The sequence below is a fragment of the Aegilops tauschii genome, chromosome 3 (genome assembly GCF_002575655.3).
Source record: "Aegilops tauschii subsp. strangulata cultivar AL8/78 chromosome 3, Aet v6.0, whole genome shotgun sequence".
NCBI classification, from domain to species: domain Eukaryota; kingdom Viridiplantae; phylum Streptophyta; class Magnoliopsida; order Poales; family Poaceae; genus Aegilops; species Aegilops tauschii.
Window position 1 is genome coordinate 60,273,334 of NC_053037.3, and position 72,089 is coordinate 60,345,422.

General features: G+C 47.5%; 1 protein-coding gene across 1 annotated transcript; it reads left to right on the plus strand.

Moving 5' to 3' along the window:
• Window positions 1-5,182: 5,182 nt before the first annotated feature.
• Window positions 5,183-49,046, plus strand: LOC141042712 (uncharacterized). The gene is made up of 5 exons (XM_073511591.1): window positions 5,183-6,602; window positions 45,317-46,433; window positions 46,528-46,570; window positions 46,707-46,911; window positions 48,730-49,046. Exons 1-5 carry the CDS (start codon window positions 5,183-5,185, stop codon window positions 49,044-49,046), a joined length of 3,102 nt encoding a protein of 1,033 aa, XP_073367692.1.
• Window positions 49,047-72,089: the final 23,043 nt, after the last annotated feature.

Sequence of the window (72,089 nt, forward strand, 5' to 3'; positions counted from 1 at the left end):
TCTCGCGAGTTGCTATCCCCGAGGCAGATGCTGCTGCCGCCGCATGAGAAGCAACAACAGCCGTTTGGGCTGCCTTGGCCGCCTGGACGTACACTGCGGTCGCCCTCACGAAGCTTGTTAGCCCGCGCCTGGCGGCTACGGCTACGCTCTCACCGGAGTGGGCCACCGAAGTTGCCCTCACGACGTGGGTCCAGGTCCCCATCTTTCACCAGCGACGAATGAACAGTGAAATGATATTTGGGGAGTGACCTAGAGTGCTTGACATGCCGCCTGTGGACTGTAGCCGACGCACCTTCTCGCGTAAGCCATAGGCGTACTATACACCGACGGTGCTCCAAGATATTTTGTGCTGCATCTCACACGGTTGGTGATGATAAACTGCGTGCGATCTACTTGATTTATCATCTTGATTTGAATTACGTAATGGGGTCACAGTGCATATAAACTGGTTGAAAATCAAATATGTGTCCTTGGTTGCATGCTTAGGTCCCATGCAAGAAATGGGAATGAATTTCAAACACCTTGCCACCGTCACTCGGCCGCAAACATTGAGATACCTGGTTTTTAAATTCTAGTAAATCCAAAACTTGTCTGAAATTCATGAAACTTGGCATGCTATCATGGAGGGGCATCAACATGCCGTGGTAAATTTTTTGTCCTATTTGGGGCAGGTTTGGGTATAAGCTTCACATAAACCAGAGCTTCTCACAACAAGCGTGATGGTTTCGGTAGGGAACGTGCCACCTTTGGGGACCAAACAATATCCGTTGCCTCTTATTGCTTTCAAAAAAATCCGAGTGTCAACATAGAACAACAGGAGTGTTGTGTTCAATTTTGGAATTTTTCGGGGTTCGTTTGGACATTTTTATACATTAACTGGGTTTCCCAGGCATTTTATGCGCATAATTCAAATTTGAACTACATGCACATGCTCCAGTGCATATAAACTGGTTGAAAAATCAAATATGTGTCCTTGGTTGCATGCTTAGGTTCCATGCAAGAAATGGGAATGAATTTCAAACACCCTGCCACCGTCACTCGGCCGCAAACATTGAGATACATGGCTTTTAAATTCTAGTAAATACAAAACTCATCTGAAATTCATGAAACTTGGCATGCTATCATGGAGCGGCATCAACATGCCGTGGTAAATTTTTTGTCCCATTTGGGGCAGGTTTGGGTATATGCTTCTCACAAACCGGAGCTTCTCACAACAAGCATGTTTTTTTTGGTAGGGAACGTCCCACCTTTGGGGACGAAACTATATCCATTGCCTCTTATTGCTTTCAATTTTTTTCTCGTGTCAACATAGAGCAACGGGAGTGTTGTGTCAATTTTTGTGATTTTTCGGGGTTCATTTGGACATTTTTATGCATTAACTGAGTTTTCAATGCATTTATGTGCATAATTCAAATCTGAACTACATGCACATGCTCCAGTGCATATAAATTAGTTGAAAAATCAAATTTGTGTCCTTGGGTGCATGCTTAGGTCCCATGCAAGAAATGGGAATGAATTTCAAACACCGGGGCACCGTTGATTGCCGGCAAAACATTGAGATAGATGGCTTTTAAATTCTAGTAAATCCGAAACTCGTCTAAAATTGATGAAACTTGGCATGCTATCATGGAGCGACATCAACATGCTGTGGTAAAAAATTTGTCCCATTTGGGGCAGGTTTGGGTATATGCTTCTCACAAACCAGAGCTTCTCACAACAAGCATGATGGTTTCGGTAGGGAACGTCCCACCTTTGGGGACGAAACGATATTGCCTCTTATTGCTTCAAATTTTTTTCTCGTGCCAACATAGAAGAACAGGAGTGTTGTGTCAATTTTTGTGATTTTTCGGGGTTCGTTTGGACATTTTATGCATTAACTGAGTTTTCAATGCATTTATGTGAAATTTGAACTACATGCACATGCTACAGTGCATATAAATTGGTTGAAAAATCAAATCTGTGTCCTTGGGTGCATGCTTAGGTCACATGCAAGAAATGGGAGTGAATTTCAAACACCGGGGCACCGTTGATTGTCGACAAAACATTGAGAGGCCTGGTTTTTAAATTCTAGTAAATCCAAAACTCGTCTGAAATCCATGAAACTTGGCATGCTATCATGGAGCGGCATCAACATGCCGTGGTAAATTTTTTGTCCCATTTGGGGCAGGTTTGGGTATATTCTTCTCACAAACCAGAGCTTCTCACAACAAGCATGATGGTTTTGGTAGGGAATGTCCCACCTTTGGGGACAAAACGGTATCCATTGCCTCTTATTGCTTTCAAGTGTTTTCTCGTGTTAACATGGAACAACAGGAGTGTTGTGTCAATTTTTGTGATTTTTCGGTGTTCGTTTGGACATTTTTATGCATTAGCTGAGTTTTCAACGCATTTATGTGCATAATTCAAATTTGAACCACATGCACATGCTCCAGTGCATATAAATTGGTTAAAAAAAATCAAATCTGTGTCCTTAGGTGCATGCTTAGGTCCCATGCAAGAAATGGGAATGAATTTCAAACACCGGGGCACCGTTGATTGCTGGCAAAACATTGAGATGCCTGGTTTTTGAATTCTAGTAAATCCAAAACTCGTCCGGTGCACAAGTTCACCGGGAAGCGTGCGAGATGTTCAACGTTGGATTTGTGCATCTCTTCAACGCAAACGGTTCAGTGAAGCAGTAAAGTGGCATAAAATAAACCAAAAAATATACATGCTGCCACACGCCCCGTGTGCCGTGCGAGCAGGCGTGAGTTGACGGGACGCATGCGAGCAGTCCGCCGCGCATGCATACTGGGAGGCGTGCGTGCAGGTGTGTGTATTGATGGGGAGGCGTGCGAGTAGCTGTGTGAAATGATGGTAGGAATGGCAGACGTCCGCCTCGCAGGCTCACTGGGAGGCGAGACAACTTTTAACCGCAGCCTGCCTCGCTCCCACTGGTCCATATTAATTGCGCACCCGAGCCACCGACCATAATAGGCAGCCGCACCCCAGTACACAGCGGTCACCGACGTCTGGACTCTGGAGTGTATGACGATGCCGCCAAAGTGCACCATTGGAGGGAGTGGCGACGCCGGGGCTGGTGAAGCACCCGCACAACGCGTGAAGCTGGCCACAGAGGTTTCCGTCGCCGCCGATGAGGTCTCGCGCGGGCAGCAGCACGACCTTGAATTCGTCGGCACCGTCGTGCCCCCAGCCGGAGCCGGAGGTCAACAGAAACTCCGGCAACAACCACTACAAGAAATATGTCAACTTATGACCTTCTGTCAGTGACCCTGGAAGAATTGTTCATAAATTTATGACCATTTTAGACCAATTGGTCAAAAGCTGTCTGGAGGGCTCCAAACCCTAAACCATAACGACCATTTTGGTCAGAAAGGTCATAATTTCATTAGAGGAAATGGTCGTAAAGTTAGTAGCACTGTCCATTGCCTCATGCCTAGCTGATAACAACCAATATAAATAGTCACTACCCTTTATTTTCAATGCATTAGGATGATTAGGCAGCCACCTCAGCAACCTCGCTTATGTGTCATTGTCTAGGTGTCATTTTTTCTTAAATGTTAATATTCAACAGACAGGCGGGGCACACACTGACAGGCGGGACCCATTTGACAGGCGCCCGAGAGCTTAATTCGCCCAAAAAATATGCGCGAGGCGGGACTCGAACCCACGACGTCGTGCTTGATTCGCTCGCTCGCTACCGCTGGGCTAGAGAGGGATAGTTGGTCATGTATGGGAATTTGCCAATACATTATATAAAACTACGGCTCTCTCGTATCATTGACAAGTGAGACCTTCCGACCAGGTGGCTTCGAACAGAGCAACACTTTGTGTTTTTCTAGGTCTTCCGACCAGGTGGTGGCGGGCGACGGCGGAGGCGACGACGGGGGCATGGGCCGGCAGCGGAAGCAACCGGCAGGGGCGGGGGCGGCGACCGGCGGTGGTGTTGCCGGGGCCGCTCGCCTCGACCACAACAGGAACGGCGACCTCGCCGCTCGCCTCGCCCATGACATGAATGATGACCTCGCCGCTTGCCTCGCCCATGCATGGGGGACTCGCCGCCGCCGAGCATGGGGGAGTCACCGCCGCCGCAAGCAGACCTCGCCCACGTATGCACGCCTCTCCTTCCCCCCTCTCCTCTCCCCCACGCCTCAGATTTGCCTGTGTTGCGCCTGCTGATGAACACTATCCTGTGTTGCGCCTGCTGCTGAGGGGCAGGGGAGAAAGAGAGAGATAATTTGAGTTTTATTATCTTACTAGCTGAGGGGCAGGGGATGAACACACCTCCCAGTATGCACCCCTATCCTCTCATGCTGATCTTGTTACAACACTAGCTGAGGGGCAGGGGAGAACTTTGTTTGAATCCTAGGAAATGTTTGTGTGGAGAACTGATAGGACTTAATTTGTCTGATATGATCATAGGTATGTAGAGAACTTTGGACTGTCCAGAACTTTGAACTTTGGACTGTCCAGAACTTTGAACTTTGCTCCTAAACTTAATTTGTCTGATCTGAATTTTTGAGCATTGGGTAATGTAACTAGTTTTGTGGATGTCATAATGTGTGTGTGTGTGGTTGTATGAATAATCAACCTGCACCTATGAAGTTCCAGCCTAAGGTTTGTGTAGATTTGATGTAAACTTGGAAAATATGAAGGGAGTTGATGTAGATTTGATGTTACACCTCTGAAATTTCAGCCTCAAATTTGTTAAAGAACATCAATATTGATGTAGACTTGATGGAAACTAGGAAAAATCTCATTGATGTAGATTTGATGCAATCTTGGAAATGTCATTCATGTAAATTTGCAGTGCTGTTATTGTTGGTGGTTTAACCACAATAGTTCTTTGTGGCAGCATACGTTGTTATTGTTGGTGGTTTAACCACAGTAGTTCTTTGTAAACCACCTTTGTTTTTTTGTGAACCACCAGGTTTTTGTTAGCTTTTCTTTTCTCCCATGTGAAATCTGTAATTCCTATGAACTGCTTTTTATTGCTCCCATGTGAAATCACTAAACCATGTGAACTGGACTAAAGTAGTGAGAAATTGGAAATAGCTGAATGTTGTGGTTAGGGAGTTAGCATATAAAGTTGGGTGCCATTACTTCCATCCATTTTCATTAATTAATGTTGATGCACTTAAGATTGATTTGCTAAGTTGCAACAATTTGTTGTCTTTGGCAGATGGACAGATGCTGGATTAGAAAAAGAGTTAGAAAGTTTTTGAAAGAACATATGAAAGGAGTTGATGATTTCATGGCATTTGTTCAAGCAAATTTTGCCAACGATGCTCAGATTCTTTGCCCATGCTGCGAATGCCTCAACCGTTCAAGAATGGCTCAAGGAAGAGTGGAAGATCATCTGCTTCTTAATGGGATGTCTAGCACATATGATAGGTGGATATATCATGGAGAACCTTTAGACAGACAACCTCAACATTTTGAAGCTGATACAAAGGCCCCTCATATGATGGGTGGTGGTGATGCTGGCATTGATTTCATGGAAAAGGTTTTGCGAGATAATGCTGGTTTGGAGGAAGAGGATGGGCATGAAGATGATAGGATTCCTGACCTATTGAAGGATTTGTATGATGCTGAAGATCGTGCTGATGAACAGAAGTCATTGTTTGCTGAGGTGTTAGAGGAGGCGAAGCGCGCAGCTCATGAAGGGGGTAAATTTTCAAGATTTACCTTCACCATGAAGTTACTCCACATCAAGTCTTTCTACCGGATTAGCAATGCTGCATTCAACGCAATACTCTGCCTTTTGAGCTTGCAATTCCCTGATAGTTGTGTTCCCAGATCTTATGATGAAGCATTGAGCATAATCCGCAGGCTGGGGTTAGGTTATGTGTCAATACATGTGTGCCCAAATAACTGTGTCTTGTTTCGGAAGGATTTAGCAAAGCATGACAACTGTCCAAAATGCAATGCCTCTAGGTGGAATGATGCTGATGGGAAGAAGTCCATACTGGAGAAGGTACTGAGCCACTTTCCGTTGATACCAAGGCTGCAGCGGATGTTCATCTCGAAGAAATCATCGCGTGAGGTACAGTGGCACAAGCTGAAGCGGCAACCTGTGGACAATGAGCTGAGCCATCCAGCGGACGGAGAGGCATGGAAAGAGTTTGACCGTATACATTTAGATTTTGCTGCAGATCCAAGGAACATAAAACTTGGCATTGCCACAGATGGGTTTAATCCGTTTGGGAACATGAGCACGTCTTATAGCATGTGGCCAGTTTTTGTGGTGCCGTACAACCTGCCACCATGGGCATGCATGGATCAGTCCAACTTCATGATGTCATTGCTTATCCCGGGTCCAGAGTCTCCAGGAAAGGATTTTGATGTCTTTATGGAGCCCCTCGTAGAAGAACTGCTCCAGCTCTGGACTGGTGTACCTACATACAATGCCTTGAGTCCGAAAGAAAAGTTCAATCTACGTGCTGCAATCATATGGTCCATCCATGATTTCCCGGCTCTGCACACTCTGTCTGGGAGGATCACAGCGGGTTATAAGGCCTGTGTCCATTGTGATAAAGACCCTTGCTATATTGGGCACCGCCGCTTTCTTCCCCGAAACCATCGCTGGCGAAGAAGCAAAGATTTTTGTCGATGTGGAACGACACCTATGGGATCACAAGAATCCCTACTACGGTTGCCAGGGCGCAGGGTTGCAAGAAGAGCAGGATCAGTAGCCAGCACGAGAATCGTTTACCCAGGTTCGGGCTGCGAGGATGCGTAAAACCCTAGTCCTGCTTTTGTGGGTGTATTTCAGAGAGTTCTTGAGCTCTCGAACTAGCTGTGGTGAGTGCGTGGTTCGAAAGAGCCGAATCCTTCTCCAGTATGCCATGGGCCTCCTTTAATGTCGAAAGGGGCTGCCACAGTGGCACACAGGAGGTGGAAAGGCGTACAGTGCCCTGAGCTTATCGCTCGCATTACAGGACAAGACACATTTAATGCGTGGCTTAGGTGTCCCCTTGCTTTATTGGGGATGGGGGCGAGGCCCATCCCGTCCGTTGCCGCTCCTCCTCGCTTTGACATGCGCCCTGGCCAGCGATGCGTGCGGCGCCATGTAGGCAGGCAGGCAGCTGAGGTGGCGCGGTGGTGGAGCCAAGACCTGCATGCCGCCACGCAGGCGCTCGATGAGTTGGCCTGGGGCTGCATGTTGCCACGCAGGTGCCCGCCCAGCTGGTTGGGCTGGCAGCTGCATGTAAACGATGGTGGAAGCTTGGTTGGCGTGGGCCTGGCGTGGGCCTGGCGGTGGCCCTGCTGGCGTCCTTGGTGAGGGCCTTGCCGGGTGGCCCAGCAAGGGACTTGCCGTGTAGCCCGGCAAGGGTCTTGCCATGGCGCGCTGTCGTCCCCGGCAAGGGCCTTGCCGGGGGTCTGGTGGCCTTCCTCGGCAAGGATCTTGCCGAGGATCGTCGTCTTCTAATCCTCATCTGATCTTGAATATGTCTTCACAAAGATCTGCATGCCACCACAGAGGTGCCTTCCCGAGCCCTGGCCCCACGTGGATGATGGCGTTGGGGACCGTGGGCTCAAGGGTGGCTCGCTCTGTTGGTGCGGGGCGAGCTGTCCCAGCAAGGGTCTTGCCGGGGCTGCTGAGGCTACCCCGGCAAGGGTCTTGCCGGGGGAACCTGCTTCGTCCCTCTGCTGTTTGTGGTCTTGGCCTTGGCGTTGCTCTTATCATCTTGGGCTCTGGTCTTACCTTGGCTCATCTCCCCTGTTCTGCTTGGTGCGACCGTGGGCGCGGCTCCGACTGCCCGTGCACAGGTAAAGGGGTACAAAAGCGTGCCCCTCTTTTTGTACACCGACAGGAGCCCCCGGGCCTGGGCCACACATAAGCGCGACACGTTGTTGGGCCAGGCCCAAAACGGTGTGCGGGCAGGCGGGGCGGTTTTTACCGTGGTAAGACTTTTCGCGCGCTGCGCTTCCCACGACCCATGCGCGTGGCGCGGCGTGGAGGGGCGTGCGTGACGTGGGCGGCATGCGTGGGGCGGTTTTCACACGCATGCGTCATATCGCAGTAAAGTGGCGGCTCGCGCCTTCCCCGTAAAAAGAGGGAGGCGTGGAGGCGCGGCTCATTTACTGAACGGGGATGGGTCACGGTCTTCAAGGCGTCCACTCCCCATGATCACGGGGTGGGGAGTTGTCGCTTCACCCGTCCCCTCAGTTCTGCACGTCTGCCACGCGTCCTTCATGCGCCTGGGGTGGCAAGCGGTGGAGGCGGGAAACCGGGCCGTCGCTGGTTGGGGCAGCGGGTCGGTCCTGATTCCCTGCGCCTCCGGTGGCTGGATTGGCCGAGCGGGGCGGCCGAGCCCCGACCCCGCCCCTTTATAAAGAGGGGGAAGGGGGGATGGCGTCCTGCATTCTTCTGTCATCTATCCCCTCTTGCTTCTGCTTCTTCCTTTCACTCGCCATGGAGAAAGGGAACCCGGGTCCCTCGATGGTGGCGGCGAGGGTCGCCGCTCGACAGCGCGTCCCTCCTCCTCCTGAGCCCGTGGTGGTGGAACCGGCCGCGAGGGGAAGGGGGAGGGTGCGAGGCCGTGGGCGAGGCCGGGGCAGAGGTCGTAGTGCTCGGGGAAGAGGAGGACGGGGCGGTGCGCCGGCTTCGCCCCCACCAATGGTGCCTTTCCCGATGGAAGGCCATGTCGGAGACCAGCTCCGCGAGTTCTTCATCAGGCTGCGCCGGCCGCCGCATCGTCGTCTCCGTCTTCCCGCCCCGTTTGCTCGGGAGATGGAGCGTGACCGGCCCCAATCCCTCAGATTGCACATGAGGGGTTGTGGGAATGGGGGCACGCAGGTCGACGTCGACTTCCCGGCTCCTCGGGTCATGTACCTCCGTCATGGGTGGAAGACGTCCACTCGCATCCACAGCCTGACGGCGGGGCTCGTCCTCTACTTCAAATTAATGGAGGACGGCCTGCTCTCCGTCAAGGTCTTCGGAGAGTTCGGAACTCGCCTAAAGTGCTGTGTGGAGAGCTCCTCCGATGGAGATTCTGGCGATGGAAGCTCTTCCTCGAGCGAAAGTGATGAGGAGGACAGCGGGGCAGATGACGGGGACGAGTCCGACTAGGCGTCAGACGCCCCGCGCCTGGGCGGGTGCGGCAGCAGCATCATCTCCACCTGGCCGCTCCTCCGGCAGGGGTTTGCCGGGGGCGGGGCCAGCTCCTTGAACTTCTCGGGCGGTCTCCTTGGGCGGCTGGCGTCGGGAGGCTGCGGAAGAGGAAGAGGGCGGGCGGAAAGGCCGTCAACTCGGAGTACGTGGGCACCGACGCCTTCATCACGTATTGCCGGTCTTGCCGCCTCGTCTTCCAGCTCCTTTCCCGGCACCGTCATCACCGGCCCACCCGTGCACGGCCACCAAGGTGTTCTCTTGGTGCTTTCTGCTGCTCGTAGCTCGCCTAGGCGCCCCTTTTGCCCTCTCGCCTCCTTGACCTGCCTCCTGAGGAGAGGGACAAGAAAGGGCTTACGGGCATCTTATCTCTTTTTTAGTTTGTAAGCCTGCGGGCCTTCGTTAAATTTAGAACTTGTAATCCCCTTGCTCATGTTTTTCATCCCGTATGAACTGTACCTGTATGGGATGTTTTAATGAAAAAGGGATGCTTGCCGGGTTTTTCGTTCGTGGGTAGACCCCGCGACAAGGAGTGAATTATTGTTATCATTTAAGATAAACGTTTTTCGCCCGGCAACAGGCCTTGCCGTCCCCCTCACTTCACTCGACCATTCTCGCGCTCTTGGCGGAGGCAGGGATGAAGTGGGCTTAGGCTCCTCGTTTTATCTCCTTGCCGCCACGGCTACAACCAAATCCAGACCTAGGAGATAATCCTTGGGTATAGGAAAAGGGGAGCACGATAGCCTGGAGAAAGAACGAGGTTTCACATGCCCCAGTTCCGTTCCGAAATGCATGACAGAGGATGAAAGACTTATCTGGATCTGCAGCCCCGGCAACCTCATCTTGCCGCGGTTGGACCCTTATGCTTGCAGCCCCCGGCAACTCTGGTTTGCCGGGGTCGGGACGCTGGTCCGTTCCCTTCTTTCCAAGTAGCTCAGCAGAAGTGCTCATGTGCCCTGCGAACCAAAGGAGGACAGAAAAGGAACAGATAGACACGCACTCGACCTCTAGGCTAGGGGTTAGTCACTGCTAAGCACTATCAACCCTAACCAAGGAAGAGACTCGACCTAGAATGCATGCTATAACTTAGGGCGCCAGCGCTTCATTTATTTATGCTCAGGGTCTGCGCCTGTCTTTGTACAAAGGGTCACATGCCTTGCCGGCAAAGCTTGTACAAAATGTGGCTTGCCGGGAGGCCCGGCAAGCCGCGCCTTACGGGTAAAACTTGCGAAGATGCACGATGTTCCAGGAGTTGCTCACTGGGACAACATCTTCGGTCTCCAGGCGGACTGCGCCGGGCCTGGTGACTCGCATTACCCGATAAAGGCCTTCCCACTTTGGCGTCAACTTGTTGGAATTCTTGGCCGACTGAACACGCCGAAGAACAAGGTCGCCTTCCTTAAAGCTTCGGGCATGAACCTTGCGGCTATGGTAGCGGCGCAAGGCTTGCTGGTAGCGTGCTGCTCCCACAGCCGCCCGAAGACGATCTTCCTCAAGGAGCGTTGCATCATCTTGGCGCAACCGCTCTTGCTCAAGCTCATCATAAGCGAGCACTCGAGGTGACCCGTATATGAGTTGTGGCTCGATTTGGCGTCGTCCTGATCGACCAAAGAACTGCCGGCCATTCATCAATCCAGCGCCTTCCGCTCTTGCGCAGCTTGCCAAAAGTCTTTGTCCTTTGGCCTCGCAACACTTCAGCATTTGCCCTCTCCGCTTGGCCGTTGCTCCATGGGTGTGCCACGGAAGCAAAATAGACCTTGCTGCCGAGGTCTTGAATGTATTGCATGAAGGTGTGGCTCGTGAACTGCGTGCCGTTGTCGGTGATGACTCTGCTTGGCACACCAAAACGGCAGACCAGTCCCTTGAAAAACTTGACAGCTGACTGAGCAGTCACCTTTCTCACTGCTTCCACTTCCGGCCACTTTGTGAACTTGTCGATTGCAACGTACAAGTACTCAAAGCCCCCGACAGCGCGGGGGAAAGGGCCCAGTGTATCGAGCCCCCAGACCGAGAATGGTGAGGAGAGAGGGATTGTTTGAAGGGCTTGAGCTGGTTGATGAAGCTTCTTTGAATGGAACTGACACGCTTCACACTTGGTTACTAGTGCCGTTGCATCCTGGAGGGCGGTGGGCCAGACGAAACCTTGCCGGAAGGCCTTCCCGGCAAGGGCCCTCGACCCTATGTGGGAGCCACATATGCCTCCATGTATCTCTGCCAACAGCTCTAGTCCTTCCTCCCGGGGGATGCACTTTAGTTTCACACCGTTCGGCCTCCTCCTGTACAGGACGTCATCGACGAACTGGTACAGGGCAGACCGACGGTCTACTTTCTCCGCTTGTTCCTGCTCCTCAGGAAGCTCCACTATTTGTAGGAATTGGACGGTATGCTGCGCACGTGCCGGAGCCTGGGGCTCGACGGCAAGGACCAAAGGCATCTCTTCCGCCATGGGAGCCGCTGTCTCTACGGCCAGGGCTTGACGCCCTGCCGGAGCCAGTTGCTCTTGGGCAGGCCCAGCGTCCGCGGCAGCACCCTTGCCGGCGGCCCAGGGGGCTCGGTAGGAAAGTAATTGCCGGGACCTAACTTCCTTCGCTTGTTCTTCCCCGTTGATGGCTCGACGGATGGTTGAGTTAACCGGAGCAAAAAGGTACCTGGTTCCATAGGTAGCTTGAATGCAGCACGCTTTGACAGGTAATCGGCGATGTCGTTCTCCATTCGGGGGACGTGCTCCACCTGGATACCGTCAAAGCGTTCCTCCAGCTTCCCCACCTCATCTACGTACGCCTCCATCAATGGGCTCTGGTAATCCTTGTCGACCTGCCTAACAACAAGCTGCGAGTCACCCTTGACGATGAGCTTCTTAACCCCGAGGTCTGCCGCGATCCTGAGACCGGCGAGCAATCCCTCGTACTCAGCAGTGTTGTTGGTGGACATCTCTATGGGGAAGTGCATCTGGATGACGTACTTGAGGTGTTCTCCGGTGGGCGCGACGAGCAGCACACCGGCACCGGCACCTTGCAGCGAGAAAGCCCCATCAAAGTACATGATCCAGTCGCGGTCCGCTTCCTTGCCGAGGAGAGTGGTCTCCTGGATTTCTTCGTCAGGCGTAGAGGTCCATTCTACAATGAACTCCGCCAAGACTCTGCTCTGGATTGTCGAGGTACTTTCAAACTTCATACCGAAACTTGATAGCTCCAAGGCCCATTCCACAATCCTTCCGGTTGCATCTGGGTTATGCAGTATCCATTGCAATGGGAGGCGGGTGACGACAGTGATCTCGTGGGCTTGGAAGTAATGACGCAGCTTCCTCGAGGCCATAAGGAGGCCGAAGAGCAATTTTTGCACACCGGAATACCTCGACCTAGCCCCCTGCAAGAGGGAGCTGACAAAGTAAACCGGGTACTGCATCATCTTCTTCTTCTGCACCACCTCACTCGACTGCGCTGGCACTGCCTTGGTGGCATCAGACCCTACCGGGGGCCGCGCCTTGTCGGCACCAGGCCCTGCCGGGGGAATCTTTGGCTTGCCATCCGCTGGTTCTGCCGCCGTCACTGCCTCCTCGTCGACCTCCCTCTGTGCCACCAGCACTACAAAAAAAATACACTTCCGTGATGATACGTGTTTGTCACAGTAGGTCACGTTTTCTGTCATGCATGTACATCCATGACAAATTTATGACAGAATCAAGATAGTCATACCTGTGCTGTCGTAGAAGTGTTCCATGACATTGCCAAAATTATCATCACGGAAGTGTCCACTTCCATGACGATAAATCGCGCGTCACAGAAGTGCTTTCGTCAAGGGTGACCGACACGTGGCATCCACCGTAACGGAACGCCGTTAAGCTATCGGGTCGGGTTTTGGATGCGATAACCCGTTAACAGCCCCGACCAATGGGGATTTTCCACGTGTAAAATCATCATTGGCTGGAGGAAACACGTGTCGGCTCATCGTTGGGACAGATGTCATCCACTCATTGGACGGAAGGCGCCTATGATACGTCGACACGTGGCATGGCCCAACAGAGGCCCATTCATGTAAAAAGGCCGGCCCATTTGACTTGGTCAAAAGGTGGCGGGCCGGCCCATGGAAAGCCTGTTAACGACCTGTTCGCATATAGCCCATTTACAGCCCGCTAACCTAAGGCCCGTTACACCCTATCCGAATTAGGCCCAGTAGCGTCATCTAGGCCATCCAATATGATTCCAGCCCATTTTCACTTCTGGCGCATGTATGGCCCATGACGTCTTTCGGCCCATATGAGGCCCTATGTAACTCTTGGCCTATTAACGGCCCCTGGTGAAACTGGCCCGTAATGAACAGTGTATCACTTTACACCCATTAACGGCCCGTGGTGAAACTGGCCCATAATGAATAGTGTATCACTTTATACCCATTAACGACCCGTTATTCCGTTGGGCCGTTTCCAGCCCATGTTATCTTTCGGCCTTCTCAGAGCCCATTTATTCTTGGGCTCATTTCCAGCATTCGTTTACTTACGACCCGTTACTGTCATTTTCTGCTTGTGGGCCAAATTCAGCCCGTGGTTACAGTCGGCCCGTTTGTGGTCCGTTAATACGTTGGGCCATTTTCATAGTGTCATCAAATACGACCTATTAACGATGGCCCATTATGGTCGGCCCATGAACGGACGATTCCAACTCTAGCCCGTTTACGGCTATAATGCCGTCTGTTTGGCCCATGTTTGGCCAATCGATCATATGGCCCGTATAAGGCCCATTGATGATACGGCCCGCAGAAGGCCCATTTTTTCTACGGCCCGTAGAAGGCCCATTGTTTCTACAGCCCGTAGAAGGCCCACTGTTTCTACGGCCAGTAGGAGGCCTAGTGTCACTACAGTAAATATTAGCCCATGGTTATTGTGGCCTAGTTTTAATAAATGGTTTATTGCAGCCACTAGCTAACCGCGAAAAAGAACTGCAATGACTACAAGCAAAAAAATAAATAAGACAACAAGGAAATAAATAAGCAAGCAACTAACGCTAGGCTATCACGGCTATTACACATATTACATCCACTGGGCATCAAAGTTCGCCACCAGTGAGAATATAGGGAACAAAGCAACATATCATATACACTGGTTGTAAAAGTTGGCGACCAGCGCAAATAAACGCCGCAGCAAAACAAATCCAGAACTGAAACCACTTCAGAAGATCTCAAGAAACAATATCCTGGGTACCCATAATGCTGGCAAGATGCTTAGCAAGCTTATTAACTTTCTCTTGTTTGGCGCTTAAATCCTCCAGCACTTGCTGTTGCACCAGAAAATATGCATCTGAATTCTGCAGGGACTTCCTCAGTCCTTCAGCTTCCTGTCACAGGACATCTGATCGATGTCTTTCAACTTGAAGTTGAGACTCAAGAAGACGAACTGATTCAGGTAGCGAGTTCGAAGAGCTTGTGCCAGCAGTAGTGGCCAGTAACTCGAACACTACATCAAGACATGACTTTTGGGTTCCCTCACTGTCGTCAAGATAGTTTTTATCAGCTTTCTTGAAGACCAACAGTGATGTCTCACTATGTTGAACCTTGTCTGCATTACTTCCTTTACCGTTGGATAACGCGGTACTGTTCTCCAATATTTTGTCCGCATTCTAAAAGAGAAACAAGTAGACACATCACATGTTTACCATGTTGTATATGAAACTCATTTTGGTAAATGAGTTCAGTAGTAAAGTGGACAGGATAACAGCATGAAACAAACATATATCTATGTACCATGGTCACTTTATGGTCTGTATCATTCTAGTTTTTGTTGCCAAATCAAGATAGAGACACAGTTCAAATAATATTTGTTCAAGACAAAGCAGAATAGACAGAATATAAGTGTGGGTAACTATAGAGCAATAACAACACTTGTAATGTGCATGACATGAGAACATAACTGTTTATTCAATTGAAACTGAAATCAACATAGAGCAGGTTATAACAGCAAACCAGTTAAAGAAACAGGTTTAAAACATACCTATTGCGCCATTGGAGTTTCAATTCCATCCTTAAAAATTGAAAATAGTTGGTATGAGTAAATACAGTAATGCAAGAGCAAAGGAGTATGAACCATAGCTACATAACCTGACCTGAGAACAAATTTTCTTCTCCTTTAAGCGTTGAGTTGGGATTCGGAGTGGTGGTCCTCGTGCTTTGGGCACTACAGTTCCCTTACTAACTGCTCGTGTTTGGGTGCTCTGTGGTGGAGACGGTGCTGTGTCAACTGGAACTGGGTTACTATCTGCCGGGGTTGGGGTTAGAAGGGGTGTAGCTGGTTCTCTGTCCAACTGGGTAGGGGTACAATCTGCGAGAGTCTGGATTATGTGTGGTGTATCTGGTCCTTGGGCAAGTACAACCGTGGTTCTATCTGCATCAACTTGTAGCACTATCTTTTCTGAAGACCATGTTGTTACTCCCTTAGATACTGCCATCACGCTCTCCAATTCAAATGGCTGATAAACAAGAAAAGTAATTGAAAGTATAGACATTGTATGATAGACATGCTCAATGGATAGTGGGGAATAAAAGAGGGCATGAAATAATTCATATTTATGTTGTCTAACCAAACAAGATAGCATGACACAATTTCACATATATGATGGCTAACTAAACAGGATAGCATGACAAAATTTCACATTATGATGGCTAACTAAAAAATATGGAAAGACATAGTTCAAAATATGAGACTATGTAAACAGGATGACATGACATAACTATATAATGTGTTTATTAAATAGGTTGGCATGCCATAATTCACATACATTCACGGATAGAATGCCATAATTCAAAATGTGATGACTGTAAACACTAAACAGGATGAGATGATATAACTATATGATGTCTTTATTAAATGGGTTGCCATGCCATAATTCAGATAGATGATGTGTATGTACTATGTAAACATGATGGCATGATATAATTCAAATATATGATTTATATAGTAAGCAAGTAAGCAGATGGCAATCCATATATGATGTAAAAACTAAGCAATGCAAGACAACATGCATGACATGGGTAATATAACCCTGCCAAGTTTGAGCATAGACCTCAGGGGGGAAATAGGACTGGTCATCAGTCTCTGAATCCTACTCTGAGGAGCCCTCTGTAACCAGCAAGATGTCTGCTTCAGCAGGTAGCATTGTCTGCTCTGAATACCTTGTTTTCACTCCAGATACTTCCATCACCGCTTCAAATGGCTGATGCACAGGAAGAGTAGTTGAATATACAAACATTGTCGAGAAATGGAACACGTAATACAAAAAAATGATAGCATGATATAATTCACATACATGATGATTGGCTAAACAACATGGCATTGCATAATTCACATATATAATGCCTTTGCATCAAGATAGCATTGTATAATTCACATATATAATGTCTTGCAACAAGATGGCAATGCATAATTCACATATATGGTAATTAGACACTGAACAGGTGGCATTCACACAAAGCATGTCTAAACTAATCAAATGACATAGCAATGCGAGACACCATACGCACGATATGAGCAACATAACCCTGGCAAGTTAGAGCATACACCTCGGGGGGGGGGGAATAGGACTGGTCATCTGTCCCTGAATCCTCCTCTGAGGAGCTATCCGTAACCAGCGAGATATGCGCTTCGTCAGATAGCATAGTCTTCTCTGAAGACCTTGTTTTCACTCTAGAATTTGCCATCACCATGTCAAATGGCTGATGCACACGAAGAGCAGTTGAATGTACTAACGTTGTTGACAAATGTAATATGTAACGAAAAAAAGGATGACCTGATATAATTTACATATAAGATGACTGGCTAAGCAGGATGGCATTGCAAAATTCACATATATGATGCCTGGCTAAACAAGATGGCGTTGCATAATTCACATAAACGATGAATAAACTAAACAGATGGCATTCGCACAAAGGATGTCTAAACTAAGCAGATGACATATTTGATGTATAAAGTAAGCAATGCAAGACACCATATGCATGATATAACCAACATCAGCATGCCAAGTTAGCACAAAGACCTCAGGGGGTAAATAGGATTTGTCTTCTCCTTCTGAATCCCCCTCAGAACAGATATCTTCCTCTCGATTACAATCCGAAATGCGTGGAGGGGGGTTGCCTTTGCGCCTACCATGGAGCGACATCTGCATGAAATTTTATTGCCATGCAAGGCTCGTCTCTTTTGCTCTACATGTTCAGTTCCATTGTTTACAATAACTGTCATGCATAGGAATAAAACATAGTGAGATTATGTAAGGAGTGCATGCAGAAATCCAGAGTGATGGTAGCAACCTGTGGATAAACCCAAAACCAATAATAGCAGGCAGATAATGGCTTCAGTTAAAAATACAGATAACGGCTTCTTTACTGTTTGTTTCCCACCCAACATGAAACTCATAGTAGGCACCGGAGATTAACCAGATAGTAGATAGATACTATTGATAGCGGCCCCGATATGTACCCCACAACCATTTAAAAACTCAAGTTTGACCATTAGTTTGGAGCTGACTCAGAGTCTAATCGGTGAACAGGACGATAAAGTAGCATGTAATATTAATCGATGCATAACGTAAGCAGACACGAAAGAGTGCGACCTCTCTTGCGGACCCGTGTAGTCCTTGAGGTCATCTGCTCAGTTGATGATGGTAATGCAGTTTTCATGGCTGCCAGCGGCGGGGAAGAAGATCTGAGGCGGCGAAAGACAGTCTGGAGGCCGGATCCCTGCTGTGCTGGACCCTTCTGTCGTTGGAGCAGCTGAGCTGGGGTGGACGACGGCGCAGCAGGAGCGGGACAAACCACGTAAGGTTTTCTTTGACAACTATCTGTAAGAGAAGTAATTCTGTAAGGGCTCGTTTGAATTGGAGGATTCCAACAATGCAGGGATAGGAAATAGACAGGAATAGGATAGGAATGCACGTGCAAAACAGAGAATTTAAAAACACAGGATTTCTGCCAATCTGGGTGTTTGATTCACAACAATTGGAAGATCGCGGGATGCAAAGAAGCATGGTGAGATTAAGTCAAACCACAAGAAAATGTATGGTTATAATGCTATTATGCTACTATCTCTTAGTCTTGTGCTTCATGAATAGGAATTTGAAAAGGAGGACAAGTGAACATTAAAATTCCTATGTTTTTTCTTTCAAGGAGACACTAAAGGAACAAATCCGTGTGCTCAGTGGACAATATATATAATATGTGGAGTAAAAAAGAGATGCAACAAGTGTACAACCTCTTTGGCGAAGCCATGTCGATCTCAGCGTGATTGGGTTGGCCGGTGAGGATGCTCCGGCTGACTTTGCTGTCGGAGGAGGGGAAGAAGATCTTAGGCGTATGGAGATGGAGCCCGAGGTACTGCTTCGCTGTGATGGAGGGTTTCGTCGTTGGAGCAGCTCCGGTGAGTTGTACGACGCCGAGGCTGAAGCAGGACAAGAGAGACAACGAACAACGTTAACCTGAGTGGAATTCTAATAGCATCTCCAATACATGACGTAAAATACATAACCACAAAGTACTAGATGCAAAATACATCAGCCGCTCATCTCTGAACTTAACTGTCAAAACTGAACTTAACTGTCGAAACTGAATTTTGCTGTCGAAACTGAACGCACTAGCAAGGTGAGGCTACACGTCGGTCGACAGGCTTTTTCATCTCTGGTCAGTCGATTTTGCAGCCGTTGGATAAGAAATCAAGGGCCTGCAGTTCATCTTCAACCTCCACACCCCTGAGCCGCCAGCCACCACTGGCCAAACAACAGCCCCCCGCCGCCCACGGCCGGCGGTGCGCCGCCCCGCTCGCCCCGAAAACACTCCCCACCGGCGGTCCGCCGCCGCCCCGCCCATCCCTCTAGGCCCCCCCATGCCGAGCTTTTTCTCCGGCGATCCCCACGCCACCGCCCCGCCACCGCCGGCGACCACCGCCCCCATCCTGAACCCTAAGATAGATAGTGGGGTACCTCTCCGGCGAGCCCCCCTCCCCGCTGCGGCTGGTTCTTCCTTCACCCCGACGAGCCCCCCACCCCCTGTAAATCGACTGACCCAAAAGTCGATTCAGTCGACTGAAGTGTAGCTAAATCGGAGCAGCATCGCAAGCAAGAGCAAGAGCGAGAGCAGCAGCGCGAGCAAGAGCAATAGAAAGAGCAGACCAGGCAGGGGACCGAGAGCAAGAGCAGAGCAGCAGCGCGAGCGAGAGCTAAAGCAGCAGCAGCTCCTACTGATGTGGACGTCGCCGCCGAGTGAGCGACGCCATGGAGGAAGTGGCCGGCGACGCCGCCGTGGATGGAGCAGCGCTGTGTCGGCTCGGGACTGAGCGCCGGCAGCACCGTGAGATCGAAGCAAGAAGAAAATGCGGCGGTTAGTGTACAACCTCTTTGGTGGCGCCGATTAGGCCGCAGCTTCATCCGAGGAAACGGTGATGATGATGCTCTTCCGGTGGTGCAGGTGAAGACGGCGGTGTGGGAATGGAGGTGGCGTGAAAGACGAGGGGAACGTCGGGGCAGCTCCTTGGAGGTGGAGGACGGGGTGGCTGAACCGGCGGGACGATGAGATCGACGACGAATCCTCATCCGGTACGATGGATGAGGGACGTCGAGGTGTTGCTGTGGACGACGTCGTCGGGGAAGAGGCCCCGGCTGAGTGGCGAACGAAGCAGGGTGTGGGGTTTCGTCGCGGGTTTTCGCGGCCTCGGTGTACGAATGGGTGGGCGGATGGGATGGCAGTGGGGAACCATGGCTTAGAGACGCGCTTGTCCGAAATGTGGGGTAAGTTACGAAAGTACCCCCACCGATTTGAGGCGGTTCTTTCGGTTCAGGGGTAGCACGGGCATTTCGCATGTCGGGATTTCACAGGAGGTGGGAGTTTTCGCGCGCGTTGTAATTTCGGAATAGCAAGGCACAGGTTGAGATGGAGGGAGTTGTCGGAGCACAACGAGACAAATATTTTGGGCTAACAAGGCGCGGGTTGAAATTTCCGGACAAGCCTAACGTGTACTGTACCAAATCAATGCGCACTACAAATGTCATTCAAAACTTTGAATTCATGTTATGTTCAATTAAAATATTTCCCTACATGTATAATGCATGCAACCTACTACTCAAATGAACGTTTTAGTGCATTCCAAACGTATATACTACCGCTTCAATATGAACTAAATTTGAATTTGTTTCTCTATTTGAATAAGATCTACAGTAATGATTGTTGTGAAGTCAAAGCATTTGAATTCGTTTCTCTGTTTTAATAAGATCTACAATCATCATTATTGTCAAGTTAAACCATCGTTTGTGTATTATCTTCACAGCACACCACATGATTAGTCTCGAGTTACATATGAACTATGTGTACTATATGAACTCGAACTAGATTTTTGAATCCACTTTATTTTGATTTCAAATCACATTAAATTTCCAGCTCTAGCTGGATCTTCATAATCTAAACCATGTCTCATATGTATAATGTGTTTATCACATTATGTATGGTGCCCCGCCCCCTACGCCTACAAGTATTTAGATGTGAGTTGCAAACACCACACATTACCACAAATTCAAATAAAATGTGAGAATGTTCGATATATAGTATTGTTTAGATTGTTCGATATTTAGTTGTAAGCTGCAAACACCACACATTATCACAAATTCAAATAAAATGTGAGATTGTTTGATGTATAGTATGGTTTAGATTGTCCGGCATTTAGCTGTGAGTTGCAAACGCCATGCATTATCACATTATGGTATAACATGTGCACAACACGTGTATCACCGCTATATTCATGCATGCAATGTTTAAAACACTATGATCTCCTATTCAAATATATGAATCCGCTTTCATATCACATTATGATCTTTGTTAGTCTCTTACACCCACACAATCCTCTAACCTTTGTAGCTACCACTAACTTTCTCTCGTGCATGCACATTCTCTCCTCGCCCTCCCCCTCCCTCGGCATTCTATCCACCGGGCACATTCATTTTTTTCTTTAGGTCGTTCTCCCAGAGTCTCCACAACTCCTTTCCGACAAACACCGATCGAGAAACCTCTCCAGCGATGCGTGCCTACAACATACACACACACCTTCAATCTCCTCCTTTATGTGTCCTTGCCTCGTGTCTCTCATACGGTCTGACACATGTGTAAACTCTCGCCCCTCTTTTCATCGATCTCACAACCGCACACTCCTCCCCCTATCTAGCTAGTACTTGGGCCTCTCGCACCACCTCCTAGCTCCATTCTCTCTGTCTATCCATCTCACTGGGCCTTATTTGCCTCTAACAAATGGACGTACACCGACCGATCTTTCGCTATACATATAGCTAGCTAGGTCCTTATAACTCGTTTTTACCCACACGTCAATCGATCTACCTCATTAGTTGTGTCTCTCCCTTCCTCCGACAAACAACAATTGATCTACCGATCTAGTTAGGTTTGCTTACCAAACACATGGTTCCCCTTCATCATCCATGGATGCGTCCCGACAGATCTATCATGCACAGGCACACACAGAAACACATCCCCACTCTTATTGATAATATTGCAGTTCCACCCTTAGTTTGTTGAGTAGGCCTCTCCCACCATCTTTGAGAAGCAACTCCATCACCCATCCAGCACTCTACCCCTCTCCCTCCCTCTCTCTCTCCTCGCTCTCTCTCTCTCTGTCCCATCATAATTCCCGTCCTTCAGTTATGTATGGATGTCGACTGATCTCCCTCAAGACATAGCTGGGTCTCTCCTTCTCAACACATATACGAGTCGTTCTACCTCTATAGTTAGGCCTCTGCCTACCCCTCCCCCCACCCCCTCCCCCCCACACACACCGATACATCGAGCGCTCTAGTCATGTCTCCCTGCCACACACAAACTTGACATGTGCCCTCTAACGTTCCGGTAGGCCAGTCGCCCTATATCTTTGACTTGCACACACACACAATTTCGATGGCTGTCTTCATCGATCTCGCGCCGACCCACTTGATCCTCTCTTCGACTCTATCGATAGCTATGACCCCTCCCTCTCTTCTCGTGGATTGCCCGACCCTCTATGTATGATATGGATAGGCCTCCATTTCACACACATTGCATGCAAAATTTTGTGTGAGATGTCATCGACACATATTCCCACAAATAATTCACGAAATCAACCCCCAGCCCACCCCACCCCAAAACAAAAAACACTCACGAACGCGGTTTGTATCTCTCACACACACCCACGTAGGTGGGGGACGTGCACGAAGAGAAGAGGTGCATGCACGACGCATGTACTCCCGTCTGTTTCCCAACCACACCCGCGCGGTACATGGTGGAGCTCATTTCTGTACGAAAAAGGCAGCCCACGTGGTAATTTGGCACGTGTACTGGTTGTCCACTTGGTGGAGGGAGGATCGTCTACCACGGGTGAACAAACAAATTGTGACTTGACGTGTTATGTTAAAAAAAGAGGCAAACCATGTGGGGCCTACCTTAGAGGCAAGGCTCTATACACCGGAGTACTTTCGATGTGTCCCATCAACTCGCAGAACGAGGAGAAGCTTGCTTAGTACGCTGTCTCCCCCGCCCACGGGCGCGGTGGCTCGCAGGATGAGGTGAAGCTTGCTCCGCCTTACGCCCGCTCCCTCGCCCATGCGCGCGGTGGCTCACAGGACGAGGAGAAAAATTTACTACTCCCTTCGTTTACTCCTCGTCCCTACTACCTTGGTTATAGAGATTATATCATATTGTTTGGAATATATATGTCCTTTAGTTGATTTCAATATGAACTACTAGTACATACTCCAAACACTGATGTATATAGACGTATTTTAGAGTGTAGATTCACTCATTTTGCTCCGTATGTAGCAATCGCCCTCGCCCCTCGACCCTCGCCCACGTGGTGGACGTGCAACAATTCATTCGGTCTCATATAGCCAGAACGATATATACTGCACTACCATTATTGCTCCACTTCCCGAAGAGGCGAAGAGCCAATCGCAAGGTTAATATTTTGGAGATGCCAAGCGCAAGGTTAGAGGAGAACGAGTAGTAGGTGCCGCGTCATTTATAAATAAAGTTTTTTTTCTTCAGTGGCACGTACGCAATATGATAGGCTCATATGGAGAGAAAAGGAAACTGCTCCACTATATACATAGTCAGGACGGGCCAGCCTACATGGTTGCTTGCTGGGGTTGCTCTCTTCACACTCTCTCGCACAAAACGACTGTGACCACATCTCTAACATCCCGGCGGATCACGTCCGCTTGGGGAAGGGGTGGATGCTTAGTGTAGATGCGGTGGCCGTCGCCGACGGCGAAAACCCACTGTCGGCACGTCCCGATGAGGGGTCCCCGACGTTCTCTCTCACAAAGCCGGTGAGGTTGCCTTCGTCCCTTGCTCACTGCCGCGACGTGGGCAGTAGCCGCCTCCCGCCGCCCTCCTCAAGGTTGTGCTACGTCCCTCAGGTACAACTCCCTTTACAGCCGGCTTGCACCACTGCTCCAGCTGCCCACATCACTCCCTGTGGATATTTCTCTACTTCTTTGCCCCGCACATACCTCTACTGGCTTCTACGTACTGTATTTGTGATGAGTTTATGTCTGATCAACTAGTCCCAGTAATCTTATTCTAATCACGCTTCTTCAATTTCTTTGCCACAGGGATGCTCATCTCGATTTTGGTGAAACTGCACAAAATGATCCGATGGTCAAAAGGTTACAAACTTCATTTATTAGGAAGCTCGAACGTTGCCAGCAAATTGAAGCCTGGTCAGGGTTCACGGTTCAAGGGCTAGGGACTGCGTGGATCATTTTTTTCTTTAGCTGCCTCTGTTCCAAAATAAGTGTCAACTTTAGTAGTTGTACAACTTTGTACTAAAGTTTGCACAAAGTTGAGACACTTATTTTGGAACGGAGGGAGTACATATTTGCTATGATCTGTCAATCATTGAGATGCAATAGCATGCATGTTAGTCTCCTTTGTATTTGATGAAATGTTGCAACGGGCAACCTTGGACGCAAGATACATGTAACAGAAGCTAGAAGCTTCATAGCATTGTACAAATTTATCTCGCTGATAAATTATAGTACGTACTATACTAGTACTTCCTCCGTTCCTAAATATAAGTCTTTGTAGAGATTTCACCATGAACCACATGCGGATGTATATAGATGCATTTTAAGTGTAGATTCATTCATTTTGTTCCGTATGTAGTGGAATCTCTACAAAGACTTATCTACTAGTAATAGATAGCCCCCACTACTAGGATCTATCCTCTCCTTGAGCCACATCATCAAAATTGATGTAGCCGTTAGATGAAGTAAATCAGTCCATAATAGCCGTCTGATCTAGACGTTGAGAGGCTCCGCACTAAGCCACATGCAAGCATGCAGAAATACCGTGGCACATGCATGTGAGTGGGTTTTAAATCACATCAACATGTCTGCATGCAAGCATGCACCGGTAGCATGCATGTAAGTGAGCTTTTAAGTCCCATTAACATGTCAAAAAGAAAAATATAATCCCATTATGCAGTAGGAGTTGGCTGATCTTTTTTCCTTATGTGGGATGATCTAAATGATGATGGGAGCTTATTTAGTTTGGCTACCACATTTGTCATGCGGTTATAGAGTTTTTTAGTTCTATGAAATCGATAATTTTGCGCAGAGAGATATACCGCTATTCCGCGGCAACGCGCGGGGACTCATCTAGTAATATTTAGGAACGGAGGGAGTACTATGTAAATAGTTAGGTGTCGCACGGTGATAGTGTGAGGTGGGCCATGTAATCACTGAGCCTGCGTGTTTTCACTGCTCTTGCACGCCTCCGCTGTACGAATGGAGAAAATTGTAATCTAGTAGTAGTACCTCCTTTCGCCGAAAGCGTGGGACATCCAGCAGTCCTACCACCTTAGTAATAAAGACCAATGAGCCGTCAAATCACATAGACCCAACAGTAAGTTGGACGGACGAAGCAACCATCACTCTTGCGCTAGTGAGAGGTCGCGTCCGCTCTGCCCGGGCATGAATGCGGCACCGATTCTTTGGAGCGGCGCTGACCGTTTCGGGCGGGAAGCGCGCACAGGCGATGGAGGGGCTTTGGGTGGGCCAGGCTGGTCGGGATTTCGCATGTCGGGATTTCACAGGAGGTGGGAGTTTTCGCGCGCGTTGTAATTTCGGAATAGCAAGGCACAGGTTGAGATGGAGGGAGTTGTCGGAGCACAACGAGACAAATATTTTGGGCTAACAAGGCGCGGGTTGAAATTTCCAGACAAGCCTAACGTGTACTGTACCAAATCAATGCGCACTACAAATGTCATTCAAAACTTTGAATTCATGTTATGTTCAATTAAAATATTTCCCTACATGTATAATGCATGCAACCTACTACTCAAATGAACGTTTTAGTGCATTCCAAACGTATATACTACCGCTTCAATATGAACTAAATTTGAATTTGTTTCTCTATTTGAATAAGATCTACAGTAATGATTGTTGTGAAGTCAAAGCATTTGAATTCGTTTCTCTGTTTTAATAAGATCTACAATCATCATTATTGTCAAGTTAAACCATCGTTTGTGTATTATCTTCACAGCACACCACATGATTAGTCTCGAGTTACATATGAACTATGTGTACTATATGAACTCGAACTAGATTTTTGAATCCACTTTATTTTGATTTCAAATCACATTAAATTTCCAGCTCTAGCTGGATCTTCATAATCTAAACCATGTCTCATATGTATAATGTGTTTATCACATTATGTATGGTGCCCCGCCCCCTACGCCTACAAGTATTTAGATGTGAGTTGCAAACACCACACATTACCACAAATTCAAATAAAATGTGAGAATGTTCGATATATAGTATTGTTTAGATTGTTCGATATTTAGTTGTAAGCTGCAAACACCACACATTATCACAAATTCAAATAAAATGTGAGATTGTTTGATGTATAGTATGGTTTAGATTGTCCGGCATTTAGCTGTGAGTTGCAAACGCCATGCATTATCACATTATGGTATAACATGTGCACAACACGTGTATCACCGCTATATTCATGCATGCAATGTTTAAAACACTATGATCTCCTATTCAAATATATGAATCCGCTTTCATATCACATTATGATCTTTGTTAGTCTCTTACACCCACACAATCCTCTAACCTTTGTAGCTACCACTAACTTTCTCTCGTGCATGCACATGCTCTCCTCGCCCTCCCCCTCCCTCGGCATTCTATCCACCGGGCACATTCATTTTTTTCTTTAGGTCGTTCTCCCAGAGTCTCCACAACTCCTTTCCGACAAACACCGATCGATAAACCTCTCCAGCGATGCGTGCCTACAACATACACACACACCTTCAATCTCCTCCTTTATGTGTCCTTGCCTCGTGTCTCTCATACGGTCAGACACATGTGTAAACTCTCGCCCCTCTTTTCATCGATCTCACAACCGCACACTCCTCCCCCTATCTAGCTAGTACTTGGGCCTCTCGCACCACCTCCTAGCTCCATTCTCTCTGTCTATCCATCTCGCTGGGCCTTATTTGCCTCTAACAAATGGACGTACACCGACCGATCTCTCGCTATACATATAGCTAGCTAGGTCCTTATAACTCGTTTTTACCCACACGTCAATCGATGTACCTCATTAGTTGTGTCTCTCCGTTCCTCCGACAAACAACAATTGATCTACCGATCTAGTTAGGTTTGCTTACCAAACACATGGTTCCCCTTCATCATCCATGGATGCGTCCCGACAGATCTATCATGCACAGGCACACACAGAAACACATCCCCACTCTTATTGATAATATTGCAGTTCCACCCTTAGTTTGTTGAGTAGGCCGCTCCCACCATCTTTGAGAAGCAACTCCATCACCCATCCAACACTCTACCCCTCTCCCTCCCTCTCTCTCTCCTCGCTCTCTCTCTCTATCCCATCATAATTCCCGTCCTTCAGTTATGTATGGATGTCGACTGATCTCCCTCAAGACATAGCTGGGTCTCTCCTTCTCAACACATATACGAGTCGTTCTACCTCTATAGTTAGGCCTCTGCCTACCCCTCCCCCCACCCCCTCCCCCCCACACACATCGATACATCGAGCGCTCTAGTCATGTCTCCCTGCCACACACAAACTTGACATGTGCCCTCTAACGTTCCGGTAGGCCAGTCGCCCTATATCTTTGACTTGCACACACACACAATTTCGATGGCTCTCTTCATCGATCTCGCACCGACCCACTTGATCCTCTCTTCGACTCTATCGATAGCTATGACCCCTCCCTCTCTTCTCGTGGATTGCCCGACCCTCTATGTATGATATGGATAGGCCTCCATTTCACACACATTGCATGCAAAATTTTGTTTGAGATGTCATCGACACATATTCCCACAAATAATTCACGAAATCAACCCCCAGCCCACCCCCACCCCAAAACAAAAAACACTCACGAACGCGGTTTGTATCTCTCACACACACCCACGTAGGTGGGGGACGTGCACGAAGAGAAGAGGTGCATGCACGACGCACGTACTCCCGTCTGTTTCCCAACCACACCCGCGCGGTACATGGTGGAGCTCATTTCTGTACGAAAAAGGCAGCCCACGTGGTAATTTGGCACGTGTACTGGTTGTCCACTTGGTGGAGGGAGGATCGTCTACCACGGGTGAACAAACAAATTGTGACTTGACGTGTTATGTTAAAAAAAGAGGCAAACCATGTGGGGCCTACCTTAGAGGCAAGGCTCTATACACCGGAGTACTTTCGATGTGTCCCATCAACTCGCAGAACGAGGAGAAGCTTGCTTAGTACGCTGTCTCCCCCGCCCACGGGCGCGGTGGCTCGCAGGATGAGGTGAAGCTTGCTCCGCCTTACGCCCGCTCCCTCGCCCATGCGCGCGGTGGCTCGCAGGACGAGGAGAAAAATTTACTACTCCCTTCGTTTACTCCTCGTCCCTACTACCTTGGTTATAGAGATTATATCATATTGTTTGGAATATATATGTCCTTTAGTTGATTTCAATATGAACTACTAGTACATACTCCAAACACTGATGTATATAGACGTATTTTAGAGTGTAGATTCACTCATTTTGCTCCGTATGTAGCAATCGCCCTCGCCCCTCGACCCTCGCCCACGTGGTGGACGTGCAACAATTCATTCGGTCTCATATAGCCAGAACGATATATACTGCACTACCATTATTGCTCCACTTCCCGAAGAGGCGAAGAGCCAATCGCAAGGTTAATATTTTGGAGATGCCAAGCGCAAGGTTAGAGGAGAACGAGTAGTAGGTGCCGCGTCATTTATAAATAAAGTTTTTTTTCTTCAGTGGCACGTACGCAATATGATAGGTTCATATGGAGAGAAAAGGAAACTGCTCCACTATATACATAGGCAGGACGGGCCAGCCTACATGGTTGCTTGCTGGGGTTGCTCTCTTCACACTCTCTCGCACAAAACGACTGTGGCCACATCTCTAACATCCCGGCGGATCACGTCCGCTTGGGGAAGGGGTGGATGCTTAGTGTAGATGCGGTGGCCGTCGCCGACGGCGAAAACCCACTGTCGGCACGTCCCGATGAGGGGTCCCCGACGTTCTCTCTCACAAAGCCGGTGAGGTTGCCTTCGTCCCTTGCTCACTGCCGCGACGTGGGCAGTAGCCGCCTCCCGCCGCCCTCCTCAAGGTTGTGCTACGTCCCTCAGGTACAACTCCCTTTACAGCCGGCTTGCACCACTGCTCCAGCTGCCCACATCACTCCTTGTGGATATTTCTCTACTTCTTTGCCCCGCACATACCTCTACTGGCTTCTACGTACTGTATTTGTGATGAGTTTATGTCTGATCAACTAGTCCCAGTAATCTTATTCTAATCACGCTTCTTCAATTTCTTTGCCACAGGGATGCTCATCTTGATTTTGGTGAAACCGCACAAAATGATCCGATGGTCAAAAGGTTACAAACTTCATTTATTAGGAAGCTCGAACGTTGCCAGCAAATTGAAGCCTGGTCAGGGTTCACGGTTCAAGGGCTAGGGACTGCGTGGATCATTTTTTTCTTTAGCTGCCTCTGTTCCAAAATAAGTGTCAACTTTAGTAGTAGTACAACTTTGTACTAAAGTTTGCACAAAGTTGAGACACTTATTTTGGAACGGAGGGAGTACATATTTGCTATGATCTGTCAATCATTGAGATGCAATAGCATGCATGTTAGTCTCCTTTGTATTTGATGAAATGTTGCAACGGGCAACCTTGGACGCAAGATACATGTAACAGAAGCTAGAAGCTTCATAGCATTGTACAAATTTATCTCGCTGATAAATTATAGTACGTACTATACTAGTACTTCCTCCGTTCCTAAATATAAGTCTTTGTAGAGATTTCACCATGAACCACATGCGGATGTATATAGATGCATTTTAAGTGTAGATTCATTCATTTTGTTCCGTATGTAGTGGAATCTCTACAAAGACTTATCTACTAGTAATAGCTAGCCCCCACTACTAGGATCTATCCTCTCCTTGAGCCACATCATCAAAATTGATGTAGCCGTTAGATGAAGTAAATCAGTCCATAATAGCCGTCTGATCTAGACGTTGAGAGGCTCCGCACTAAGCCACATGCAAGCATGCAGAAATACCATGGCACATGCATGTGAGTGGGTTTTAAATCACATCAACATGTCTGCATGCAAGCATGCACCGGTAGCATGCATGTAAGTGAGCTTTTAAGTCCCATTAACATGTCCAAAAGAAAAATATAATCCCATTATGCAGTAGGAGTTGGCTGATCTTTTTTCCTTATGTGGGATGATCTAAATGATGATGGGAGCTTATTTAGTTTGGCTACCACATTTGTCATGGGGTTATAGAGTTTTTTTAGTTCTATGAAATCGATAATTTTGCGCAGGGAGATATACCGCTATTCCGCGGCAACGCGCGGGGACTCATCTAGTAATATTTAGGAACGGAGGGAGTACTATGTAAAGAGTTAGGTGTCGCACGGTGATAGTGTGAGGTGGGCCATGTAATCACTGAGCCTGCGTGTTTTCACTGCTCTTGCACGCCTCCGCTGTACGAATGGAGAAAATTGTAATCTAGTAGTAGTACCTCCTTTCGCCGATAGCGTGGGACATCCAGCAGTCCTACCACCTTAGTAATAAAGACCAATGAGCCGTCAAATCACATAGACCCAACAGTAAGTTGGACGGACGAAGCAACCATCACTCTTGCGCTAGTGAGAGGTCGCGTCCGCTCTGCCCGGGCATGAATGCGGCACCGATTCTTTGGAGCGGCGCTGACCGTTTCGGGCGGGAAGCGCGCACAGGCGATGGAGGGGCTTTGGGTGGGCCAGGCTGGTCAGGAGCGGGCATGGCAGCTGTCCGCATGTCCCTACCGGACACACCCGAAAAAGGGAGGATGCACCGACTCTCGCGGCTAAAATCGTACACTACACAACATCTCTCTGTAGGAGTAGGTCGATCTATCGCTCTCTCTAACACACACATGTTGTTAAAGACACACACACACACACACACGCACACGCACGCACCTTGGTCCCGTTGCACCTTCTAACGTGACTTATTACACCTAGATGGAGGGAGTAGTAAGTATACGAGATACGGTGGCACACTGACTTAAGTCGAATACAAGTGCCCAAAATTTGTGTGCATGTTATAATAAGGATTCACTTAAAATAGTACGTGAGCGAACAGAGGGATCGATTGGACAGTGTTCCCGAGCAGTAGCGAGATGTGTGAGGTAAGATACACCGCTGGCGCTTTTAATTTTTCTTATTAATTTGTTTGTTTCACCCTCTGACTGGTGGGACCCAACGTACTACGTGGAGAGAGGTAAGGTGACTAAGGCTGCACTATTTCTACACCACTGTGGATAGTCTTACCACCAAAGCCACATGACACGATTATGATTGAAATCCCAATGACTCCCACATACACACACAAAAAACACGGCATGCTTGTCACACGAATGCAGGAATGTATAAAAGGTTATTTCCCTCTCGTTGAACATAACAGGAGGGTTGTGTTGCTGGTTAGCCTGTTCGCTCATCAAACTTGAGGTCTCGGGTTCGATAACTACACTTGAGCATAATTTGTGCCAGGAGGATTCTTTGACTGGTCAAAATGTTTTCTAGGGTTTGCACGCTTCACACTCTCTCTCCAGTATATGTATACACGCTGGAGCCTCAGCGCTTGTAGTTGCTCTCTTCACACTCTCTCGCCCTCTCCCGCTGGAGCCTCAGCGCTTGTAGTTGCTCTCTTCACACTCTCTCGCCCTCTCCAGATCTAAACAAGACTTCGTTGGCCTCTCTCTCCCCTCACTGTTGCTCAAAGAGCCGGCAGGATCCGTCCGCCGGGAAGGGAAGGAGGCTTAACGCTGTCGCCGTCGGCGAGGGACTACCGGCGCAGCTGTTCACTTTCCACCCAGCGGCGGCGCGGGAGGGCCTCCGACCCCTTCGTCTTCGCCGCCGTCCCCTCGCCCACCGAACCACGCCCCAAGTACCTTAAGGTATAATTTACTTACTCCACATGCATTGCTCTAGCTGCATGTATACCATGAATCTAGGACGTGGTTCAAAGAGGAAAGGAGTAGGGGAAAGTAGTGGGAAAAGTTGTATATAGCATGAATCTAGGACGTGGTTCAAAGAGGAAATGAAGGGGGAAAGTTGTATAGCATGAATCTAGGACGTGGTTCAAAGAGGAAAGGAATGGGGGAAAGTTGTATCGCATAAATCTAGGACGTGGTTCAAAGAGGAAAGGAAGGGGCGAACGTACTAGTTCAAAAAGGAAAGGAAGGGACAAGGCTGTAGAGTTTGAGCAGGACTAGATTTGCTGCGCTCACATAGGGAAAGGTGTCTAAAGATAACAAAATTGGGACCAACACAAATATGCTCCTTGGCTGTTTGTTCTTTGTTGCAACAGACTGTGCATGACCACAGTACATCGGTAGATGCACATGGTGCTGGTGCGTCCACTGTCCCGTGCAACTCATTAGCTGTTGTTAATCTAAGGCCCTGTTTGGTTAAAAACCCCCTAGTCCCTACCTGCTTGGTTCCAGGGAGTAAACATGGACTAGAGGTTATTAAATGACATGCTAAAAGACCATGTTACCCCTAGTAATGAACTAATAGAGACAAGGTGCGATGCGTGGCAGGGGCAACTGTTGGAAAAAGTCCCAAAAAGACTCCCTCGGGGTCTTCTTTCTTTAGTCCCAAATGCCCACTTTTAGTCCCTAAAAGTCCCTCCTGTTTGGTTTAGATGGGACTGACACGGAGTTTTTTAGTCCCTACACCAAAATGTCCCTGTAAACAAACACCCTCTAATAATGCCACTGGAAAATTGGTGCAATGCCACAGTTAAAAGCAAATTACATGTTTAACAAATTTTATTGTTAATATAATCTCTATGTTAATATTAATCAATGCCACCGTTTGAGAAATGCTACTGTCTTGCTTTCTTTCCCATTTAGATACGGTAGATGCTTCTTTTTGTTGGCTTCTGTGTCATCCACCGTTATTGACCACTAATTGTTTCCTTTGCACCTCTGTGTAAATAGGGTTATCTACTTCGCCTCGTTGCCATTGTGACCTTTTGTTGCACTGCACAAAACACTTTTGTTTTAAGAGTGTTTTGTGCAGTTCAACCAAAATGTCACACCGACAATGTTGCTTGATTGCTTGATCTTAGTGGAACTGCACAAGAGGAGATCTTACTTCCTATCCGTTAAGGCGAATTTGGTTCAGATCTTCTTCTTGTGAGTTGTTTGAATTCCGCATCATGAGAGGTCAGTACTAGCCTTCTTTCACATGATTCTGTAGTGTGCTTTCATATGTTGTGCTACTTGTACGATAATGTTGCTTGATTTTAGTGAACTGCACAAATGGAGACAAGACTTCCAATCTGTATGTGCACCATAATATCCCATTGAGGTAAGATAAGGATATTTCACAAGGAGCAGTTGAAAGATGGTTACATTACTCCCCACAAGACCAAACTAACTTCAGCTCAGAAGGACTGACAAATCTCCATTTTTTTGCTGTGATGCGCGAGTACAATGTTGTTCTAGGATTCTTTCTGGTGAGTTCCATTTTTCTAAAAGTGTGCTCTACATGCACCATGTATGTGCCTGTTGAAACTGTCAATTCATAGTACAGTTTGCTTTATACTAATCACTTTTTTGTATTTGTGCAAACAGGGGTGCTCAGCTTGATTTCAATGGGAACTGCACAAAATGTTCATGAATACATCGAATCATTCATTTCCACCACAAGAAAGGAGGTGCCGATAAGTTCAAGGCGTTGCAACATATAAGGGCGAAATCATACAAGCTACGTGCGAATTTGGTTGATTTTGGTGGAACTGCACAAAAAGAACAGCTGGTTTATTTAGCACGAGGTGCCATGTCAATGTCCGAACTGATGGCAAACCCTGCCCATTCCACAATCATAGGCATTTGATATTTTGGAATGGGACAACCTTGTCAAATTTTGGTCATTGATTTTAGCAAGACATGCATTTGATATTTTCGAATGGGGACGCCCTTTGCTGTCAGCAGCGTCGATCAATTTTTTCTTTATTCTTTAGTTGTGAAGTAAATATTGCCTCTGACATGTGAGTAGCTGAGATGCATAATCATCGATTGTTTTGAATGTTCTCTATGAATTGCCAGGCCTGTGTGTTTGATTGCAATGTACAGAAACGCTAAAAAGCTGCTCAAACTCTTTGTACTCCTTCTGTTCCTTTTTGCTTTGCACATTGTGAAAGTGCATACTTTTTTGTATAAGATTGGTCAAATTAGAGATACTTTGAATGCAGACAAAACTTGTATGCAGACTAGAAAGGACCGGAGGGAGTACATGTGAAACTGCTGCAAACGAGGTGATCACCCTTGGAATAATGCTAGTACGTATTGTTTTGCATGTTCATCCAATGCCAGTGATACAGGAATTCGAACTAATCAAAATAAATTCATTCATACACGGTCGGATTTCATATAAACATGCCGGATTTCATTACATTTCATACATTCTTCAACTAAAAAGGGGTGCGCTGGAGGTATAATTAATTAACCGAAGCTACCCACCTGTGTCCCACTGAGCCAAATAGAAGCTTGAGTGACTTAACTGCAGGTGCAGTTGCGTAACTGACATGTGGCCTCTTGGGCCCACGTGTCAGTCAGCCAACTGCACCAGCAGTTAAGTAGAAGCAGTGTTCTTCTCCAGCGCAGCTCTTCGACTCCACGTCGCCGCCAAGAAGCTAACCGACCGTTAATGGTCAACCCGCCTAGCTTGGCTTCAACCGGAGGGTAGCAGCGGTGGCCTTACTTGGACCCGAGCGGCGGCGACCTACCGTGTTCTACTCTTCCTCGTTTTCCATGTGGCACGGCCTCGTTGAAAGCGGGGCGGGGCCTCGGCGGAGCCGGCGATGTCCTCCGTCTCGTTGCCGGCGGGCGGCGCCTCAGCGGAGCGGTGGAAATCCTCCCCCACGTTGCCGGCAGGGTGGGGCCTCGGCTGAGCCGGCGATGTGCTCTGCCTCGTTGTTGGCGGGGCGGGGCCTCGGCGGAGCCGGCGGTGTCCTCTGCCTCGTTGTTGGCGCCGCGGGGCCTCGGCGGAGCAGGGCCTCGTCGACGCCAGCAGAGCGGGGACTTGTCGGAGCTGGCATTGTCCTCTGCCTCGTCCTCGGTCTCGCCAAACAGCGCCTCGCCCGCTTCATCGCCCTCTTTGCTAGCCTCTTTGTAGGCGGCCGCAGCCTCCCCCACCCGCATGCGGTACCGCCAGCGCTCGAGGCGGCCCTTGCGGGCAGAGCGGTACGAGTCGAGCAGCGCCTCCTGCTCCGCCCGCTCCGCGGCGATCTGCTCCTCCGCCTGCAGGTGCTCCTGGAGGAGATGGTGGTTGTAGGCGGCGTCGGCCTGCGCCTCCCGGAACTGCTCCTCACGCATCTGCCTGACCCTATCCATATATTGGGCACGGGCCTCGCCGATGGTCATGGTGCAATGCACCGGCGAGGATGGCGCGGAGGAGGGGGTTGGCGCCGGATCGTCGACTAGCATGTTCTCCATTGGGACATTGTCGTCCTCCGGCTGCCTGCCGGCCAGCCGGTCGACAGCAATGGCTGCCATCTCCTTGTGGTCAGTCGTCCGCCCATCCCGAAGAGCGCTGGAGCGTGAGGAAGCCATGGTGGGCAGTAGTGGTGTGGACAGGAGAAAGGGAACATATGCGGATGACTGGGCCTATGGCCGGCGCAGCAGTTTATATAGCAATGGTGGGCGGGCGGAGGGACGGACGTGTGGCGCTGGAGTAGCTGCCTTGGCAACCGCGTATCATTAATGTGGGCGGCAGATGGACGGACGGACGACACTTGTGTCGTTTGAAGGCGGAGCAATCGCCTGCACCGGGAAGTGGGGCGGGCGGCGCTCACTGTTTTGGGCGGAAAGCGCGCGCGGGCGAGGAGATGACTTTACTTGGAGAGGATGACAATGGGGACCCACCAGGTCCATAGCCTCACGTACGCAAGTGCCTCCTTATTATATATATATAACTATAATTTATTTTGCTTCCTCCTAGTTTCCTGACATCACGGTCCCACACCATTGTCAACCTATGTAGTAGTCAGTAAACGAGAGAATTGCACAAGAAGCGGCCGACAGCTGGGACCAAGCAGCTCGATCAGTATTTGTCTTTTTGAGGTGTGAGCACTGCAGAGTTTTTCGATGTTTAGCCCAGACATTAATTTTTCTCCTCTGAACAACAACGAAAACATCGCTGCAGGTATTAACTGCGCGGGCTGTGGCCCGTCTAGCCCAGGCCAGATATCCAGCCCAGATATTAATTTTTTTCAAGCTGAAAATGGCTAGCCCAGCTATACTTTTTTTAGGAATACCCAGGCAAGGTCAAGTTGTTATTCTCCGCCCCGCTGGGCTGCAAATCTTTCCTAGGAGGGATGCATTAGGCTTAATAAGAAAATGGGCTTTAAGAAATAATAAATGGGATGTAATTATAAAAACTGGGCAGTAACTATAAAAAATGCACCAAACACGTGATTACTTTATAAAATATTATTTTTGGATATTGAAAATTTTAATTTCATTAATTGTTGCGAGCGCAATGTTTCGTTGGATTTTTATGTAATATAAATTTATATTGAAATTGTATTTAATCTGAGTAGAAATTTCGGGATAAAAATATTTCGGATCCCATCAAAATGTGGGAAATTTTATTGAATTCTGTTTTGAACGGTTGGTTGAAATGGGCTGTACTTTTAACAAACTGTAAATGGGCTGTAGTAAATTCCATTAGAATTCAAAAATGGGCTACACATTCTTACAAATCTCAAATGGGCTATAAGTTCTTTGCCACACACTTCTGGCCTTACTAAGTTGATGCGTCCCCTAAAAAAAATAGAGTTGACCCGTATGCAAGGCTTTGTTTACTTATAGTCAACACACGGTTCTAGCAGCAGTGGCCGTTGGATGTCCATCCAACGGATGCCGTGCTTCTTCTTCAATCACAGATATTCTAGATTCACCCGCCCAAAAAATGATTCCTCCCCCTGACATCTGGGGCGCACCGTTTCGGAAGCTGACCTGTGGGCCTACTAAGCTGATCTGCATGCATTCAAAAAAAAAGTTGACGTACCAAGGGCTTTGTCAACTTAGTAAATATAAACGATTCTAGCTGTTGTGACCGTACGATGTCCATCCAACGGCCGTCGTGCTTCTTCAACCTCTGGTCTTCTTGCTCCAGCCGCCCAAAGTAGCGCCGGTCGTGCCGCCTGCTCCTGCCTCCTGTGGCCGGCTGTGCTGCCGCTGAGGCCTCACCGCCCCCTACTACTGCCACCGCTGGCCAGGCCATCCCTCCACTCACCCACACCCCCTGTTATTCTGCGGTGACGGCAGCCTCACACCGCAGCCGAACCAGTGAACGCTCGTACTCCTCTCCGCGTGGGCATCCACTGCCGCGTCTTGCCCGGCTCCGCGTCGTCCCCTTCCTAGGACTTGCCGTCGTCCACCGCCGTGGTGCTCTCGGCGCGGCGTGGTCAATGTGGTCAATAACCGACTTCCATCGGAAGAGTACTATACGTGGAGAGGCTGACAGCTGGGTCCACGGCAGCCGCAAGGAAGTGCCTCCTTATTACGCGGAAAATAATTATTCCTCCACCTGACAGCGGGGACCCACCGGACGGGCCACCAGTATTTTGCGAAAAAAATCGTTTGCCCCTGACTGCTGGGACCCACCGGACGGGCCACCGTATTTCCCGAAAAAAGCGTTCACCCCACTGTCAGCTCGGACCCACAGGAAGTGCCTCCTTATTACGCACAAAAAAATTAATACTCCCCCGGCTAGCTGGGACCCACATTGGTGGGAGGCTGACTTGTGGGCCTACTAAGTTGACGGGGACGAAGGGCTTTGATCGGTCGGATCGTGAAGACGTACGACTACATCAACCGCGTTGTGTTAACGCTTCCGCTTTCGGTCTACGAGGGTACGTGGACAACACTCTCCCCTCTCGTTGCTATGCATCACCATGATCTTGCGTGTGCGTATGTAAATTTTTGAAATTACTACGTTCCCCAACAGTGGCATCCGAGCCAGGTTTTATGCGTTGATGTTATGCACGAGTAGAACACAAGTGAGTTGTGGGCGATATAAGTCATACTGCTTACTAGCATGTCATACTTTGGTTCTGCGGTATTGTGAGATGAAGCGGCCCGGACCGACATTACGCGTACGCTTACGCGAGACTGGTTTCACCGTTGCGAGCACTCATTGCTTAAAGGTGACTGGCGGGTGTCTGTCTCTCTCACTTTAGTTGAACCGAGTGTGGCTACGCCCGGTCCTTGCGAAGGTTAAAACAGCACCAACTTGACAAACTATCGTTGTGGTTTTGATGCGTAGGTAAGAACGGTTCTTGCTAAGCCCGTAGCAGCCACGTAAAACTTGCAACAACCAAGTAGAGGACGTCTAACTTGTTTTTGCAGGGCATGTTGTGATGTGATATGGTCAAGACATGATGCTATATTTTATTGTATGAGATGATCATGTTTTGTAACCGAGTTATCGGCAACTGGCAGGAGCCATATGGTTGTCGCTTTATTGTATGCAATGCAATCGCCATGTAATTGTTTTACTTTATCACTAAGCGGTAGCGATAGTCGTAAAAGCAATAGTTGGCGAGACGACAATGATGCTACGATGGAGATCAACGTGTCGAGCCGGTGACGATGGTGATCATGACGGTGCTTCGGAGATGGAGATCACAAGCACAAGATGATGATGGCCATATCATATCACTATATTGATTGCATGTGATGTTTATCTTTTATGCATCTTATCTCGCTTTGATTGACGGTAGCATTATAAGATGATCTCTCACTAAAATTTCAAGATAAAAGTGTTCTCCCTGAGTATGCACCGTTGCGAAAGTTCTTCGTGCTGAGACACCACGTGATGATCGGGTGTGATAGGCTCTACGTTCAAATACAACGGGTGCAAAACAGTTGCACACGCGGAATACTCTGGTTAAACTTGACGAGCCTAGCATATGCAGATATGGCCTCAGAACACGGAGACCGAAAGGTCGAGCGTGAATCATATAGTAGATATGATCAACATAGTGATGTTCACCATTGAAACTACTCCATCTCACGTGATGATCGGACATGGTTTAGTTGATTTGGATCACGTAATCACTTAGATGATTAGAGGGATGTCTATCTAAGTGGGAGTTCTTAAAGTAATATGATTAATTGAACTTGAACTTATCATGAACTTAGTACCTGATAGTATCTTGCTTGTCTATGTTAATTGTAGATAAATGGCCCGTGCTGTTGTTCCGTTGAATTTTAATGCGTTCCTTGAGAAAGCTAAGTTGAAAGATGATGGTAGCAATTACACGGACTGGGTCCGTAACTTGAGGACTATCCTCATTGCTGCACAGAAAATTACGTCCTGGAAGCACCGCTGGGTGCCAGGCCTGCTACAAGAGCAACGCCAGAAGTTATGAACGCCTGGCAAAGCAAAGCTGATGACTACTCGATAGTTCAGTGTGCCATGCTTTACGGCTTAGAACCGGGTCTTCAACGACGTTTTGAACGTCATGGAGCATATGAGATGTTCCAGGAGTTGAAGTTAATATTTCAAGCAAATGCCCGGATTGAGAGATATGAAGTCTCCAATAAGTTCTACAGCTGCAAGATGGAAGAGAATAGTTCTGTCAGTGAGCATATACTCAAAATGTCTGGGTATAATAATCACTTGATTCAACTGGGAGTTAATCTTCCGGATGATAGCATCATTGACAGAATTCTTCAATCACTGCCACCAAGCTACAAGAGCTTCGTGATGAACTATAACATGCAAGGGATTTATAAGACAATTCCCGAGCTCTTCGCAATGCTAAAGGCAGCGGAGGTAGAAATCAAAAAGGAGCATCAAGTGTTGATGGTCAATAAGACCACTAGTTTCAAGAAAAGGGCAAAGGGAAGAAGAAGGGGAACTTCAAGAAGAATAGCAAGCAAGTTGTTGTTTAGGAGAAGAAACCCAAGTCTGGACCTAAGCCTGAAACTGAGTGCTTCTACTGCAAGCAGACTGCTCACTGGAAGTGGAACCGCCCCAAGTATTTGGCGGATAAGAAGGATGGCAAGGATAACAAAGGTATATGTGATATACATGTTATTGATGTGTACCTTACTAATGCTCGCAGTAGCACCTGGGTATTTGATACTGGTTCTGTTGCTAATATTTGCAACTCGAAACAGGGGCTACGGATTAAGCGAAGATTGGCTAAGGACGAGGTGATGATGCGCGTGGGAAATGGTTCCAAAGTCGATGTGATCGCGGTCGGCATGCTACCTCTACATCTACCTTCGGGATTAGTATTAGACCTAAATAATTGTTATTTGGTGCCAGCGTTGAGCATGAACATTATATCTGGATCTTGTTTAATGCGAGACGGTTATCCATTTAAATCAGAGAATAATGGTTGTTCTATTTATATGAATAATATCTTTTATGGTCATGCACCCTTGAAGAGTGGTCTATTCTTGTTGAATCTCGATAGTAGTGATACACATATTCATAATGTCGAAGCCAAAAGATGCAGAGTTGATAATGATAGTGCAACTTATTTGTGGCACTGCCGTTTAGGTCATATCGGTGTAAAGCGCATGAAGAAACTCCATACTGATGGACTTTTGGAATCACTTGATTATGAATCACTTGGTACTTGCGAACCGTGTCTCATGGGCAAGATGACTAAAACACCGTTCTCCGGAACTATGGAGAGAGCAACAGATTTATTGGAAATCATACATACAGATGTATGTGGTCCGATGAATATTGAGGCTCGTGGAGGATATCGTTATTTTCTCACCTTCATAGATGATTTGAGCAGATATGGGTATATCTACTTAATGAAACATAAGTCTGAAACATTTGAAAAGTTCAAAGAATTTCAGAGCGAAGTTGAAAATCATCGTAACAAGAAAATAAAGTTTCTATAATCAGATCATGGAGGAGAATATTTGAGTTACGAGTTTGGCCTACATTTGAAACAATGCGGAATAGTTTCGCAACTCACGCCACCCGGAACACCACAGCATAATGGTGTGTCCGAACGTCGTAATCATACTTTACTAGATATGGTACGCTCTATGATGTCTCTTACTGATTTACCGCTATCGTTTTGGGGTTATGCTTTAGAGACGGCTGCATTCACTCTAAATAGGGCACCATCAAAATCCGTTGAAACGACACCTTATGAACTATGGTTTGGCAAGAAACCAAAGTTGTCGTATCTTAAAGTTTGGGGTTGCGATGCTTATGTGAAGAAACTTCAACCTGATAAGCTCGAACCTAAATCGGAGAAATGTGTCTTCATAGGATACCCAAAGGAGACAGTTGGGTACACCTTCTATCACAGATCCGAAGGCAAGACATTCGTTGCTAAGAATGGATCCTTTCTAGAGAAGGAGTTTCTCTCGAAAGAAGTGAGTGGGAGAAAAGTAGAACTTGATGAGGTAACTGTACCTGCTCCCTTATTGGAAAGTAGATCACCACAGAAACCAGTTTCTGTGACACCTACACCAATTAGTGGGGAAGTTAATGATATGATCATGAAACTTCAGATCAAGTTATTACTGAACCTCGTAGGTCAACCAGATTAAGATCCGCACCAGAGTGGTACGGTAATCCTGCTCTCGAGGTTATGTTACTAGACCATGACGAACCTACGAACTATGAAGAAGCGATGGTGAGCCCAGATTCCGCAAAATGGCTTGAGGCCATGAAATCCGAGATGGGGTCCATGTATGAGAACAAAGTATGGACTTTGGTTGACTTGCCCGATGATCGGCAAGCCATTGAAAATAAATGGATCTTCAAGAAGAAGACTGACGCTGACGGTAATGTTACTGTCTATAAAGCTCGACTTGTTGCGAAAGGTTTTCGACAAGTTCAAGGGATTGACTACGATGAGACCTTCTCACCCGTAGCGATGCTTAAGTCTGTTCAAATCATGTTAGCAATTGCCGCATTTTATGATTATGAAATTTGGAAAATGGATGTCAAAACTGCATTCCTGAATGGATTTCTGGAAGAAGAGTTGTATATGATGCAACCGGAAGGTTTTGTCGATCCAAAGGGAGCTAACAAAGTGTGCAAGCTCCAGCGATCCATTTATGGACTGGTGCAAGCCTCTCGGAGTTGGAATAAACGCTTTGATAATGTGATCAAAGCATTTGGTTTTGTACAGACTTTTGGAGAAGCCTGTATTTAGAAGAAAGTGAGTGGGAGCTCAATAGCATTTCTGATATTATATGTGGATGACATATTGCTGATTGGAAATGATATAGAATTTCTGGATAGCATAAAGGGATACTTGAATAAGAGTTTTTCAATGAAAGACCTCGGTGAAGCTGCATATATATTAGGCATCAAGATCTATAGAGATAGATCAAGACGCTTAATTGGACTTTCACAAAGCACATACCTTGACAAAGTTTTGAAGAAGTTCAAAATGGATCAAGCAAAGAAAGGGTTCTTGCCTGTACTACAAGGTGTGAGATTGAGTAAGACTCAATGCCCGACCACTTCAGAAGATAGAGAGAAGATGAAAGATGTTCCCTATGCTTCAGCCATAGGCTCTATCATGTATGCAATGCTGTGTACCAGACCTGATGTGTGCCTTGCTATAAGTTTAGCAGGGAGGTACCAAAGTAATCCAGGAGTGGATCACTGGACAACGGTCAAGAACATCCTGAAATACCTGAAAAGGACTAAGGATATGTTTCTCGTTTATGGAGGTGACAAAGAGCTCATCGTAAATGGTTACGTTGATGCAAGCTTTGACACTGATCCGGACGATTCTAAATCGCAAACCGGATACGTGTTTACATTGAACGGTGGAGCTGTCAGTTGGTGCAGTTCTAAGCAAAGTGTCGTGGCGGGATCTACGTGTGAAGCGGAGTACATAGCTGCTTCGGAAGTAGCAAATGAAGGAGTCTGGATGAAGGAGTTCATATCCGCTCTAGGTGTCATACCTAGTGCATCGGGACCAATGAAAATCTTTTGTGACAATACTGGTGCAATTGCCTTAGCAAAGGAATCCAGATTTCACAAGAGAACCAAGCACATCAAAAGACGCTTCAATTCCATCCGGGATTTAGTCCAGGTGGGAGACATAGAAATTTGCAAGATACATACGGATCTGAATGTTGCAGACCCGTTGACTAAGCCTCTTCCACAAGCAAAACATGATCAGCACCAAGACTCCATGGGTGTAAGAATCATTACTGTGTAATCTAGATTATTGACTCTAGTGCAAGTGGGATACTGAAGGAAATATGCCCTAGAGGCAATAATAAAGTATTATTTATTTCCTTATATCATGATACATGTTTATTATTCATGCTAGAATTGTATTAACCGGAAACATAATACATGTGTGAATACATAGACAAATAGAGTGTCACTAGTATGCCTCTACTTGACTAGCTCGTTAATCAAAGATGGTTATGTTTCCTAGCCATAGACATGAGTTGTCATTTGATTAACGGGATCACTTCACTAGGAGAATGACGTGATTGACTTGACCCATTCCGTTAGCTTAGCACTCGATCGTTTAGTATGTTGCTATTGCTTTCTTCATGACTTATACATGTTCCTATGACTATGAGATTATGCAACTCCCGTTTACTGGAGGAACACTTTGTGTGCTACCAAACGTCACAATGTAGCTGGGTGATTATAAAGGTGCTCTACAGGTGTCTCCAAAGGTACTTGTTGGGTTGGCGTATTTCGAGATTAGGATTTGTCACTCCGATTGTCGGAGAGGTATCTCTGGGCCCACTCAGTAATACACATCACTATAAGCCTTGCAAGCATTGTGACTAATGAGTTAGTTGCGGGATGATGTATTACGGAACAGGTAAAGAGACTTGCCGGTAACGAGATTGAACTAGGTATCGAGATACCGACGATCGAATCTCGGGCAAGTAACATACCGATGACAAAGGGAACAACGTATGATGTTATGCGGTCTGACCGATAAAGATCTTCGTAGAATATGTAGGAACCAATCTGAGCATCCAGGTTCCGCTATTTGTTATTGACCGGAGAGGTGTCTCGGTCATGTCTACATAGTTCTCGAACCCGTAGGGTCCGCACGCTTAATGTTACGATGACAGTTATATTATGAGTTTATATGTTTTGATGTACCGAAGGTTGTTCGGAGTCCCGGATGTGATCACGGACATGACGAGGAGTCTCGAAATGGTCGAGACATAAAGATTGATATATTGGTAGCCTATGTTTGGACGTCGGAAGTGTTCCGGGTGAAATCAGGATTTTTCCGGAGTACCGGGAGGTTACCGGAACCCCCCCGGTAACTTAATGGGCCTTAGTGGGCCTAGGTGGAAGAGAGGAGAGGAGGCTAGGGTAGGGCCGCGCCCCCTTCCCCCCAGTCCGAATAGGACAAGGAGAAGGGGGCGGTGCCCCCTTCCTTCTTCCCCTCCACCTCTTCCCCCTCTCTCCTAGTCCAACATGGAAAAGGGGGGAGTTCTACTCCCGGTAGGAGTAGGACTCCTCCTAGGCGCTCCTCTCCTCCTTGGCCGGCGGCCTCCCCCTTGCTCCTTTATAACGGGGGCAGGGGGGCACCTCTCTACACACAATTGATCAACGATCTTTTAGCCGTGTGCGGTGCCCCCCTCCACCATATTACACCTCGATAATATCGTAGCGGAGCTTAGGCGAAGCCCTGCGTCGGTAGAACATCATCGTCATCACCACGCCGTCGTGCTAATGAAACTCTCCCTCAACACTCGGCTGGATCGGAGTTCGAGGGACATCATCGAGCTGAACGTGTGCTGAACTCGGAGGTGCCGTGCGTTCGGTACTTGATCGGTCGGATCGTGAAGACGTACGACTACATCAACCGCGTTGTGTTAACGCTTCCGCTTTCGGTCTACGAGGGTATGTGGACAATGCTCTCCCCTCTCGTTGCTATGCATCACCATGATCTTGCGTGTGCGTAGGTAAATTATTTAAATTACTACGTTCCCCAACAGCAGGTGCCCGCCCAGCTGGTTGGGCTGGCAGCTGCATGTAAATGGTGGTGGAAGCTTGGTTGGCATGGGCCTGGCGGTGGCCTTGCTGGCGTCCTTGGTTGCGTCCTTGCCGGGAGGCCCGGCAAGGGTCTTCCCGTGTGGCCCGGCAAGGGTCTTGCCGTGTGGCCCGGCAAGGGTCTTGCCGTGGCGCGCTGTCGTCCCCGGCAAGGGCCTTGCCGGGGGTCTGGTGGCCTTCCTCGGCAAGGATCTTGCCGAGGATCGTCGTCTTCTAATCCTCATCTGATCTTGAATATGTCTTCACAAAGATCCGCATGCCACCACAGAGGTGCCTTCCGGAGCCTTGGCCCCACGTGGATGATGGTGTTGGGGACCGTGGGCTCAAGGGTGGCTTGCTCTGTTGGTGCGGGGCGAGCTGTCCCGGCAAGTGTCTTGCCGGGGCTGCCGAGGCTGCCCCGACAAGGGTCTTGCCGGGGGAACCTGCTTCGTCCCTCTGCTCTTTGTGGTCTTGGCCTTGGCGTTGCTCTTATCATCTTGGGCTTTGGTCTTACCTTGGCTCACCTCCCCTGTTCTGCTTGGTGCGACCGTGGGCGCGGCTCCGACTGCCCGTGCACAGGTAAAGGGGTACAAAAGTGTGCCCCTCTTTTTGTACACCGACAATTTTAATGGTGAGAATGAAACCCGTGACAAGCCAGCTGAATTCACTAAAGAAGAGTTGGAGCAGCAACTTGAAAAGGTGAAAGATGTGAGACCTGGAAAGCTTGCGAAGAAAAGAAAGCGTGAGGAAGGTCAATGTTGGGACCGAAGGTCTTGTTTGTGGGACCTGCCATACTGGGCTGATCTAAAATTAAGGCATAATCTCGATGTAATGCACATGGAGAAAGACATATGCGAGAATCTGCTAGGGACATTTCTGAACATTGAAGGGAAGACAAAGGACAAGGTTAGTTCTAGGCTTGATTTGGAGGACATGGGCATAAGAGAAGATTTGCATCTACCGCACAATGAAGATGAAGATTCATTTGAAATGCCACGAGCATGGTATACAATGAGTAAAGAACAAAAGCTTGCGTTCTGTGAATTCCTAAGAGCGGTGAAATTTCCAGATGGTTATGCTGCTAACCTAGCAAAGTGTGTTACTTTTAATGGATTCAAGCTTTCAGTACTGAAAACCCATGATTGTCACATCCTCCTCCAAAGGATTTTACCGGCGGGCCTCCGAGGAATCATGGGCAAGGATATATATGAAGCGGTTGCTGAGCTGGGAAATTTCTTTAGAGAACTGTGCTGCAAAACACTCAAGTTAAGTATCCTGGAAAGACTTGAAAAAGAAATCCCAATTATTCTTTGCAAGCTCGAGAAGATTTTCCCTCCAGCTTTCTTCATCGTGATGGTCCATTTGGCGGTGCACTTACCAAAAGAGGCAATGCTTAGAGGCCCTGTGCAATACGGTTGGATGTACCCAATCGAAAGAAGGCTGCTTACTTGTAAGCGTTATGTGCAAAACACGGCAAGACCTGAAGGTTCTATTGCTGAAGCATATGTCGTTGACGAGTGCTTGACTTTTTGCTCTAGATACTTTGGCAATGTGGAAACAAGATGGAACCGGCCGGGCAGAAATAGAGAGTGGTCTGATTCACAAAGTGGTGATGTCTCTGTTTTCAACCATGGTGTGAACTTTCTTGGAGCCTCACAATACTTGGAGGCTGGTGATGAGTATGACAAGATGGTTTGGTATGTGCTCAGCAATTGCGCCGAGGTTCTACCATATATCGGGTACGTTATATCTTGTGCACTCATTATATATATTTTCTTGCTTGGGTTGGCACCAGCCTAATGTTTTAATTCACATGTTTTGTTTGCATTGCAGGAAATGCATGGAAGAGTTAAATCAGGAAGAAAGCAAGATCAATGTTGATTAAAGGGTTGCCAAGGGGTTTTCTAATTGGTTTAAGAATCATGTGAGATCTTTAGCCACATGTTTGATGTTTTCTGTGTTATTCACCAATTGATAAATACCATTGTTTGCTAACTGGTTTATTTGTGCAGATTGGAAAGTTGCGTGAGGAGAAGAAGGTCAGTGATGATCTATTTCCTTTGGCATGCTTACCGGATAAGCGAGTGAGAGTGTATTCAGCATGCATTGCTGACGGTGTCCGGTACCACACCGTTGACCGTGAGGAAAAAAGGAAGACACAGAATAGTGGAATCGTCACTGAGGGGTCACATGATCGTGAGATAATTGACTTCTATGGTCAGTTGAGAAGCATCATAGAGTTGCAGTACAACTCTAGTGGAGGCATCCATCGCTCGGTTGTCTTATTTCGCTATGACTGGTTTGAGCTTGGTAGCAAGAAGAAGAGAGACTCTTTTGTCAAATATGATGGCCACTTCAAAAGCATCAACACCGCAAGGTGCTGGTATAAGAGTGATCCCTTTATTCTAACAACACAAGCAACAATGGTGTTTTATCTGCCAGACACTATTTTGCACGGAAAATGGCGAGTTGTGCAAAACTTTGAGCACAGACACTTGTAGAGTGTGACTGAAACTGAAGTGGAAAAGGGCCCCGGTGATGGTGGACTAACATACCAAGATGATGACTCTACGGAAGTTCCGTTGCAAGCTGATAATGACTCTATGGAAGTTCCGGTGCAAAGCAGAGTGCAAAGGGACCGGGAACGTGTGATCATTGATGCTGCAACAGTTGAAGGCATCAAGAAAAGAAGAAAGGTGGTAGCGGATGGACATGAGAGCGAGGATGAGGAAAACAGGACTGATCATACTATGCTGCAATATTGTAGTGATGATGAGGAAAACATGAGTGGGCATAGAGTTCCTTGTTTTTGTATAGACGACGATGAGTAGCGAAGGTAAATTTGGTCTCCTTGGTGATCTAATGCTATTTTGTCTCCTTGGTAGTTGTTGTTGATGTGATCCTGATGTAGTTTTTGTACTACAAATCTCTCCAGGTACCAAAATGCATGAGACTGTGTAGTGATGGAGAGGCAGATGATGGTTGAAGATACAAAGCAAAATGATGTAGTTTTGGTGATCATGAAGTTTTGGTGATGGAAGATACAATGCAAAATGAAGATGATTTTTTTTAATATTTACTGTGAGGCAAAGCCCCACAGCCCTTTATTAGATAAAGCACCACTGTACAAACAAAATACAGACTATACAAGGAAGGAAAACAAAAGGGAAAAGAGTCTACCTATGGTTAACTAATTGTACTTGCTTTACAATAAAGAAGCAATCCAAGCCAAAAGTTTTGCTTTGGTACAGTCCTTCACCCTATGAGCAAGCAAAGAAATATCATGGATGAATTTACACTTCCAAGCACTGAAAGTAGCTCTCTCAGCTCTTAAGGTTCAGCCATTTCTCAAAATCCAAATATTCCATGCTGCTGTTAGCATAACTTCAACGAAGAAAGGGTGTGTGAAGCTGGACCTGGCGTGCAGGATACATTGCAGAATATCTGAGCCTCTAGACCAATCAATACCCAAATAGCTCCAGACTCTACAGCTGACGGTGCAGTTAAAAAACAGATGTATTCTATCCTCATACGCCAGCTCACTGCAGATGAGGCATAGATTGTCATCCTGGTTTGAGCGCCAGTGTCTCCTAACCAGTATCCTTGGTGTTAAGTCTGTCAAAGAATAAAAGCCAGCCGAACACCTTGATCTTCATGGTGCACTTACTCTGCCAAAGCCATTTGCAAGGTTGTATTCTAGGTAAGTGTGAGTGCATGATCATGTAAAAACTTTTGGCAGTGTACCCTCCTGATTGACCACGCCATATCCAAACATCAGGTAAGGTGGGGTCTCTGTCTAACTGCATGATCCAACCTTCCAGCATGTGCAACTCAGCAACAGCCTCATGAGAAAGGGGCAAATAAAACATAGAGTAAAGATCCTGGGATTGAAGAAATTCCCGCACAGAGATCCTATCATTATTCACAAAAGAAAACAGCCTTGGCAATCTCCAACATAGGGGTCTAGCAGAGCCCACAATGTGCCAAGAATTACTCCAGAACAGAGCAGAATCACCCATGTTCGTATGTACTCAGGCAATAGCAGTGTAAGCCTCATGCAGCTTCAGAACATCTCGCCACCAGAAAGATCCAGCATTAGCCGCTGCCTGTCGAACCCCATGATCATAATAGCTGTTCCATATCAGGGTCACCCAAGGAACATCAACCTTGTTATAGAATTTGTGAAGATGCTTGAGAAGCAGTCCTTTGTTCTGGATGTTCAGATTAATAATACCCAAACCACCTTTATCTCTTTGCCTGCAAACCAGCTCCCAAGCAACCAGAGACTATTTTGGAGCATCACTATTACCCCTCCAAAGGCATTGCCTGAAGATGTTGTTTTGGTGAACTAAAGAAGCAAAATGCTGTTTTTTTGGTGAACGGAAGATGTTGTTTTTAGAGCTTTTTTTTGAACTGAAGATGTTGTGGTGTAAAATGCTGTTTTTTTAACTGAGTAGTTTTGGTGATCATGTAGTTTTGGTTGTGATGTAAAAGTTTACAAAATGATGTGATCCTTAAGTTATTTTGAACTGAAGATGTTGCTTTGATCACCAAAATTCAGTTTTGGGTTTGATCATGTAGTTTTCAGAGCTGTTTTGGTCAGAACTGAAGATGTTGCTTTAGCTGAATTTTGCTTGAACTGAACATGGACGCGCTCCATCAGACAGCTGTGAGCAAAAAAAATGCGTGAGCGGGGACTAGAACCCACGACCGTGCCCTCATTTCACTGTGTTTCTACCAGTGGGCTAGGAAGAGGCTATTGGTGTTCTCCTCTATGCCACCTCTTTTAAAACCATCAAACTAGTCAAGTATCAAACACACACCTCGTTGACAAGTGGGCCACTCGACGCACTCGCTGACAAGTGAGCCATTTTGCTACTCTACCCACTCGACCCTTTTCCCCCTGAGCTACCAAAAAATATTGGGCGAGCGGGGGCTCGAACCCACGACGTGCCGCTTAGTCCACAGTTTTTCTACCACTGTGCTAGTTAGAGGCTATTGGTTTTGTTCTCTATGCTAACCCTTTTCAATATATCAAATACGGAACTCGCTGACAAGTGGACCCACTCCTCCTCTCCACTTGACCCACTCCTCTTCTCCATTATCCACTCGACCCACTCCTCCTCTCCGCCGCTGGCATCCCCTTCTCCTCCATCGACAGTGACGACCTCCCTGGCGACCCACTCCTCCATCGACGGCGATGGCGACGGCCTCCTAAGGTATGAGTCCTCCGACTCCTTCCTGTTCCTCTTCCTATTGATTAGATTAGGGTTCCGTGGCGCATGCTGATTAGGGTTCCTCTTCCTATTGATCCGCCGAAGCAGATCCACGAGATCAAGAGGAGGCCTGCACCCTCTGCGTCCACGACACCCTCTGCAGTCGCCGTCCCCCTAGGTCCGTTCCATTCCCCCCTCTGCAGATTAGGGTTCTTTGATTTGCTTTGGCTATTGGCTTAATTTGCTTTCAGAGATTATAAAGTTGTTTAGTTTTAAGCCAATAGCCTTCATGCGGTGTTCTGAATGGATGATTCAGCAACTCAACTGAATCATTCTGTTACTATTTAATTTACATTCAAATTTGATACTCCCTCTAATCCATCTTAATTGTCACTGGTTTAGTACAACTTTGTATGAGATGGAGTAGCTAATTGGTGTCTCTGATCTTAATTTTGGGCGCCTAGCTTGGTTTCCATATAGTACTGTACTAGTGGAGTGTAGGTTTGACTTGCCATGAGGAATTTTTGTTATTTTTGGTTGGGGTTAGATGCACTAGGTTGTGTTTAATTAAAGTATCAGGAAAGCTCAGTGACAGATTTGATGATGAAATCAACCTTGTTTGCCTCAATGTAGCTTGCAAGGCAATGCCTAATGCTGGCCATCCTCTTTAGATTGACATAAATATACATGTAGTGCTGAAAAGTAGAAATGAGTGTGGTTTTGACTTGCCATGAAGAAATGTTGATATTTATGGTTAGGCTTGATGCAGTAGGTTGTACCTTAATACCTCTGTAAAGAAATTTGTGCCTTAATACCTTTTCTGCCATTTATAGTAGATTTATAGATATGTTCAGATATGTTTATGCCAATGTTCAGATATGGATGGGTTTAGATAGGGATATTTTCTGTCATTTATGCCAATGTTCAGATATGTTCATTTATAGATATGGAACAATGTCCATTTATAGTAGATATGGTTCTAGCTGTGTTCTGGTCCATTTATAGTAGATTTTAGTGCTGTTGCTGTTGGTGGTCACCTGATGATGTTGTTGTTGTTATTTTTGTTGTGGTTACCTGATTGGTGCACATGATGTTGTTATTCTTGTTGCTGATGATGATTGCCCCTTTGGCAAGATATAGTAGGAGCAAATTGAGGCCATTGCCATTTATAGTAGTATTCCAAATTGAGGCCCTCGCAAACACATGTAGTAAATATTCTACTTTTTTGAAGTGCTTGTTTCCTATTTATGTCCAGTCCTGTTGTTTAATTTACAATGGTGCTTTTCAGAGAAGTGAGATGGCTGGCTTGGAAGGTTTCGAGTTCTTCGAGATCGTAATTAAGAAATCTTGCAGTAGGCAGGTATATTTATCATCACTCATTTCTTTATCATCACTCTGCTGTCTAGTGCTTGATTGGCACAATTAACCACTTCTTGACCCTCGCTACAGAGGCTGCCTGACAAGTTTGCGAAGATGCTCGCCGGCCGTGAGCCCCACAAAGTGAAGCTACGGGAGGCCGGCAGCGGGCTTCGTACGCTGTGGGATGTGTTGGTGGTGTTCGATGGTGAAGGCCACATGTACCTAGGGCCCGGCTGGGAGCATTTCACCCGCGCCCATGAGCTACAGCTCGGGTACTTCCTTGTCTTCCGCTACTACGGCGATGCCATGTTCACCGTGAAGATGTTCGACAACACCATGTGCTGCATGTACTACCAGCACGACGACGATGCGAGTAAGCTCTCTGCCTATCTTCTTTCTGTCCTTTTGGCTTCCTCTACCTGCACGACGACAACACCATGTTCACACTTTGTTGCATTTGGCCAGGCAATGGGAGCAGCAGCGGGGATGACGAGGAGCAGAGTGGGGATGACGAGAAGCAGCCTATTCTGGCTGACGACGACCTTGCTATGATGGTGGCTGACGACGACCTTGCTATGGTGGTGGCGGATGACGACCTTGCTATGGTGGTGGCTGACGACGACCCTGCTATGGTGGTGGCGGACGGCGACCTTGCTATGGTGGCTGACGACGACCTCGCGATTGTGGTGCCCAATGATGACCTCGCAATGGTGGTGCCTGACAATGACCTCGTGATGGTGGTGGCGCCTGCAATCCCACAGCTTGGCGGCAGGACCATGCCAATTGTGGTAGAGGTGTACATCCGCGTTGGGATTCACCACTCTGAGCGCATCAGGTTGATGAAGGAGAAGGAGGAGTGAAGATGTTAAGAAATGAAGTGGCAATGTTAAGCATGTTAGGTTTAAGCTTGTTAGTGTAATCTGAACATGTCAATGTTAAGGAACAACTCTGGCAAAGCAACTGCTGAAGTGGCAGCTCATGTTCGTGATCTTGAGCAGAAGCTGGAGAGGTCGGAGCTTCAAGCTGAAGTGATGCCAGAAGAATTGGCGGCAATCAAGATGAAGGCGGAAGAAGCTGAAGCTGCACGCGACAAGGAACTTGAGCTGCTGCGCAAGAAGTCTCAAGATCAAGAAGAGAAGTTAGCCCACTTGATGGCTCTCTTTGGAACTAAGGTAGTTTGATGGCTATGCAGTTTGTCTTTGAACCTGTGATCTGATGCAGTTTGTCGTAGTTTGAAGGCTGGGAAGTTATGTCGTAGTAGGTCGTGAACTTATGCAGTTTGTTGCATTTTGCACTTTGCAAGTGAACCTGGGAGCACTTGTGAACCTGGGATCTTGTGAACCTGGGAGCACTTGTTGTTGAACCAGTGAACTTGTGATGGCTCATTTTGGAAGCAGTGAACTTGTGATGGCTCATTTTGGATGCTATGTGTAGTTATGCATTTTCTGAATTATTTGAGTTTTGTTTGGATCACAGAATATTATTTGGATTAATTGGGCTCTAAATTGAGTTGGACTGCAAAATGGCCGAGGCCCAAACAAGAATTTGACTAAAAAGGCTTGGGCCTAAAAAAAGAGTTGACTGTAAAAAAAAGTTGGTAAAAGGCTGCATCCATGAAAATAAAAAGGCCAAGGCCCAAATTAGAACTAGACTAAAAAGGCTGTGGCCCAAAACAATAGTGGACTTTTAAAAAAATCATCAGAAAAAGTCTCCATTCCCAGAAAATAAAAGGCCAAATTATTGGGCCAGGCCCATGCAGATGAGCAAAACAAAGAGAAAAAAATTAAATGGGCTGAATTATTGGGCTTGGCCCATGTAGACGGCCGAAATGGACCGGGCTGATTCTATTTGGTGACCTTTTCATTTGGTCGTAATTCTGCCACATCAGCTTGCCACGGTGGATCTGACGTGGTGTGGGCGGATTATTAGTGACCAAAATAATTGGTCGTTAAATCTACGACCTTCTTTTTGGTCATAAACGTCTATGACCATTCTAGAAGAAAGGTCGTTAATTCTAGTTTACGAGGGCCAGCTTTTGACCATCTGTTTTTGGTCACAAAAGGAAAATTATGACCATTCAGTGACCAATAGTGGTGGTCATAAGTTGACATATTTCTTGTAGTGAACTGCGACTCCGACGGAAATCCGGGTAGTCATCTATATACCCATTTGTGCGGCAAAAATATCAAGTGTTTTCTCTGGTTAATCCCCCCACCCCGCCCCTCTATAATTTTTCTGGAATACAAATCCTATGGTTATGTTCTCTCACTCCATGAAATCAGAGTAATTAAGATCCATTAGATGCACGTAGTGTATTGATTGTTTGAATGTTATCCGTATAGAGTTAGTGATTAATTGTTTGTTCTGTACAAATGTTTTTTGCTAATAATCGGACTAGGGTTAGCTTGTGTGCTAATAATTCGTGGCCAGATCTTGAGAATTGATTTTGAATGTCCTACATATATGTTTGTGCTGTTTTTCGTCCTGATCTTGAGAATTGATTTTGAATGTCCTACATGTTATGCCAGTTTTTTCTTTCAGATTGGTATGTACACAGATGAGGCTCCGACCAGCGCCGCCGCCGGATGTAGATCTTGGACCCGGCTGTGCGGCCAGAAGCACCCCCCTGGACCTGAGGAACCAGTAGAATCTCCGGCGGACTGCATCAGCGATCTCCTGGACGGAATCCTTGGGGATATCATCTCCCTTCTCCCCACCAAGGATGGCTGCCACACACAAGTCCTCGCATCTCGGTGGCGCACTCTGTGGTGCACCACGCCTCTTAATCTCGACTGTCGTCAGCTATCTGTCGATGATGATTCTGAACTCCCCCGAGCCATCATCTCCTCCCACAAGGGCTTCGTTCAACGCATCTGCATCCCGGCATGCTACCTGCTGGACATACCCTGCATGGTGGCCGCCTGGCTGACATCCCATCAATTCGATAAACTCCAGCAGCTCGAGTTCTACCATTACAGTGATTGGTTACCACCAAGAGGTGCTTCTGTGCCCTCACCACCGATGCCCATGTCATGGTTTTCGTCCTCTCTCCACACCGCCACCATGACCTGGTGCCATCTAGCAGACTATCTGGTACAAATGCTTCGACTGCCAGTGCTAAAAAAACTTGCACTTGTGTTGGTTGATCTGTCGGTGGCCTCACTTCACAGCATCATCCACTCTAGCTGCCCTGCACTACAGCGTTTGGTGCTTGTTTTTGGAATAGGAATCCATATCCCTTGTCTCAAAATAAAGTCGTCTCACCTTGTAAGCATTGGAATTCATTTTGAAGGACATGAGCTCATCATCGAAGACACCCCTTCACTTCAAAGGTTGCTCCTTAATTGTTGTTATAAACCTTCACAAATAACTGTGGTCTCTGCGCTTAAACTGGAGACCTTGGGTGCAATTAGTGATCCATTTGAATGGTTCGAGATGGCGTTTGCCTCCACACCTATTGAGGTACTGTATATTATTCACGTACACTTTTGTAATTTGCATTTTTCATTTGTGCGCATAAGTTAACTATCATCTTGGAGTACACTTTCAGTGCTAATATTATGTTCTATGCTCAATGAAGCGCTTGTCCATCCTATTAGTGGTGGTGGATTCTGTCAAGACCGTATATATCACTATGTGGTGTTTTGATCTCAACATCATTATTGCCTTGCTGCAATGCTTTCCATGTCTGGAGAATTTGTATATGAAGGTGATGATTTCACGCACATTGAAAGCCCATATATAATGTACTATAATTAATCGTTCAGCTATCACTCTTTCAACATAATCTTTTTTAGACATTAACTATTTTCAATCTTCATCTCTATTTAGGCAATAACACATGGAGAAAAAGGTATAACCAATCGATGGTTCAAGAAGCACCGGGATTTTCTCAGATCTCATGACATTCGTTTGAAGATAGTACCACTGGAAGGATATGCATCCAACAATGCAAACACTAGCTTTGTCACATTCTTCATGTTGAATGCGAGGGCACTATTGTCCGTGAGGATTAAGTTTTTCAACAAGAAATTTCTTACGGCTGCAGGTGTTGAACAACATAAAAAGAAGTTCAATGTGGACCTATGGGCTTCTGATCGTGCTCGGCTTCTATTTAAAACAGCTTGTCATCATGGACCAGTAGAATTTCTGGCCGGGGATCTTGATTTTATGGATCTGACCGATCCATTTGATTGTGACTGCCAAAAACTTTGGTTGAGTTAGATGTCATTGTCCTGTTCATTCTGGATTTTGTCTAAACCTGATGAGCAATTAATCCTCGTGCTTTTGTATTGTTTGTTAGCTGGTGTTAGATATTGTTGCCCTTTTCAACTCGGCTTTGACCCATATTTTCTTTCATACTGGGCCAATGGCTTGCCATTTCTTTAATTAAGACATAAATATTATAAGCATTCACAACATAGGCAAAGAACATCACTCTCGCGGGATCTTTGAGATCTTTGTTCATTACATAACCGCAAGTTTTTAGTGCCCACCAGCACCCACTAACTTATTTTCAGCTTGCACACCAAGGGCTGTAATTCTTAATAAGAAAAGCTGCATGGTTGTCACATATTTAGATTTATCATTTGGGACCCACGAGGAAAAAGCCTATCCAGGGCGGTGCCGACTCGATAGTAAACATTGAGAAACCTGGTTTTAAAATTACTGTAAATCCAAAACTCGCCTCAAAATCATGAAACTTGGCATGGTGTTATGTCATAGCACCAACATGTTGTGGTAAAAAATTAGTCCAATTTGGGACAAGTTTTGGTACAATCTTCTTACAAACCAGAGCTTCTCTCAAAAAGGCTCATGGTTCCGAGAGGGACCTTGTCACCTATGTGTGCGAAATGACATACAATGTCTCTTCCTGCCTTGATTTATTTTACAGAGGCAACATGCAACTATATATAGTAGCGTCGTCCTAAAAATATGAAATTAATCACGGTTCGCTTTGCCTTTTTATACATTATTTGAGTTTCATAGGCATTTTGGAACGTACTTTCGTGTGTGCGAAGGTCATGTGTGTACTAGTGCTACCTCTTGAGCACTGCGTTGGTTCTCCCTTAAAGAGGAAAGGGTGATGCAGCAAAGTAGCGTAAGTATTTCCCTCAGTTTTTGAGAACCAAGGTATCAATCCAGTAGGAGACCACGCTCGAGTCCCACACACCTACACAAGAAGCTCGCAACCAACGCGATAAAGGGGTTGTCAATCCCTTCACGGTCACTTACGAGAGTGAGATCTGATAGATATGATAAGATAATATTTTTGGTGTTTTTATAATAAAGAGTAAATAAAGATGCAAAGTAAAATAAAAGACGATAGAAATAGCTAAGTGTTGGAAGATTAATATGATGGAAAATAGAACCGGGGGCCATAGGTTTCACTAGTGGCTTCTCTCAAGAGCATAAGTATTACTGTCGGAGTAAATGGCGGTGGACGACGGTGAGGCCTAGGAAGGGGATGACGCGGAGCCGGGAAGATGCGGCAGTGGAAGCTCGCGCGGAGAGGAGTACGAGGGTTCACTGGTTCGGCTGCGGTGTGAGGCTGCCGTCGCCGCAGGGCCTGGCCAGCGGTGGGAATAGTAGGGGGCGGTGAGTTCTCCGCGGCAGCACAGCCGGCCACGGGAGGTAGGAGCATGCGGCACGACCGGCGCTGCTTTGGGCGGCTGGAGCAACAAGACCAGAGGTTGAAGAAGCACTACGGCCGTTGGATGGACATCATACGGTCACTGGAGCTAGAATCGTGCATATTGACTAAGTTGACAAAACCCTCCGTCCCCGTCAACTTAGTAGGCCCACAAGTCAGCCTGCCACTATACTGGGTCCCAGCTAGCAGGGGGAGTATTCATTTTTTTGTGCGTAATATGGACGCACTTCCTTGCGTGCGAAGATATAACTGGTGGGTCCGAGTTGTCAGCGGCGGTAACGTTTTTTTCGCAAAATACAGAGGCCCTTTCGGTGGGTCCCATATGTCAGGTGGAGGAACCATTATTTTGCGCGTAATAAGGAGGCATTTCCTTGCGTGCGGTCGTGGACCCAGCTATCAGCCTCTCCACGTACAGTCCACTTCAGATGCATGTCGGTCGTTGACCACGTTGACCAGGCCGCGCCGGGAGGACCAGGGCGGTGGACGACGGCGAGGCCTAGGAAGGGAATGACACGGAGGCAAGGAAGACTCGGCAGTTGTTTCCCACGCGGAGGGGAGTACGACTATACGAGGGTTTACTGGTTCGTCTGCCGTCGCCTGAGAATAACAACAGGTGTGGGTGAGTAGAGGAATGGCTAGGCCAGCGATGGGAGTACGGTGGGGCGGTGAAGCCTGCGCGGCAGCACAACCGACCGCGGGGAGGAGGGAGCAGGCAGTCCTGCCGGCGCTTGTTTGACCGGCTGGAGAAGGAAGAGCAGAGATTGAAGAAGCACGACGGCCGTTGGATGGACATCCAACAGTCACTGCTTGTGCGTCAACCTTTTTTTAGGAAAGCCTCAAATCTGTGGAAAACAGCATACAACCCATCTGCCATTATTTCTAATAATTTACAGCCCATTTGCTAATTCTGAAGGTTTTTTTGGAGCCCATATTCTTTTTGTTAGCATTACAGCCCATATTGTGGCCACGGTTAAAAAATTATACGAAATGCTGCATATTCCGGTGCGGTCCGAACTGTTTTTAATCCCAAAATTGCGAGTCACATTCAAACTGATTTTGAAAATAAATGTATATCGATATAAAATCCAACAAATTGTCCACGCATAAAAATTAATGCAATTTAAAATCTTGAAATGAAAAAAAGTAATTGCCGGTTTGATGTGTTTTAAAAATGTACATCCCATTTCTCATTACTGATAGGCCATTTTCTCGTCCAGCCGAATGAAGCTCTCCTCGGCTTGAAAGATTTGCAGCCCAATAGGCCTGACAAAGCGACTTACTTGGCAAATCACAAAAAAACTGGGCTAGCCTTTTCAGAAAGAAAAAAAAACTACTGGGCTGGTCTGTGGTAAACATAAAAGAGAAGGCTGTCTAGACATGCCAGAGTGCCCCGCACAGCCCAGTTGACACCCTGCTTCCTTCTCAAAAACAAATTAGATAAATGCCACAACAAATATGGCGATTCATAAAAATGCCATTCCAATTTCCAAACTTTGAAAAATGCCACTGCAATTTTTGCAAACTTTGGAAAACGCCACTGCAATTTGCAAACTTTGAAAAACGCCACTCCAGACTTCGAAAAATGCCACTGGGGATGGCATGAAATGGCATTTTTCAAAGTTTGGAAATTGCAATGGCATTTCTTAGAAACACCAGATTTGGAGTGGCATTTATCAAATTAACCCAAAACAAAAATAACTGGGCGAGCTGCTGGGTCCCTGATGTCAGCCGCTCGTTGTGCAACTCTCTCGTTTATTGACTACGTTGACAATGGCATGGGACCCAGATGTCAGAAATCCATTACGAGGAGCCATTTTTTATTGGATTGAAATAAGGAGGCACTTTGCTTGCATACTGCCATGACCTTGGCGGGTCCCTGCTCTCATCCTCTCCACGTACAATCATCTCCTGGTTGTGTACGCGTCAACTTGGTAGGCCCACAAGTCAGCCTCTAAACCCGTGGAGGACAAATACAACCCATTTAAAAAAATAACAGCCCATTCCATATGTTCAAACGGAAAGTTCAACACTCAGAGCGTCGGTGCGCTGCTGCTCCATGGCCCGCTGGCGGCGCAAATCGGCGATACGCTGCTCATCCGCCAAGCGGTCGCGCTCCAACAACTCCTACTCCTCCGCTAGGCGGTCGCGCTCCAACAAGTCCTCGATCTCCGCATTGCCATCTAAAGACCGATAGAATGCCTCCTCCCTCCGTCTGCCTTCCGGTGAAAAACCAAACACTAGTTCCGGCGGTGACCGCCTCCGGCCACGCCTATCGCGGACGGGCGGGGGCATGGCGGACGTGGCGAGAGCGAGGATAAGTGGCGAGCAACGTCGGGCCAGTGGGGGCTTATGAGGATAGGGTGAGTTGGGTCACGGTGCCACCATAGAAGGCTGAGAAACAATACTTATAAGCGAAAGGTAGCACGACGGTCATCGGAATTCAATGCATAATGAAGCAGGCATGGCTTGGCGCGCCAGCTTGCCGTGGAAAACTAGAGAAACTGAAATTCTGACTGTGCCGTCCCGTCCCGTCCGTGTTGGGTCGCACGCTGGCCTTACGGTCAAGCGAGTGCACTCGAATCATCTCCCTCGTTAATAATGATTCCACAGATTTAAAAGGCCTGCAACAATTAAAGTGCATCTTTTTTTGCATCAGTTAGCTGCCTTAATTACGGCCGGCTGCATGCGGGCACTCAAAATCGCTCGCAGCCAGTACGCGGAGCAGCATGCAACGAGTAGCAGCCGAGGGCATTAATTGATGAACTTTAGCTGGGAGATAAGGCATTTGCGAACGTTTTTGTTAGCAGTTTCTTCAGATTCGCATGGCATTTTCTTCAGAGCAGCTTGTCAGTTTCTTTAGAGGTAGGCATTTCTATTCAAAAAACTGCCACTTTAGATCTTGCGTCACAACTAAAACAGCCAGGAGCGCATTAGTAGGCTAGCTAGTGATTGATCGGTAACTTGTAAACACTGAGCGAACAGATATAAGGAACTGTTAATGCATCTCAATGATTCACAGATCATATACAAATATGTAGCTCCAAAAGCAAAGATCAGCCACAACTAAAACCAACTAGTACGATTCCCATACATAAGATCAACATGTTAATGCATCTCAATGATTCACAGATCATATACAAATACGTAGCTCCAAAAGCAAAGATCTAGAAAAAACATATGTTCTTCCTACTAACATGGATGCTTCTCTTGGCCAACATTCAGTATAGACTGAATGACAAATTTGTTTGTGAAGTCTACAATTCCTCTTGCAAATGTAAGTGGTTTCACCAACAGCTGGAACCATGGGAATGAACCACACATGATGGAGGAACATCCATTGCAATATGATTTGGTCTTCTCTTGATCACACGGCAAGACTATTTTCGGAATACAAACTTTAACTTAGGCAAAATGATGCCCATTGTATAATCAGACCAAAGCAATGAAGCACCTAGTGTTGGCCAATAAATAGTACAGTACTACTTTTTTCTGCAGTCCATGAAGTGACTATCCAATCTTTCTGTGTCTATTTTCAAATGGCACTGCATGCAGTGACTATACTCTTCTCTTCTGCAGTTCAACCAAAATTGCGGTCACTTTGTGTGTTTGCTAAATAGCAACGGGCATACATCTTTGTCTGCACAAGTATCAAGCACCTAGTAAACATATACCCCACCTTGTATTTTCGGTTTAAACATGTCTCTTCCGCTTAGATTTGTCATGTTTTGCACTAGGCAATTTGATACAGTCATGTTTTGCCCTGGACAATTTCATACTGAATTGATTTGCTTGTTCAGAGCAGAAATATAGCGCCTATTCTTCATCAGACCAAGGATATCCATGTTCGCAGTGATGGAAGAGGTGAAATCGATACAACCGAAATTGAGCATCCAGTCATTGAATCATGTCCTGCACCTCCAATGTAGGTCCACCCTGCCAATAAATTCACATGTAAACCACTAGTATTACTATCTAATGACAGTACAAAAAGAGTAGCAAGATAGTAGCAAACCATGTACCTTCTTAATGAACAGCTCATAGTGCCACCAATTGGATATAAATGTTTGGGAGAAAACATGCTCCTAATGTTGAACCAGTTGGACTTTTTGTGCAGTTCCACTAAACTCGAGCATCCCTGTTTGCATAGATATTGAAAGTGTGATTACTATAAAAGTGGCACTAGTTGAAGCATAGACTCACAAATATAAGCATTCCAATTTCTTAATGGGAAAAGGTCGCAAGACTATTTCTGACCACCTTTTTGAAGGAATAAATAAGGCAACAGAGGCTGATGTCAGAAAGGCATATATAGTTCTTTCTGAAAGAATGATCAATTCCTGACCTTTCCTCTTCTTTTAAGCATATTTTGTGCAGTTCAACTAAAATAAAATGCCATCACCGCCTTGACAATTCAGTGACACTGTACAAAAGGAAATGACTTAACATTACATCATGATGTCAGGTATGTAGTCGACAGGCATTAGAGACAAACTTACAGACCTCCTCCGATAACATAATCAACATTAATTTTAACAAAGGTGTGACTAGCTTTACCGGGATAATTTGAGTGAACTCTACACCCTCTGTTCCTTAATATAAGAGGTTTTTGCGGTTCAGTTTAAAGTACCCAAATGTCTACTAGTATTTAGAAAAACAGGTAGTAGTTTTCTTGAGCACATATCTGGGAAAGCTTGCCACCCTTTATTTATGTCCATACGCTAATGAAACACCATTCAAAATTTCGAATACTACAAATATACACTAATCCAGTGGCTAGTGCAACAGTAGAGTAGTTATTTTATTACAAGGTACAATACAATGGTTTTACTGAATAGATTTCAATAAACTCTGGCACTGGAAGATTTCTGTAAGAATTAACAATACAAAATGTAAAGGTAACACGTTTCAGCATTGGTATACTAGCTGTGCATGAGCATTAAACCAAATACAAAAGTCTGAAGGTAACTAGCATTATTAACTAATGGCAGTATAAAAAATTGCAAACCCTGTACCTCCAAGGTAAATATCATTTCAAACTCGGGGGGACCTTAAAAATTGCTATCCTAATCTTGATAATCGATCAAACATAAAAACTTGATCGAACGAATCAAGAGAACAGCCAGAGGAGGAGGTGCCCACTCTTAACCTTTCCTCTTGTCTTCATAATTTTTTGTGCAGTTTAACCAAAATAAAATGACATCGCCGCCTTGGTTAACGGTGAAACTGTACAAAAAAAATTAACTAATCTCATGAAAGTGAGGTATGTAATCTATAAGCATTAACAGTGCAAAAATCTGAAGGTAGTAACAAGTTTCATCGTTGGTATACTAGCTGTGCAACATCATTAGAATGCCTTAGTTGAAAAATCTTTAATACATCCACAATCAACTGCTAACCCTGAAATAATCTAGTGATATTAAATGGCATTGCTTAAATTTATCGGTGGCATTAGACTGAGTGCGGCATTAGTTAAATGTGGCATCACTTTAGCAGTAGCATTGCTTGACTTGACTGGTGGCGTTATACTAACAGCAAAAAAGTTAGACTAAGAGCATGCGAGGCCCATTCGGACAGTGGGCGCACCAGTACGATGTACCTCCACGGACGCATAGAGTGGTGAGGGAGGTATGGTTGCCCAGAGCAACAAATATCCAGGCAGCATATGTGGATTACGTCCTATTTTTGTTATGTTTAGCCACCTTTTTCCTATGTGAGGACAACAAACCGATCGACCTGGTCATTCTCTATTGCATTGTCATGCCTTTCTACCCTTCTTCAACCAAGAGACATGAGACTCGTTCCTTAGCTACTGATTTTCCCCTTCTCAACCTAGATGCGGGTTCGATGCCTACTCTCTTGGACAGTACAGTCTCCCTTCCTTTCCTTATTCAACCCATACATGGATTAGTCTGCATGAAGTAGGGTTTCCTTTAATAGTGCAAATTAAGGTTTTCGTTTGCGTGACCAGCAGAGCAGAGGATAGAAAATTGGGAAGATGGTGGAGTGGAAAAAGATCCACATGCAGCGACTGGCAGATGGGGCAATAGAACAAGGGTATGGTTCGAAAAGAGGTAGCATACCTGAGGGTCGGCGGGAATTGGCTTCGCTCATGGTCATCGTCCTCCACATGCACTACGACAGCGAGCTTGGGGATGGAGGCCATCCTGCGCGGGAGCTAGGTCTGAGAGGACGGCCTTGTCGTCAGTGCATGACCTCGCTCGCCGACGACGAGTGCGTCAACACCGCACGTCCTTTTCTTCCCCGACGGATCTGTGACCACCGATGAGGAGGGAGAGAGAGGCCGTCTTTTTTAGATCTGGAGAGAGGGTGATAGTGTGAGAAGCAAGTGGGCAGCCCTTAGCAAGAAAGCTCTGAAGCTCCAGCCTATATATCTTTTTTATACTACTAGTACTAGAGGTGGAGTAGTGGTAGAGTAGTTCATATTTTCTCTGCAAACAGTACCATTTAGTCGTGCTTCAAAACTGAACGGCACGCCATTAAAAAATAAAGTCGAGAAATAATGCAGCACCTCGGGCCAACGCGGCCAGATCGCATTTTGCACGAGAAATTACACACGATGTTTCGTTGACATGTGGTCCCGTTCCAACATGTCAGTGAGACGAAGGCGAGTCCTTTTGTACAATTTCCGAAAGGACGTGTAGGCCGGGGCGCCTCTTCATGTACCGTGGCAAACTGGCAACCGTCCACCGACTCTTCGCCTTTCCCTCTTGATTTGGAACTGCTGTCGCACGCTCTTCCTCCCTCCTCCATTTGCCTTCACCCTTCCTTCTGCCATTGTTCGATCGTCTTCTCCATGGAGGGAACAAGCCGGAAACGACCCAGTTATTCTTGCCCCGATCTGAGAGATGACATGGTGGGGGAACTCATTGATCGGTGCGACGTCATCACCTCGGCTAGCATGGCAGGTTCGTTCAAGCCCATTCTCGACTCAACTAATAACATCATTACAAGGAACCCAAGGGTCCAGGAGCGGTTTGATCTCCCTTATCTTCTTTGCTATAAGCCTATTCGCATGGGCGCGGACGACGGAGGCCTCGCCTTGTGCAAGTTGATGCCGCTTGATAATGATACGTCTGATGTCAAGATGCCATCGCTTAAGGGTAAGTCTTGGGCTGGCACATATGGAGATTGGGTTGTTTATATTGGGTACAATTGCGAGTGGGAACTTGTGAATGTGTACACTCGTCAGCGGATTCGACTTCCAAAAATCTCCGAGTGCCCTGAGGTTGAGCACACAGGTGATCTACGTCCGTTCAAATACGATCATGGTGACTATCATCTACTGAAGATAGCAATTTGTCGAGTTCCCAACCGCTCTTGGAATTACAAGAACTATCAAGTTGTTGCTATCTTCGACAAGCTTGTTGCCGTCCTTCGTGGTTCGACTGGATGGATATTGCTCAAAAATCAGTTTCTATACACGGATGTGTACTGTGATGCAATTGAATACGAGGATCATGTGTTTGCTACCACCACTCGTGGCACTGTTTTTGCATGGGATCCTCATAGTGTTGGTACGTTTGTCTTCCACCGTAATTATAATTTTTTCGTCCAAATGCATGCGGGTTAGCAAGTTTCCCTTTACTAATTAACCTTCTTCTTGTGTTTCCAAGGTCCTGTGAACATTCCACCACCTATACTTGAAAAATTTTATAAGCAAGGGGGAGATGACGATGGTGATGATCACGAGCATAAGGAGGAGCAGAACTTATATACTCAGTGGCGCCTGGCAACTAATTCCGATGGATCACCTCTTCTTGTCTGTATACAGTGCACTTAGACTGTTACTACTGAGGAAGCAGGTGTTGTCTCCCATGGTCGCCCTCTCCTGACCTATTCCAACACCCGTTGCATGGTATTCAGGATGGATACTAGTGTGCTAGCACAAACACCTTCTCCCTGGTTCAGTATTGATAGTCTTGGAACAAACTCGCTCTTCCTTGGACCAAACTATCCAATGATGGTGAAAGGCGATCCAGCTGCTGTTGACACAACGTTACTACCATTTATGAGAAGCAACTGTATCTATACCTCGGACATTTCGGTGGTTCCCTACGCTGGTCCTGATATGTGCCGCTTCAGCCTGGATGATCAGTCCTGCGTTGCTCTCGATATTGACAATAGTTGGCCCTTCCCAGAGCACCTATGGTTCAAAGCAAGCGTTTCCAACGCCGAGGATTGGTTGAGTTGAAGTTCATTTCATTGCTTGTTATTTGTTGTGTGATGAAAACTTTAGTATTTGCTAGAATGTTTTGTTGGAAATAATCTATAATCCAACATGTATCCTCGTTGTCATTGTGTGTTGATGACTTGTTGTATTTAATGAATGGTACATTTCAGTTGCGAATGCATGTCATAGACTCAATTTATGAATGGTTTTCGAGTCACTTCTTGGAGTGTGAGTACCGTAGTAGTATAGCCAGCATCCGGTTAGTACATGAACTTGCCACATCACATAGAGCCAACCTAATATTGGAATATTGCAACAAGGAAATACAAACTATCAAAGCGCAATTATCATAATTTAATTCCTTGAAATCCAAAATAGTGGGTTCATTGATATCTAGAGTTTTGACTTCTTCAATCCCACTTTTACCAAATTTCGCATCAAGATCTAAAAACTCGAACGCCTTCTAGGTAAAGGTGGATCATATTCAGTCCCCTCATTATCAAGATTTATATTGCAAAACAAAGATTTAATGGGATACACATCAATAACTTTTAGATCTTCATCTTTATTCTCACAAAAACTAGAAGAACACGCTTTCACAAAGGAAGCATTCTTAGCACGCATCCTAGCAGTTCTTTCCTTGCAATCATCAATGGAAATTCTCATGGATTTGAGAGACTCATTGATATCATGCTTAGGAGGAATAGATCTAAGTTTCAAAGAACCAACATCAAGAGAAATTCTATCAACGTTCCTAGCCAGTTCATCAACCTTAAGCAATTTTTCTTCAAGCAAAGCATTGAAATTCTTTTGCGAATTCATAAACTCCTTAACACTAGTCTCAAATTCAGAGGGCATCTTATTAAAATTTCCATAAGAATTGTTCTAGGAATTACCATAATTAATAGAGGAATTACTAGGGAACGGCCTAGGATTAAAGTTTCCTTTGTACGCGTTGTTACCAAAATTATTCCTACCAACAAAATTCACATCCATAGATTCATTATTATTCTCAATCAAAGTAGACAAAGGCATATCATTAGGATCAAAAGAAACACTCTTATTAGCAAACAATTTCATGAGCTCATCCATCTTTCCACTCAAAACATTAATTTCTTCTACCGCATGCACTTTTTTATTAGTGGATCTTTTGGTGTGCCATTGAGCATAATTAACCCTAATATTATCTAGGAGTTTAGTAGCTTCTCCTAAAGTGATTTCCATAAAAGTGCCTCCCGCGGCCGAATCTAAAAGATTTCTAGAAGCAAAATTCAATCCGGCATAAATTTTTTGTATAATCATCCAAAGATTCAAACCGTGTGTAGGGCAATTACGTATCATTAATTTCATCCTCTCCCAAGCTTGTGCAACATGTTCATGATCTAGTTTCTTAAAATTCATAATATCGTTTCTAAGAGAGATGATTTTAGCACGAGGAAAATACTTAGAGATAAAAGCATCTTTGCTCTTATTCCATGAATCAATACTATTTTTAGGCAAAGAAGAAAACCAAGCTTTAGCACGATCTCTAAGTGAAAAAGGAAATAGTTTCAATTTAACAATATCATTGTGCACATCTTTCTTCTTTTGCATATCACACAAATCAACGAAGCTATTTAGATGGGTAGCGGCATCTTCACTAGGAAGGCCGGCAAATTGATCTTTCATGAAAAGATTCAATGAAGCAGCATTAATTTCACAAGATTCAGCATCGGTAAGAGGAGCAATCGGAGTGGTAAGAAAATCATTGTTGTTGGTATTGGTAAAGTCACACAATTTAGTATTATCTTGAGCGATCGTGACAAGAAAGCAATCCAACACACAAGCAAACAAGAAGCAAGCGAAAAAGAGGCGAACGGAAAAAAGAGGGCGAATAAAACGGCAATGGTGAAGTGGGGGAGAGGAAAACGAGAGGCAAATGGCAAATAATGTAATGCGAGGGATAAGGGTTTGTGATGGGTACTTGGTATGTCTTGACTTGTGCGTAGACTCCCCGGCAACGGCACCAGAAATCCATCTTGCTACCTCTTGAGTACTGCATTGGTTTTCCCTTGAAGAGGAAAGGGTGATGCAGCAAAGTAGCGTAAGTATTTCCCTCAGTTTTTGAGAACCAAGGTATCAATCCAGTAGGAGACCACGCTCGAGTCCCACACACCTACACAAGAACCTCGCAACCAACGCGATAAAGGGGTTGTCAATCCCTTCACGGTCACTTACGAGAGTGAGATCTGATAGATATGATAAGATAATATTTTTCGTGTTTTTATAATAAACATTAAATAAAGATACAAAGTAAAATAAAAGACGATAGAAATAGCTAAGTGTTGGAAGATTAATATGATGGAAAATAGACTCGGGGGCCATAGGTTTCACTAGTGGCTTCTCACAAGAGCATAAGTATTACTGTCGGAGTAAATGGCCACGGGTAGCCTAATCGACTCCCCCTGGCTCTTCGAAAAATTACCCGGCCATTCAAGCCTTCAAGCATACAAAGCGTAGGATCGCCTTCCCCCGGCCGAGGGCCGACTCCCAGAAGGCGACCCAGCCTCAGAAACCTTCTCCAAGAAAGATACGAGACAGCCGACTCCAAGGAGCCGGCCCTGAGAGGACCGACTCCTAGAAGCCGGCCATGAAGAAAACCGACTCCCAGAAGCCGGCCGCGAATAAAGCCGGCTCCCAGAAGCCGGCCAAGACTGCACCCACTAAGACTGTGCCCACATAGCGGCGATAGGATGGGGTGTGGCCGCCGTACAACACACTACCCCTGAATCCCGGAACCGGCATGGCCACAGGGCGCCGTATGGGCCAGCCATCCCCCGTCCGGCGCGGCACTGTAGCCATGTTGGCCTCGATGTCACCCACGACAGGCGCCAGTACGGCCCGTGGGCAGCGGGCCCCTTTGCCAGAGAGACATCCAAAGGCGGCCTGGCCTCCCCTAGTCGGCCAGGGGTGTGGCCGGCTTCCTATAGCCGGCTACCTTCCTCCCTCGAAGCATGCGCCTCATTAAGGGGACAAGACAAGGTAAGGCTACAGTGAGAGCTCGCAAGGCGGCGATACTGTAGCCAACTTACCTCGACGAAGCCCTCGTCATCAGAGGCGAGGCAACAGTAACCAGCCGCCGACAAAGCACCCAAGCGGTGGGGCCGGCCTTCCGGCCAAGAGGCCGGCAGCCGGCGGGACCCACCAGTCAGTGGGCCCCAATGACCGGCGGAGAAGCCGACGAGCCTAGACACTGACGGCGGGGACCCGTGCCCAGCCGGATTACCATTGTACCCCAGGGGGTAGGCCTATATAAACCCCCCAGGGCATCCATGCAAAGGGTTGATCTCAGAGAATTCCACACACCACCTAGAGAGAAAAGGAGAGCTAGCCTTGCCCTTCCTCTTCCTCTATCCAAACAGCTCAAGGAACGCTTGTAGCTACTTGTATTGATTTAGTGATCATGCGGAGACCGCGCAGAGCAGGACTAGGGGTGTTATCTCCACGGAGAGCCCCGAACCTGGGTAAGATCCGCCGGCGTGCATGTCTTCGCCTCATCCCGTTTCCATGCACCGGCTATGTTTTACTGAGTCCCACAATGATAAGCCACCCGTTGGCATATGTCGCACCTACCACCCGACATTTGGTGCCCACCGTGGGGCCAGGTCCATCGTCGTTCGGAGACCTGTTCTGGACGAGAACCCTTTTTCTCCCCCGCGAGCGCAGCCAGCCTGCTACACCCGCCGGCGCTTGCCCCGACGCGCTGCAGGGCGTCGACGACGCCTGCGCGGCAAGCTGCCTCGCCGATCTTCTTGGCGAGACTCGCATCTCCGATGAGCCCACGTCCGACGTGGGCACAGACTACCCCGAGAGCCGCCTCGTCAGCCTCCTCGACCAGCTTCACGTCTCCAGCGAGCTTGCTGTAGACTTGGAGTCGGTCGGCTCCACCGACCCGATGCCTGTCGACTCCGACAGGGCATCGTTCGATGGCTACCCCTCCGACGTGGTAGTCTTCGACGACCCTCTCCCTCGAGCTGACAGCGGCAGTAGCGCTGTCACTGAGGTGCTGGTCATCAGCCACGTCGCCGACTCGGGCGAGAACGCCCACGACGCCCTACAAGCGGCGATGCATGACTTGTCCGTCCCCATCCCGGCCGATGCCGACGCCGAGACCCTGGAGGCACGCCGCCTCACCCTCATCACGGAGGGCCAGAAGATAGCCTCTATGAGACGCCCCACCGAGGCTCACCAGCGCGAAGTCGACCGCGCCGCTTTTGGTACGCCGCCTCACGACAGGCCGAGCCGAGCCGGCCTCGTGAAGAAGCGCGGCGCGGCCATCGCTAGCATGCTGGGGGCAGACCGCCCCGTCTACGCCACACCACTCGAAAATCTGCGAGCCGCTCAGGCGGCCGCAGAAGAGCTGAACGGGTTGGGGGCTGATGAGCTCCCCTACATGACAAGGCGCATCCAGCAGCTGATCGATGCGGCCGCAGAACGGCATGAAGCCGGCGCCCGCGCTGAGAGTCCTCCCCCACGCCGAGAGCACACCGCGACATCCCGTTCGCCGACTGCGAGCGGCGCCCGCGCAAGGAAAGACAAGGAGCCGGCTGCTAGCCGCAGCCGGACTCGAATCACCATCGAGCGCGACGCGGAAGGCCGCCCTCGAGTGGTGGAGCGCCAAGGCGATCTGCCTCCTCCCCCGCCTCGTGGAGAGAGGTGTCCCACCCCGCCGCCTGTCACGCATCCGACTCTCGGTGGCCGACTAGGCCGCCGCGAGGGAGTCGGCGAGAACGACGCCCGCCACCGGATCGACCGCCTAGCTCGATCCCTGGCGCTAGAAGAAGAAGACGATGTTGGCCCGCCATGCTTTGGCCCCCGCATCCGCGACGAGCCCTTCCCCAAAGGGTTCTCGCTCCCCAGAGACATGCCCAAGTACAACGGCTATGTGAAGCCGAAAGATTGGCTCATCGACTACTCTACCGCCGTCAGCATAGCGAACGACAACAGGCGCGTAGCTGTGAAGTACGTCCCTCTCATGCTGCAAGGCACGACGCACCTGGCTCAATAGCCTCAAGCCCTACAGCGTCAACAGCTAGCTGGACTTCACAGAAGTCTTCGTCCGCAACTTCACCAGCACGTACAAGTGGCCTCCCAAGCCCCGCCAGCTCTCCTTATGCGTCCAAGGGCCCAGCGAATCGACCCGCGACTACCTCACGCGGTGGGCCGAGCTCTGCAACTCCTGCGAGGGGGTGCACGAGGTTCAAGCCATCGAATACTTCACCGCCGGGTGCCGAGAGGGCACCCTCCTCAAGCACCGACTCCTCTGCGATGAGCCGGCTACCCTCGACGAGCTACTGGTCATTGCAGACAAGTACGCCACAGCTGACTCCTCGATGAAGACCGAGCTCCGAGTGGACACCTCTGGGAAGGTGCTCGCTCCAGCTCCTAAGACGCCGGCTGGCGACTCCAATCGGCGCCCCTACCAGAACGACCACAAGCGCAATGCCCCTATGCCGCCTTCCACCAGTCGGCAGGTGGCCACAGTCGAAGACGAGCTGCCAGAAGAGCGGCCCGCTCCCAAGAAGAAGGGCGGCAGGCCGGCCTGGCAGCCGGCCTTCTCCTACGAGCAGACTCTCGATGCCCCCTGCAAGTTCCACAGCGGCGCGAAGCCGTCCAACCACACGACCTGAAAGTGCCACTTGCTCACCTGGATCTCCAAGGGCGAGGGGCTGGTGCCGCCTCCGCCTCCCGGCCCGCCGCCTCCAGCCCCCCAGCAGCCGGCTACTCGACCAGCAGTCGGAGCCATTCAAGATGAGTTCCCCGATGAGCACGCCGCCTACGTCGTCTTCACGAGCCAGGTTGAAGACAAGTGCAGCCGGCGCCGACAGCACTAAGAGGTTAACGCAGTCGCCTCCAGCGGCCCCGATTTCATGCATTGGTCCGAAAGGCCTATCAACTGGAGCCGGGCCGATCACCCACAAGTGATGCCGTCCCCTGGCTCCTACGCATTGGTGTTGGATGTCACCCTCGCAACAGAGAGGCGGGCTGCCCGATTCTCCCGCGTTCTGATTGATGGCGGAAGCAGTTTCAACAAACTGTACCGCGATACCATGGAGAAGTTGAACCTCAAGGCGAAGCAGCTCATGCCTAGCCGGACCGTTTTCCATGGCATCGTACCCGGCCTGTCCTATTCCCCGATCGGCAAGATCAAGATGGATGTTCTCTTCGGAGACAACGATCACTTTCGCCAAGAAGCCATCTGGTTCGAGGTAGTGGATCTGGAAAGCCCTTACCACGCCTTGCTTGGCCGACCCGCTCTGGCCAAGTTCATGGCTGTGCCCCACTACGCCTACTTGAAGATGAAGATGCCGAGCTCGAAGGGGATCATCACTGTAGCCGGCGACTACAAGAAGTCCATCGAGTGCGCTGCAGCCAGCAGCCGGCTGGCTGAGTCCCTCGTAGTGGCAGAAGAGAAGAAGATGCTGGAGCGAGTTGTGGCCATGGCCGGCAAACAGCCGGCCTTGTCCCCCAACCCCAAGGAATATGATGCGCAGGGCTCCTTCCAGCAGGCGGCTCGGGGACTTCGACAAGCGGCCCGGGGACTACCGTAGCCGCACCCGGCTCGGGGACTTCAGAACCCGGCCCGGGGACTGCAGCAGTCGGCCCGGGGACTACAGCGGCACAAGAAGCCATGGTCGACTCCAACCCTCCACCACCCAACCCACCCACCCTAGTCACAGTGGCCGTACTAACAGTAGAAGAAGTCACAACTCCATCATGGGCCCAGCCCATCCTCAACTTCCTAGTCAACAGAGAGCTGCCGACTGATGAGATCTCGGCAAGACTAGTGCAACGCCGAGCCGGAGCATATGCAATAATAAACAAAGAACTTGTCAAGCGCAGCGTCACTGGGGTCTTCCAGCGCTGCGTCGAGCCAGAAAAGGGTATAGCAATCCTCAAGGATATCCACCAAGGCGAATGCGGCCACCACGCAGCT

Bases quoted from the DNA above. Each gene is read 5' to 3' on its own strand.
- LOC141042712 (XM_073511591.1), top strand. From the start codon at position 5,183: ATGGACAGATGCTGGATTAGAAAAAGAGTTAGAAAGTTTTTGAAAGAA. The intron at 46,571-46,706 runs GTTGATTAAAGG...TTATTTGTGCAG, and splicing joins AGGAAGAAAGCAAGATCAAT to ATTGGAAAGTTGCGTGAGGA. The intron at 46,912-48,729 runs GTCAGTTGAGAA...GTATGTACTCAG, and splicing joins TGAGATAATTGACTTCTATG to GCAATAGCAGTGTAAGCCTC.